Genomic DNA, 72,089 nt, shown 5'->3' on the forward strand with positions numbered 1-72,089 from the left:
ACATTAAAAGCATAGAATAGAATCTCCCATCTCGCTACAGGCTTCACCTCTTAGCCTTAGCTAAGGGGTTTAGCCACACATGAAAAGGGCTAAAATAAACAAATAAACAAAAGAAAAAGAAGAAAAAAAACACAGCAAAAAGCTTAAAGTTAAGAGAAAGAAACTTCTCTTTCTCTTTCGTTCCAGCTTCAAGCTTCCGTCCTTCCAACCAAGCTCTCCCCTTTTCAATGCTTCATGTCCGCCTTATATCCTCTTCTCTCGTCCACCCCATCCTGAAGACTTCATGCCGAAGTCTAAGTTGCTGCGTAAGGGGAGGAAGGACAGTCGTTTACGCAACAGCGTTTGCGTGCGCAGCGAAAGTGTAAACCATCTTGCGTTTGGAGTGTAATTCCGGCGCGATATCAATCTATCCGTCATTCCTGAAATCTTGGCTAGGTTATTAGCCTCCCTGTGGACACATTGGACGGTCTGGATCACTCAGAATATTAACAGTCATGACCCACTACTCCCCGTAATTCCCGGATTCGTCCGGACGCGGAAAACAGGGGGGAAGCACTGATCTCTGCGGGACCCACGTGATGTTTTCTTAATAGATCAGGTCCGTTCAGTGGTCTTGTAGGGTCTATTTAGGCTATTATTCCAAAACTTGAAGTCGCCTCGAGCTATGAGTGGACCACTGCTCTGATCAACGTGCGGAGAATGCTCCAGTCTTTTCACTCTTGTTCTTGTGCATGGATGTATGGAAATGATCCGGTTATGGTCTAATTTTCCTCCTAGATATAATGAACGTGTCAGATTATCGATTCGGACGATGATGGTGGGCTATTGGTGGATCAGCGGACGGACTGCGCGGTGAAAAAATAGAGACTCTCCTGCTCTGTACAGGAGAGTCGGGTGGGAGCGGTCAACGCGGTTTGACCGCTTGTGATGGGTTCGGTGCACTACGAGTACTCTTGCAGCAGTGCACGTGCAGTACTCTTTTGGGCCCTCAGTGATATATCTGATAAATCCACACCATCCATTTCTTTTTTCTTCATCTCATTTAATGCGTGAGCCCGAGTTTGAAAATATCCGAATATTAGGTGGGCCCAAAATCAATGGTTATGGGTAGATCTATCCTTTGGGCCACTCCGAGAGGGATCCAATGGATAAAAATTTACGTGTACGGTTAATTTATGGCCCTCAGGCCATGTATGAAGTTTTGAACCGAACAGATGATGGAAACCCAGTGATCTTGCATTCTGGCTGACTTTCAGGCCGCTTGAGCTTCAGTTTCTCGATTTTCGCGGACCCCTGGTGTATAATTCCATCGCTCTTGGTCTCCTAGAGTCTGTCCCTTGCCTTGGTGATTCTGGAGCGTCAAATCCATGCATTTACCACCCTTTTTCAGTCCAGGCTCTTAAACACACCCTGCATTACAAACACGATTAATTCAGGCCGTTAAGCAATATCATAATCGTAAATCCATGCAATCAATGGGGTCTAATATGCAATATTTGACCCTCAACAATTGGCTCACCTTTGGTGGATCGACTCAATCGGCTCACGCAACTGCAGCGTCCGCAATATCTTACACAGCGAAAGGCAATGCAGAAAACTCCTTTTTCCCTTACTTTCTTTCCAAAGCATTAACGTCCCCTGTGACGATTTGGGATGACCTACATGATGAACGGATCAGATCTTCCATCTGATCATGGCCGTGATCACAGAACAGCCCGCAAAAGCCAGGCGGCGTTCGGTTTTCTCGGACGTTCGCAACAGGGCTTGCGCTGGCCATGATTGAGGTCGGTTTGGAAATCCACACCGTTCACTGAGCCCAACTCGAAAAACCGTTCTGATATAGTCGGTTCTGGATTGCTGTTGACGCGGCCCACTTGATTTATCTTGCCGCAAAGATTCTGCCGTCCAGAGAATTTGCACCTTTTACTGGCATTCTTCAGACCAAGAACCACTAGATATTGGTCAGAATCCTCGAATTATTCAAATGGACGGCTCGGATTGAGCTTTTGGATCATGATGATGGCCCATAGAGATCGTGCGGAGGTCCCCTGTTTGGATGCTGGAAGAACCAGAGTTTTCATTTTTTTTTTTGGAGGGACACTGGAAGAAACGGAGTTTCCGTTTTTTTGGAGAGGAGACGGGTCAAACGTTGGTTTGACCCGTCTTGAGGTGTGGTGCACAGTAAGTGCTATGTGCATGTTGCACACACTATACAAAGTGGGGTCCACTGTGATGGTTATAAGAATCCTCTCTATCCATTCCTTTCCTCATCCCATTTAATGCGTTGAGACCAAGATTGAAGTATATCCAGATATCAGGTGGGCCCCATGTCAGGATTTAAGGGGCTGATATGTCCTTTGGGGCATTTACACAGGGATGCAATGGATCAAATTTGACTTGTACAATTAATTTAAGGTCCTCAGGCCATATATGAAGTCTCAAGACAAACGGATGGTGGGAACCCTGTGATCTTGCATTTTGGCTGACTTTCAGGTTACTTGAGCTTCAGTTTCTCGATTTTCTCGGATCTCAGGCATGTAAATCTGTCGATCTTGGTCCCCTGAGGTCTGTCCCTTGCCTTTGGTGTCATCAGAGCGTTAAATCCATGCTTTAAGTACCCTATTTCAATCTAATATCGTAAATACACCTTGCATTACAAACACGATTAAATCGGGCCGTTAAACAGTACCATGTTCATAAATTCAGGCAATAACTGGGGTTTGATGTGCAATATTTGACCCTCAACACAACCCCCAACAGGCATCTTGCTAGTCGCGAGCAAAGTATGCGAAAATTACGTTGAGACTTATATGAAAGTTTCTGATTTTCATCAAACATGTGAGCATTAATAAAACCAAACATTCACTTAGGCATTCCATCAAGCATATGAGCATCAACAAAATAACACATTTATTCACTTAGGCATTTTATCAAACATATAGGCATTCATAACCAAGTAATAACACATGTTACAATCAAATCAAAGTGTGAACATGTTAACATACACTAACCTATTCACAAACAACAAAATCATTATCTGAGACCCTCAAGGGTCGATAAACGACAACGTAAGGATAATGGTACACACCTTATGACGATTCACCTGACTCACAGTGCTCGTAGGGTTAGGGTGTTAGGGAAAGATCGTCGAGAACCTAGGTAAGCATACATGCTTATAAGAATTTGAAGGAATTAGATATAAGACGTAAACCTATAAACATGACTCAATACTTACCTTCAACCGTCGCTGAATTGACACCAATAAAGGGCAATGTTGCTATAAAAGGGATGAGATGTGAAGGTATACAAATTCTCACACTTCTAAGCTCTCTTTTTCTCTCTCTTCTCCTTTTACCTCTCTCTTATCTCTTCAAAGCTAGGCTCAAAATCTGTGTAACTGGAGGGGGTGTAAGAAACTAAGGTATTTATAGTGCCGGTTTGGGTGTAAATGGCCACAATGACACTTTATTCATTGTACAAACCCTGGAGGGGGTTGTTTCAGATCAATGGGACCCATCAGGAGGCGTACATGTCAATCTAAACCATGGAATAAGTGTCCAAATAGGTGATTTGCATTTGGACATAACCATCCGATGATCGGATGTGCGAATCAACCGAAAAAGCCCTAACCCAGATTGACGGTCACCGATGATCAATCGGGGCCGTGGCTATACGGATAAGTATGGGAAAATGTCTTTAATTGGTACCCTGACTTTGGCCACGAATTGACGGTCCAAAAGTTATAAATTTGTGGAAGAACAAAGGAGCTAGTTTCACTTAAGTTCTAAGTTTTCACCTAAGGCATTCACACATCTCATGCACTTGGTTTGCGAGTCCAAGTTGATCAATTCGAGATGCGACCTCAGCTTGATGTCCTACGTTGGACGTTAAGCCCATTAAGAAGAACGTCTTTCTATATCCTCGGTTTTAGTGGACCACTATCGAGCGGTTTAGAGCTTGTTTTAGATAATTAAGGAATTTTTGGAATGAATTGGATAATGAAATTTCTTGTGCATGACGATTATGGTATGGATTAGCCAAGCTTATAGCATGGCCTATTCGTAATCAACAAAAAGGTGATTCGGTCCTAATCACTCTAAGTTGTTGGTTCTTAGGCTAAAGGAGTAATTGTGTTGATTTGGTTTGTTAATTAAGATCTAAACCCTGGTTGTCTCGGCTTTAGGTAGGTCTTTATTTAGTTACAGTTGTCTTGATTAGTTAGCGATTGTCAGCTAGATTTGGCTATGTGAGTAAATCATGTAGCTAAACTCGATGTTTAAGTGATCAATGAATTCATTTAGCTTTCTACGGTTAATTAATCAGATTTGTACAGTTCTTTATCAGTACCAACCGTGTGTAGGCTCACCTCGAGCGTTAAAGGTCAATAACTGACGATATATGCTAAGTATATAAAAAAAATTTAAGGATTTTTAGAAATTCAAAATAGCAAAAATCTAGGACGTTACAATCTAGCCCCCTTAAAAATAATTACGCACCCGAAATTGCCTAATGTAAATATGTAAGACATTCTAATTTCGTACACCTAAGTTTCTATTGATTTTACATTATATACGTGTTAGGGTATATACTAAGCACACTAGCTTGGCTTATTGTGGTCTACCCCCTTAAAAGTTTCGACCTTTGAGGTTTAAAAACAGATGTCAAAATCATTATTATCGCACTGAGTGTTTGACGACAAAGTTTACCTAAGGGTGGTATATTTTACTCTTTATTATCGGGCTAATACGGAAAAATAGTTGTAGTAGGCTTAAATTCGATACGTCGATCTTCTTCCTGACCAGGGCAGAAAGCTTAGTGTATCCCTTCCTAGTACTAGTGGATCTTAGTCTTCTGCTTGGTCAAAGCAGTGAGTCCATTGGAAGTCGGTCGGGATTGAGAATTGGGTCAACTCGCGAATGCCTCGCAGTTGTATGGTTTTATAATTCCGTAATCCGATCATCCTAAGAATTTAAGGAGTATTATAATTCATTAGGAGGTTCAAGCCTCATGTTTATAAGATTGTCCTTTGGGTCTTGGTCAAATAGAGTTCTCATTTTAGTTCATGTCCAACTTCGTGATAAAAAACTCTCCCACTATGCCTATGGTCAACGATCATCCTAAAAAAGTTTCCAATGGCCTAAAACTTTATCTGTATATTTCTATTTCGATCTTATGGGTGTGGGTTATGAGCAAATCACGCTTTAATTTCATTAATTTCGAGAGAGAATGAAGAATCGAAAGTTTAAAGATATTTAGAGGTTTGGAGGGATAACAATGCTAGGAAGGGCGCGGAAAAAAAGAGGAAGAACATCGTATCCTCAATATGGTATGAACCTTGAATCCACAAAAGAATAAGGAACTCATAATATTTTAGTAAAGTCTATATCTAATACAAAATTACAGAGTCTTAAACAATCAAACTCATCCCTACTCAAGAGTCGTAGTTCAACCATACTAGGAAATACTTGAAATAGAAAAATACACTAAAAATAATATAATTTAATCATACAGGACGATTCTTGGCATGATTAGAAGCAATTTTTAAAAAGACATAAAGTTCTAAAACTCAAATATAAAAAAGATACATCCAGTCCATCGGCAACTCGAAGTTGCAGAAATTTTTTGTTCTAACCCGTCTATTGTTCGTAACATCTTTGTCACTTTTAGTTACTAAATTATTTTTATAATTTTTCTAGTAATTTATTATTAAGCTTACTTTTATTTTACAAAATTTCATTTGATTTTAATTTCCTGAAAAATTAATAAAATTTTAGAAGTACCAGTTGTCCAAAAGCGACGATTTCTGTATGATTGCAAAATGTCTCTATTTCTTATAACGTTTCTTGTACTTTTAGTAACTGAATTATTTTTATAATTTTTATAATAGTTTATAATTAAGTTTGAACTTATCCCGCAAATATTTATTTCATTTGGAGTTGTAGAAAAATATTAAAATTCTAAAGTAATAGCTATTCGAAATTAATGATTCTTTGATAGTTGTCAAAACATCCTAAAATTAACTATATTTTAATTTTAATTTTATTATTTATTTATTTTTATGTAAAAATAGACTCATTAACTTTCAATATGGCTTTTGAATCGCCTCAATCAGAGTTCTATTGAAATAAATATGAATTTTTGAAAACGGCACAAAAACAAACAAAAAAAATTCAAAATTTCCGGCGGTGGAGCCGCTGCTCCCTACCACTCCGGTGGTGGCACCGCCGGTGGTCTGGCGGGGTGTCGCTGCTCTGGCAGTGGTACCACATCCCCCTGGTGGCACCGCTGGAATTTTTTATTTTTATTTTTACAAAAGAATTTTTCCCACTTTTTTCTCTTCTACATGTATATGTATATATGTATATATAAGTATATAAATATTTTTTTTTCTTTGTATCTTTCTTTCTTTCTTTATTCATTCAATAGACATATCTCACAAATTGGAATGAGTTACTCGACGTAGCATATACTATTTTAGGGTAGGAGAAGCTACTTTAACCAACCAACCTAACTATTTTGCGAAATTCCAACAGGCCGATAATCGAAAATCCATTTTATTTTCATTTTCACTATTTATAGTAAGTTTTAGTTTGATTATAACTCTTCATCCTTTGAGCTTTAGGAGTTGTGTCCAATATAAATAATGCTTAGAAAAAATAGAAGAATAAATTGGTTAAGCCAGATAGGACAGTTACTATAAATATCAAATTTACTATTTATATTAAGTTACGAATTTTAGAGAGTTTGAGTTGGAGTTTGATTCTGAAACTTTTTATAAGGTTTGATATCACTATTTGAAGGATTGCAAATTCTTTTTATTATCTACCGATGAAATTTTAAAATTTCTAGAATTTATTTCTATTTTCTTATTTTCCCTTGTGGATTCGAGGTATCTCTGTGAGGAGTCCAGAGAAGCTACGTGGATTCAAAGTAGTTATACATGATATTTTTACAAGCGTTTGAATTTAATTACTAAATCAACTTTAATATCCCTAATTAGTGAACATATGTAATGTTTGACATAATGGTTATAATAAGCCTATTGAAATATATACATTGCTTGAAAATGATGAGATTCCAAGTATCGGATGTGCCAAAAGTACAAGATCATGTCCGAGTGACTAACAAATGATTTTTAACTGTTGATTTTTTTTTATTTAGATCACATCCAGTCACCTTCACGAAGGTACACATTCACAAGAACAAAATCATCTGTGCTTATTATTTCATTAAGACATAAAATTTAGCTAACAATCTAATGCCCTCTCAAATGGGAGCTTGTTACGTTATTCAAAGTGTGTAGCGGAAAATAAATAAAATGAAACATAAAGTTATCTCCTCCTTTATTCAAAATAATCTTTCATAAGGTGATCGTTGTTTGTTTGCCTCCAAGTATAGAGGTTCGTAAGTAATATCCTATGAATACAGGGTTGATCATATAGGGAAATAATTTATGAGAATGAGAAAATCAAATGCAAAATTAACTAAGTAATGGAAACTAAACTGATGAAATGATTTTGAAAGTTTTGAAGGTATGACTTTTAAATAGAATTCAATTAAATTAAAAACAACACCCAAGCTTCAAAGTTCCACACATATGTTAATAATCCATAAATCATGATGACTTTGATAACACAATTAGGATCCGAGCACTATGGTCGGCCTAATCGAAAAATAAAATAATTTAGATATTTTTAATAAATAATGGGCTGCTTACATAGATTAAAAATATTGAGCGCTATAGTTATATTACCAAAAGACAACTTCATCATTCTATTCCTACAATTGATGATTGCATTTGAAGTTGCTAAGAATAGATGGCCTAAAATAATGGGAACTTGAGCGCTAGCATTTACACATGGTTCAATGTCTAGTACAGTAAAATCCATGGGGAAGTAGAATTGCTCCACTTGGACTAACACGTCCTTAAAGATTTCCCTTGGTACCTTAATGGAGCAGTCAACGAGTTGGAGTATAATCGTGGTTGGTTTAAGGTCGCGTAACCCCATTTGTTAGTAAACCGAATAAGGTATTAAGTTGATACTTGCACCCAAATCTAGTAAAGCATGCTCAATTTAAAAATTTCCAATAATATAAGGAATAGTGGAACTTCCCAGGTCTTTGTATTTGGGTATGACTATTTTCTAAATGATAGCGCTCACTTTCTCAATGAGGAAGGCCTTCTTGTGCACGTTTAATTTTCTCTTCACAGTACACATGTCCTTGAAATATTTAGCATATGATGAAATTTGTCTAATGACATCAAGTAGAGGAATATTGACAATCACCTTTTGGAGCACATCCAACACCTCTTGATATTTCATGGGGACAGTCCGGTTCCAAAGTTTAGATGGGAACGGACTTGGAGGCTCATGTGACTTAGTCTCTTTATTCTTTTATTTTTGTGGCTCTTGAACCATAGCGGGTTCATCTTCCGGTATTTCTACCAGTTGCATTATCTTGTTATCGACCTCTTTTCCACTTCTCAAGGTAATGATGGGCTTAGCTTGTTCATGATGTAGCTCACTTGGATTTGCATCTCCAATGAAATGTGTATTTCTAGGGTTTGGCACAGATTGAGTAGGAAATGTGCTTTTTCCTTAGCATTTAATTGAGTCTCAATCCTAGCCCTGACTGTCTTTAATTCCTAATTTGATTGGATTAGAGACTGATTCATTTGAGCTTGAGAGTTCATGAATGCAGTCAATGCATCCTCCACAGATGATCGTTTTAGTGGGGGCACAAACGGTGCATTGTTAGGTGCCCCAAAGAAGTTGTTATGTGGAAGCCCTTAAGGTGCATTAAGTGCATTAATTTGTGGTCCACTCCTCCAACTAAGATTAGGACGGTTACGCCAATTTGGATTGTATGTGTTTCCCATTGGTTGCACAATTGGTCTTTGATAGTTATTTATAGCATTTGTTTGCCCTTGCTCATGCATGATATCTTGTACAACTGAGATTGTTGGACAATCCTTTGTGTCATGGTCGACACCACCACAATTGCTATAAAAATTACCCAAGGAAGTGTTTGCTTTAATCGCATCAACCTTCCTAATTTCCAAGGCTTTGACCTTTCTAGCCAATGCAACGAATTTTGCATTAAGGTCGTCTTCCTTTCTTAGGACGTATATCCCCGCTTTCTCTATAGGAATGGGTCTAGTTTGGTCCGGTTTAGTAGAGACATCCCATGTTTGAGTATTCTCTGCTAACATGTCTAGAAAATCTCAAGCCTCATTAGGATCTGTGTCAAGAAAGGTTCCACCACACATCATCTCTATGAATTGATGGGTATCCATGGTGAGCCCCTTTCGGAACGCATCAATCAAGTATCATGGTTCATAACCATGATGTGGGCATGTGAGTAAAAGGACTTTGAAGCGCTCCCAAGCTTGGAAAAATAGTTTATTCCCCTTTTGGGAGAACGACATGATTTCCTATTTTAATACATTTGTTTTGTGCTCGAGAAATAATTTTTTTCAAAAACTCTCTACTTAAGGCTTGTCATATAGTGATGGTATGAGGTCTTAGAGAGTTAAGCCATGCTTTGGCCCAATCCTTTAGAGAAAATAAGAATAACCTAAGTTTGAGTGCATCCCTATTGCTATTGTTTACTTGTAATGTTACAATTACTTCCTCAAAGTCCTTGAGTTGCAAGCACCGAAATTGCATTTTATTACATCTGAAATTGTATGTGCAGAGTACTTAGGTAGCACCAAAATTGGCTTAGGCGGCACCGAAATTGACTTCGGTGGCACCGAATTAAGCTTAGGTGGCACCGAATTAAGCTATTTTTTTATTGGACTGTTTTGTGCAACTTTGGTGGCATTGAAGTTGTCTTAGGTGACACTGAAATGTTCTATTTTTTTGCTGTTTAACTTGTGCTTTTGCTAATCTTTTCTCCACCCTTTGTACTTGGTTTCCTTCGATCTTTGGCATAACAATTCTCCGTTCTTGGTCTCCTAAGATCTTTCATCTGCCTTAGTGGTTCTTGAGCACTAAATCCATGCTTTGAACATTCTTTTCAATTCAAGCTCACAGATTCATCTTACAACACAAACATGCATAAAACATAACATTAAACAGTATTATGTTCATAAAACTAAGATATAAATGAGGGAAAATATGCAATATTTGATCTCCACAATCGTCATCTATATATTCAATTTGTACATCACCTGCATTATCTGTATCATTGGAGAGGGTCAATGCCCTACGCATAGTGATGGTTAGCATTTAAGATTATAAATAATTCAAGAGATTCATAAGAATAATGTGAGGGTTCTGATACGTCTTGTACTCCATTATGAATGGTAATAGTATGCGCAACCAATATATATATATATATATATATATATATATATATATATATATATATATATACACATACATACACACATACACACACACAAGCAAAGTGTGTGTTGTCCATCATACCTAGTGATTATCACAATGTGAAATATAGTTCATAGAAAACCCGGCTCACCCCTCATTCTCACACTATGGAGATTTGTCGGCGTGTTCAATGTTACTGTGGATTTATGTGAACACCTCAAGACGGCACAACACACAGATCAGATGATTTACGTGATACGATTTGTTCATGGAGTGACTATTTGCAACATCCAATCCTGAAAGTGGTGTAATACGCAGGGTGGTTTACTTACATCGATTTGTGCACCACTACCTAAAATTCATGGAATTACGTGTCGACGAAGTAGGTCACTAACCAGATTACATTACGTCCACGATAAAATATATGAATCACTAGATGTGAGACCTCCAACATATCACTTGCATCAATGGAGAAAATAAATCGAATCATGGGAGTTTTGTAATTCCAAGACACATGCCTAAGCCATAAAAGGAGGTAGCACAAGGCTTACCTAATAAAGGAGGAAAGTAACATTAAGATATCTCAATAAAAGAGAAGAGTAGCAAATAGGTTAACTCAACAAGAATAGAGGAGAGGAGCAAAAGCCAACTCAATATAGAGTAGAAGCACGTGTCACTCTCAAAATTGACAAAGGACAAGGCTTGCATCTATTACCCCACACGAATTCATAAAAATTGCACATAATTAAAATCATAACTTAACCATAATTCCCAAAAGTATAAATAATTCATAAAGATCCATCAATCAATTGCATGGAAAATCATAGTAATATGAAAGTATGCAAAAACAAGATAAATCATATCAATTCAAATCATTGTAAGCTTAAAGGAATATCTCACTTTAGCCTTAGATCTAAACCCTGGGTAGATCTTGATGTAGGAAACCTTCTACATGAATCATGACATCGCTTAAGTAAGAGGGAGACACCACATGTGTGGAGAAAAAAGAAGATGATGGGAGTCTATGCTTCTCTCTCTCTCTCTCTCTCTCTCTCTCCTCATTGGAGTTGGGAGGTGGTGTGTAAGTGTAGAAGGGATGCACACCCCTTTTATAAAGGAGTGGGTGTGTGAGAGGGGGTGTATTTTACATCTCACTTGGATTGGGTTTCTCCAATTTGATTTTTTCTGACGATCTTTCTTTAAATATAATTCATCCAGTGTATCGGGGTCATCGAATAGAGCCTGTGTATATGATTTTCTTGGTGATCAGAAATTTAAATTGACATATCTTGAAAATTCTCCTAACGGGTGTCGAAACGAACTTGATCTCAATTAACGGTCCACGCTTAATGATCATGGCCCAATTTTGAAAGAAATGTGTAGTTAGGATAGGCAAACGGTTAGACAAAAGTTGTTGGTTGATCAATAGTGGAAAAGGCCTAAATCTGAAACTTCACCTTTTACACTAATAGGAAGGAATGAGATTCAAGGAGACCATCATTCAATGATGTATGATCATAGATCGGGATCTAAATTTTGTATGATATTGTAGTCATATGAAGTCAAAGTGTGGTCCAAATTTAAGTTGCGATTGATGGTGTAATGTGGGTCAATTGGAAGCTCTAGATTTGGGAAGAGTAGTAAGCCTAAAATGACCTACTTCACGTGTAAGGAAAAGCCTACCAAGGTGGAATCCTCACATTTTACACTAGGTCCATATGATGGGTAATCCAAGTTGTTCATATAGAGAAAAATATCCTACCATAACTACCCATGAGCTTTCCTCACTCGATAGACACCAAAATCAATGGTTAAGTGGTTGATTTGTTGATTGGGCCACTTTTACAATGATATAAGGGTTAAAATTTGACGTGTATTATTAATTTAGGATAAATAGGCATTGTATAAAATTTCACAGGAAAAAAATCATGAGAACTATGTGATATAGAATTCAAGAGTATAGGTTAATAAGATTAAGTATTTACAATTTTGTCATCTTTTATTTCTCCAACTTTCACTGTCTGTAACTTCGGACTATACCATCCAAATACATTGAAATTTAACATTCATTCTTTATTTTTCATTCTCTTGACATCGGCTAATTTTGGGCCTTAATTGCTTATAGATCACCAATATGCTTTTTTAATAGGGTATACTGCCCTAAGGTCTAAATTAACTCTTTCATATATCTATTAGCCAGTAGTTGTGGCATATATCTTACGATATTCGAACTGAGCAATTCGTTCTGATATTTTAGCAGTCCGTTTCACGGATCCAAATAAGATGGATGGTCAGATGACATGTTAAAAATAAGAAAGCTTGATGGTTAGTACTCTGATCATGTATGTAGGTGGTTGTATAATCGGTTTTATAAACGAATGAACACAAGTAGGTTTTTGGAGTGATCAAGAGGTATAACATGTATATTGTTAGATTCAAGTGAGTTGTTCACATATGTAAGTTTCTCAAATTGTAGTCATGATGGTGGGTTAAACATATTCATAAGTGGTAAATAAGATAAACATATCAACATCTCGATTTGATACATGTACGAGCGGATGTAGAGATCAGGTAGTTAGTTAACCATGATTGGGAGGTTCAAACTGAAAGTAGACGGTCAGATATTTTTACCTAGCGGTGAATAGTTGATTGAACATTTGTTTATGATGAGCAAGTGAGAATACTTGAATATATGATGATCTTGACCTAAAAATCAACGGTTGGATGACTTGATCTATGGATGAAGATTATTTTCAACGGTCAAAATCAAGTTAGAGAATAGACGTAAGGTTAGGATAGGCTAAATTGGTGACATACATATATATATACTAAATTAAATTTCATAGTAACACTCGAGAACTTTCAATACTCGAGTATTGAAAAGCTCGAGGTATTACATAAACAGCTGGGCCCCACATGATAGATGACCTCATATTGACATGGGCCCACCTAATGGATGGTCCACATCAAAGGTCAGCCAATTTTGATAAATAACCCACATCCAAAGTGGGCTGGAGTGATAAACAACTCACTTTAAAGGTGGAGCTTACACAATGGATGATCCACATCAAAGGTGGGATCCACACGATGTGCAGTGGACATTCAAGCTGGCCCCACATAATGGACAAAGGCTGACCCCTAATGATGAATGGCTAACATCCAAGGCGAGCCCAACATGAATGGGAACCCACATAGAAGGTGGGGCCCACATGATGGATAGTCTGCATCAAAGGTGGGCTCCACATGATGGGTAATTATAATGGTGGGCCCCACATGACGGACGATCCACATCATGGTGGGTCTCACATGATGGATGATCCACATTAAAGCTTAGTAGGGCTGAGTGGCCCATATCCAAGGCGGGCCCCACATGATGGATGACCCACTTTAAAGGTGAGACCCACATAATTAATGGTACACATCAAAGGTGGGCTCCACATGACAGGTAGTGGATATTGAAGGTAGGCCCCACATAATGGATGACTAACATCAAAGGTGGGCCTTATAATAAGCGGTGCACATTAAGGGCCCGTATGGATACCACCAACTAAGCTACTTTTTTTACTTACAATAGTAAATAAGTAACTTATATGAGATAAGTAAGTTTGGTTTACGATCAACTATAAGTAACTTTTTTACTTAAAGTTACTTAATCACTTCATCTTAATAAGTAGAAACCAAGTTAAGCTACTTAGGCATAAGTAGCTTATCTTAAGTGTTCCGATCCATTCGCTGGTAGTAGTGAAGGTGCTGAAAGGTACGTTACACATCCTGGAAAAGATGTCAGTAGATTTCTTTTGGGGATTATCTGAAGGTAAAAAGAAGTTGCACTGGGTCGGCTAGAAAAAGCAACTACTCCAAAAGAAGAAAGTGGGCTAAGCATTAGACCTATGAGAAAAGTCATGAAAGCAATGAGATTGAAAATGGCTTGGTCCATACTTTACGGAAAGGAGAGCAGTCAATGGAGTGAATTCATGAGATCAAAGTACATGATTGATAACTCCACTACAACATATCAGCCTAGCCGTTCATTGGATTCTCCATGCTGGAAAGAAGTGTCGAAGCTCTTGGCTCTCGTGGAAGATAATTCCCATATTCTTCTGGGAGATGGCAGTTGTAATTTGCGGTCCTCCAACTGAGACAGGTTTGGGCCCCCTGCAGGGATGGATCTCAGGCCAGATCCCCATAGCGCGGTGCTATCTGAAGGTCAAGGACATCCTGGGACCTAATGGCATTCTGCCTAATGTCACTCTATCGCCCATGCTCCCTCCCATGGTCCTGCAGCACGTCCTATCGAAGGGTCTCTCTATGCAGATTAGAGAGGACATTCCCATTTGGACCGGGGAATCGTCGGAAAAATTCTCCACTAGGTCAGCCTGGGGGATAATTCGGTAGGCCAACGCTAGAAGATCTTGGTCTAAATGGGTTTGGCATGCCAAGGTACCTCCCAAAATGATGATGTTTATTTGGAAACTGCTTCGCGGCGCCATCCCAGTGGAGGTCAACATAAAGAAGAAAGGAGTGTCCCTCGCATCCTGCTGTAATTTTTGTAGCTCGGGTATCCCTCGTCAGGAAGAATCACTGGATCATCTCTTTGCATTAGGGGATCTGGCCTACAACATTTGGTCCTAATTTTTCCTCCATTCTTGACATTTCCTTCCTTCCCGGTCAGACAGCAGCAGGAAGAGCAACGCAGTGGTGGGCTTCCGCCTCAGTCTCCTCCAACATAAGTACCATTCGAGGTCTGGCCCCATCATTTATCCTATGGGAAATATGGATCTCCATAAATGCAAAAAGTTTTTTAATAAAATTAGATTTGTGCAGCCCAGTTCATTTAGAGGATTAAAAGTTGCATTTTCCTCATTATGAACTCATTCCCAACTCCGACAAGCATGCGACAGAGTAATAGGGGCGAGGTCAGGGACCTTGGCATCTTGCCAAAAACAGACGCCAAAATGACCCTTTCAATGGTAAGATGTAGAAGGCCTAAGAGAGGGTGGCTGAAGCTGAACGTTGACGGGTTCTCTAGGGGAAACTCGGGCCCATCTGGAAGTGGAGGAGTCTACAAAGACGAGATAGGTAACCTCATTTTTGCATTCACCAAAGGGCAAGGAGTCGGAACCAGGTCTAATCCTATGCAGGGACAAAGGTTTTGATGGGGCGGAAGTGGAAAGTGACTCGCTTTCGATGGGGAACTTATATTCATGAAAGATGATCAAGTCTCATGGTCAATTTTCTACTGGAAAAGGCATTCTAATCATATTAGGGACTCTGCCTGTATCTCAATTTCCCACATTCCGAGGGAGTGCCCCTTATTTCGGATCACCCCAAAATATGAATGCAGAAAGGTGTCACCATTATGGACTAGAGAGCTTCGAAGAGGATTTAAATAGGAGGGAAGATTGTGATGTTGCCCGACCTGCCCCACCTGACAAGATATAAGAGAAGGATACCTCCATCTCTGACAGACCGAATCAGTATCCTCCTCTGGATCCTCACAAGTAACCTAGAATCAAAGTTGTCAAAGTGTACAAGAGAAGAGGGCGTATTCTCTGCAGCAGGTTGGAATGGGAATCCAGACTTAGAAGACTAAGGCGCAGGGCTGCGAATACGGGCAGTGTAACGGATGGATAAGATCTTAATTTGGAATGCCCATGGTATTAGCAACAAGAGAACAATCAGAACCTTGAAGAGGATGATTAGACGCCATAACCCCTGCATTGTGGTGATTCTTGAACCGGTGATCAGGGATGCTCACAGAATCAGAATTGGCTTAAGTATTGGTTTCCACCTCTCCTTCTCTAATGATAATGAGGGTGGAAAAATCTGGTTTTTCTATAAAGATTTGTTATACTGCTCAATTTTTAAAGCTTCTAACCAATCATTAACCATTCAGATTCAGGTACATCATATTCAGTTGTCTGTTTTTCTCACATCTGTTTACGCCAGCTGTTCTAGAATTCTCAGGAGAGCTCTTTGGGACGAGTTAGAGGATCTGTCGTCGTCTATCCATAGCCCGTGGGGAGTGGGTGGTGATTTCAATGCGATCACTAATGCTTCGGAAAGATGTAGCAGAGGCGAGTTTGACAGGCAAAGCACCAGGGAATTTTCTGAGGCGATCGACAATGCTGGGCTGGTCGACGTGGGATTCACAGGACAACGCTTCACGTGGTGCAACAACCAAGCGGGGGTGTCTAGAATCTGGGCAAGGCTAGATAGAATGCTCACTAATGCTCCCTGGACGTCCTCTTTTCCTCGTTTCCGGATCGAGCACCTTCCTCGGGTTAACTCCGACCACAATCCACTTCTCCTGGATTTCCCTCCCCAACCCACTGTCAGCCCAAGGCCGTTCAGATTTCAGATGAAGTGGACAAGGGATGATGCTTTCGTTCAGGTAGTTAAAGCAGCTTGGGATAAAGCTAAATCTTATCACCCGGTCTTCAATGTGCTAGCTAAACTTAAGAGCGTCAAGGCTGAGCTAAAAATCTGGAACAAGGAACAATTTGGAAATATTTTTGATCAGATGAAAGCAGCAGAAACAGAACTTGAATCGACCGACCTTCTGTTGCAACAACACTCGTCCAATCAGAGCCTAAGTAGCGACATTTAGACCAGATTCCAAGCAGCCTCAAATCACCTAGCTCAACTGGAGATCAAGCAGGAGTTGTTTTGGAAACAAAAAGCAAGAAATAGCTAGCTCAAGGAGGGGACCGGAACTCTAAGTTCGTCCATGCGTCCACAATAGAGCGACATCGTAGAGCTACAATTAACAAAATCGTGCTAGATACAGGTGAAGAATTAATGAACCAGGAAGAGATTAAGCGGGAGGCAGTGCGCCATTTTCAAGATAGATTTTCTGGGCGTCCCATCAGCGAGGAATCTATGCTGCTAGATTCAGTCCCTCATTTGCTGATGCAGGAGATGAACGACCAGCTGACTACGCCCCCATCCTTATTAGAGGTTAAGCAAGCAGCTCTATCCATCTCGAGATAGGGAGCCCCGGGCCCTGACGGTTTCTCAGGCGCTTTTTTCTTATCTTGCTGGGACATTATCAGCCAGGATATTCATAAGGCGATGCTGTATTTCTTCCAGGGGGGAAAGGTACCTCGAGCAGTCAACTCTACCCTCATTTGCCTCATCCCCAAGGGGCCTACCCCAAGAAGGTGGTTCGACTATAGGCCAATCAGTTTATATAACTGCCTATACAAAATTCTGTCCAAGATAATAGCGCTCAGGCTAAATTGTTTGCTGCCTTCCCTGATTTTAGCTGAGCAAGGTGCATTCATCAAGGGTCGTTCGATCTCCGAAAACATCGCACTCTCTCAGGAGCTGTTCAGAGATTTAAGTAGAAAGAACAGAGGAGGTAACATTGTTTTGAAATTAGATATGAAAAAGGCGTATGACAGGGTGGATTGGCTTTTCCTTAAACAGGTTCTTGGGCGCTTTGGTTTCTGCCAAAAATGGATGAGCTTAGTAGAAAACTGTTGGGCTAGCTGTTGGTTTTCGGTATTAATTAACGGTGAGGCTGCGCATTTTTTCAAGTCCTCGCGAGGGTTGCAGCAGGGGGACCCACTCTCCCCTAGCCTCTTCATTCTCTACATTGATGTGCTTAGTCGTAGCCTTAATCATCTCATGTCTTCTGAGAAATGTTCTCCTTTCGCTCAACGGAGGGGCTGCCCACCAATTTCCCACCTCCTATATGCAGATGACACCCTGCTTTTCCTAAACGGTGGTTTAGCCTCCCTTCGTAAGATTAAAGCTCTGTTGGATGAATATCAGAAAGCATCTGGCCAATGCATCAACCGTGGGAAAAGCTCCTTCCTTTGTTCGGATAAGATCCTGGCATCCAGAATTAGAGCCATTTCAAACCTCCTCGGAATTGCCAGATCAAATGGGCCTTTTATCTACCTAGGGGTTCCCCTGGCTATAACTAGACTGAAGGTAAATGCTTTTCAATCCTTGGTGGACAAAGTGGAGGGTCGGATCAGTGGTTGGAAAACTAGATTTCCGTCACAAGCTGGGAGAGCAGTCCTCATTAAACATGTGTTGGGGGGTATTCCCATTCATTCCATGGCATCCACCACCCTCCCAAAAGTGGTCCTGGCTGAGCTGGAGAGAAGGTTTGCAGCATTTTTCTGGGGATGGGCAGATGGGAAGAGAAAGTTTCATTCGCGAAATTGGAAGACCATTGCTCAGCCGTTAGATGAAGGAGGGCTTGGCATCCGTAAACTCTCTGAAACTATGACTGCGTTACATTTAAAGTTGGCTTGGACCTTTCAATTCCACATGGATTCCAGCTTTTGGGCTTCCTACATGGCTGCAAAATATGCCCGTCAGCAGCTCTCTGATATTCTTAGAGGCTACGTTTGCCTTGGTTCGCCACTTTGGAGGAGGATTTCTAGGTTACTGCCATTTATTGAAGCTAAGGTGCAGTGGAAGGTTGGTGCAGGGAATAGTAATTTGTGGACGTCGAACTGGACGGGTCTAGGTCCGCTTCAGAACCTGGTGACAGAAGACATCCCTGTTGACTCTCTGCCTCTAACAGTCAACCAGTTCTTGGGTCCTAACGGCCCCCTCCCTCCCTCTCGAGCTCTCTCCCTACTCCCCCAACAAGCTATTGATCATATTTTTCAAGGCGGTTTCTACCTATCTGAAGGTCCTGACTCTCCCTTCTGGCCGCTCTCCACTTCAGGCATTTTCACTGTAAAATCAGCCTGGGCGGTAAGCAGACCAAGGGTTCCTAGGAAGGTCTGAGCAAAGTGGATTTGGAATGAATATTTGCCACCAAAAATTTCTCTGTTCCTTTGGAAGCTGATCCACAAAGCTGTTCCTGTGGAGACAGCGGTGCAATCTAGAGGAATTTTGCTCGCGTCTAGATGTATTTGTTGCAACAGTAGCTCAGAGAGTAACCCTTCGGTAGAATCCCTCTCTCATCTCTTCCTTAATGGGCATTTAGCCTCGGCAGTTTGGAGCTTCTTCGGATCGACTTTTGGAATCTTAGTCCTGCAGACCCATTCGATGGTTGCGAGACTGTTTCAGTGGAGAAGGTCATATGCGGGCCACATTTCATCATCGAGCTCTCAGCACCTGGCACCTGCATTCAACTAGTGGGAATTGTGGAAAGCCAGGAATGGAGCTGTCTTTGATGAGAAACCTCCTTCAGTTACCGTTGTGATTGCCAGGGTGTTGTGGTGGCTCTCCACAACTCGATCGATTTGGCTTCCTCCTAGTTCCTTGCCTGGTAGGACTTTTGGTGGATGTGCAATAAATCACTCAGTGGTGACTTGGCGGAAACCTCCTATGGGCTGGTTTAAAGTCAATGTGGATGGGTCCTCTCGAGGTAATCCGGGGTTGGCGAGGGGTGGAGGCGTTTGCAGAAATGAGAAGGGTGAAGTCATCTTCGGTTTCTCATTTGGTTATGGGGTGATGTCTAACATTGGAGCAGAATTGAGAGTAGCTCACGATGGTTTATCTCTTTGTTTTAGCAAAGGTATCTTCAATGTGGTGATTGAATCAGACTCAGACTTAGTGGTTCGGGCTTTCAAAGGAAATGCAGGCTTAGGCTGGAAATGGAAAGGTTGGCTTATTAGGATGGAGAAGCTCTGCTGTCTTGGGCAAGTGGAGTTTTCTCAGATTTTCAGGGAAGGTAATGCCCCGGCAGATGTGCTTGCTCAGCTGGGGAGCTCGTCCCAATCTCACATTTGCTATTTGAGCAAAGATGCCTTTCCCAGAGAGGTCAGAGGGCTTCTTTTCTTAGACAAAGTCGGCTTAGGTGCTATTAGGAGCAAGTAACCTTTCCTGGATTGTATTGTCCCTACTTTTGTTTATTACGATAGGTCTTCCGTTGGTCCTTTTTTCCTCGGGAGACCCGAATGTACTTTTTTTCTAGATCAATATACTCGTTTTTCACCCAAAAAAAATAAAAAATAAAAAATAAAAAAAAATTACGTGGCTGATAGCCTAGCTCGAATGGGAAGTGATAACTAGCAGGACAAAGTCTTCACAGTTCCTTATGATCTTCCATTCCTTGCAAAAGGGAACCTTGTTCTCGACAGGATGGGCCTGGGAGCGGTAAGGATTACTTACACAGACCTGGTTAGAAGTAATTTGAGGGCACGATAGGTTTCCCTTTCCCCTATTTTTCGCAAAAGGGAAGCCAAATTGTAATTTGTCCTGTACAGTTCCCTTGAGATTATGTATACACGTATATATTTCCTTTTAAAAAAGTAACTTCTCTTAAGTAACTTACAATCCAAATGCACCTAAAGGTCATCCCCTAATGATGAATGGACTACATCAAAGGTGGGACCCACACAATGAATGATCTATATCAATGGCCCCACATGATGGATGGTCGATGTGAGGGGGACCAAACAGATTTGAGGAATAATTACTTATGATGTTTGAAGCCAAACACGCTTTTCTAATTTTTGGCTGATAAGTATGTCATACTCATCCCCTGAATAAGTAGAAACTAAAATAAGTTGGTTATTGCATTAGTTGCTTATCTAAAATAACTTACCATCCAAATGCCTCCTAAATATGCAACATTGTGTCATATATGGGTGCTTGGAGCTAAATCATAGCATGCGTGGTGCATGTGGGATACTTGAATATGGATAATAAATATGCATGTGGCAAACGTGGCATATGTAAGCGTTGAAGTTGAAATATGGCACATGTGGTACATGTAAGGTGCTTGAAGTTGTATGGTGGCACATGTGGCACAAAACATGCATTCATGCATTTGACACATGTGGGCCCTTCAAGAACTTGTGCATATTGGCACATGAGGCACATTTGGAGGGATTGAAAATGGACGATGGTAGGTGTGGCACATTGGTGCATATGGGTGCCTTGCACATGTGTGGCACCAAAGAAGATGAACGATGGTACAAGTACACGTGGCACATTAGTAAATGCGGGATATGCTTTGTACACGTGGGCACCAAGAGAAGATGGAATGCTAGTACATGTGGCACATTAGCATGTATAGGATGCTTTTGCACATGTGGGGTACAAGAAAAGATGGAATGGTAGAACATGTGGCATAGTGGCATGTGTGGGGCACAACCAAAGATGGACAATGGCTCATTGGGCATATTTGCATATGTGAACCCATTGAAGATAGATGGTGGCACATTTGAGTTTTAACTCCATTTTCTTTCCATAGTGTAAAAATGACCTCCCATCACACCAGTGGATGTGTAAGAATAAATTAAAAATAGTTTTCAATAAAGATAGAGAATGGGAAAAGATGTTTACATAAATTGCGCACACACAAAAAAAAAAAAAAAAAAAAAACACCTAAAATTTAGTTTCACGGGATTATTTTCTTTCCTTTCATTAATCCAAACAAGCCCTTGTGATCTTAGGAATAAAAAACATGTAGAAGGAGAGATTTTGTCAAGATCATCATGTCAAGTCAATACTCTAGAAAATTGCTAGCAGTTTCCTTAAAAAATTGCACATACCGGGCAATTGCCCACCAGACCAACAATCCTAATCAACGAACATGTGCCACACGTAAGCTGGAGACAGACAATTATGTCAACTCACATGTTGGGCTCTCATTGGCTTATTATATAGTGAAGAATCTAAGATAGATGGAACATGTACATGTAATAATAGAAGAGCATATGTGGAACATATATAGGCAATGATAGAAGAGGATAATCTTGTATCTGATCTTTGAGATCCTTCTCTTTCCCTTACTTTGAACATCTCTAATTTTTTTTTCTTGTCATTTCCCTGTTAGGAACAAGGAATGGCAGAAGCAGTTGTATCCGGCTTTCTTCAACTAGTTATTGAAAAACTAGCATCGCCAATCCTTGAAAAGTGTGGACTGTTATGGGGTTTTCACAAGGAGATGGAAAATCTAAGAAGCAGGTTATCAACGATACAAGCAGTGCTTGAAGATGCGGAGGAGCAGCCAGTAAAGACTAAGGCGTTAGAGAATTGGCTGGGAAAGCTTAAAGATGTGGTTTATGATGCAGATGACATATTGGATGAGTTCACAATTGAAGCGGAAGCAGAACCAAAAGTGGAAGCTAAACGCAGAAAAGTGCAGATCGGGGATTTCATTACGAAGGTATGCAGCCCACTGGTGTCCCGTTCAAATATGGCGGATAAGATAAAGGAGATAGGGCAGAGATTAGATGCGATTGCTAAAGAGAGGTCTCAATTCCATTTGAAAGAGGTAGAACGGGTGTCGGATATTAGAGGCCGAGAACCAACTGACTCGTTTGTAATCGAATCAGATGTTTATGGAAGGGAAGAAGATAAAAGAAGGGTAATGGAATTACTGATTAGCAACGATAACGGAGAGGATGTTACAGTCATCCCCATAGTCGCTATGGGGGGCCTTGGGAAGACCACACTCGCTCAATTAGCTTTCAATGACGAAAGGGTAGCAAAGCATTTCGATCTAAGAATGTGGGTTTGTGTATCGAACGATTTCAGTGTGAGTAGAGTAACAAAAGATATCATCAAGTCAGCAACTGGTGGTTGTAATCTCCAAAACATGGATCAACTGCAGCGTCACCTCCGAGAAGTGCTGAGGGGGAAGAAGTTTTTACTTGTGTTGGATGATGTCTGGGAAGAAAATCCCGAGAACTGGGATCGGTTGAAACAATTTCTCAGAGAAGGTGCGAGGGGCAGTAAAATTATAGTAACTACCCGTAATGACAAAGTTGCTTCATTCATGGGCACTCTCCCTCCGCACCATTTGACAAGATTATCAGATGATGATTGTTGGTCTCTGTTCAAGCAGCAGGCATTTGGGCATGGAAGACAAGAACATCCAAACTTTGTAATGCTTGGAAAGGAAATTGTGAAGAAGTGCGGGGGCGTCCCTTTGGCAGCGAAGGCGCTCGGAAGCTTGATGCGCTTCAAAACAGAGGAAAGAGAGTGGTTGTTTGTCAAAGAAAGTGACATTTGGAATCTGCCTAAAGAAGAGAATCGCATTTTACCTGCTTTGAGGTTGAGTTATTATCATCTTCCACCACATTTGAAGCAATGCTTTGCATACTGCTCAATATTTCCAAAAGATCATATAATTGTGAAGAAGAAGCTAATCCAACTATGGGTGGCAGAAGGTTTTATTAAATCATCAGACAGAAGAAAACAAATGGAAGACGTCGGTGTAGAGTATTTCAATAATCTATTATGGCGGTCCTTCTTTCAGGATGTTCAGAAAAATAAAGATGGGAATATAGTAAGGTGCAAGATGCATGACCTCGTGCATGATCTTGCATGCTCTCTTGCTGAAAATGAATGCTCGATTGTGCAGGTCAAGAATGCAGTGAGTATCCCTAACATATCTCGTCGTTTGTTGTTGGAGTGCGGGGATAACATATGTGCCCTAACAGACCCAGAGCCCTCAAGGAGAGCAAACCATTTGCGAACGCTGCTTATGCTTGGAAGTCAGTATTTCAGTATTTCTCATAATGTTTTGGTGCATTTTATGTTCTTACGTGTGCTTGATTTAAACCGTGTGAATGTCACCATGGACTTTTTGGTTTCAATCAGTAGGTTGAAGCACTTAAGATACCTCGTGCTGTCTATTACTCATATACGGGCCCTTCCTGAATCCATTTGCACCCTTCACCATTTGCAAACCTTGAGACTCTTGAACAGTGATCATCTTGCAGAGTTACCCAGGGACATGAGCAAAATGACTAGCCTAAGACACCTTGAAATCAGTCAATATGATAAATTGACCCATATGCCAGCTAATATGGGACAATTAAAGCTCCTTCAGACCTTGCCAATATTCATAGTGGGTAAGGATAGTGGATGTGGTATAAGAGAGCTACAAGGTCTAAACCTTGGAGGAGAATTGACTATTCGAAACCTCGAGAATGTGATGTGTGCAGCAGATGCCCAGGAAGCAAACTTGAAGGATAAGCTGAACCTTTGTGACTTATGTTTTTCATGGGGTCAGGATATAGATCTTCAGTTGGAAGGAAATGTCGAGCAAACCTTTGAAGGTCTCCGACCACATCAAAATCTCAAAAGGTTGATTGTGGAAGAGTACATGGGTGTCAGATTTCCGCATTGGATGTGTTCTTCATCACTTCCAAATCTGATTGAAGTTTCAGTGATTAATTGCAGAAGATGCGAAGAACTCCCCCTGGTCAGCCACTCACCATTCATTAAAGTTCTTGTGATACAAGGAATGTATGCTTTGAAATCAATTGACAACCATTTCTCTGACGGTGATGATGTCACAGAGGGATTTCAGTCACTGAAAGAACTCAGCTTGAAAGATTTGCCTAATTTAGAGTGGTCAGGATTCAATGGAAGAGAAGTACTCCCTCACCTTGTCAAATTAACTGTTTGGGCATGTCCAAAGTTGACAATGCTTCCATGCCCTCCATCTCTAAAAGAATTGGTATTGACGGATAGTAATGAGATGTTGTTAGGTTCAGTCGAAAACCTATCCTCACTTTCCTCCCTTGTGATTCTATGTTTCAAGGAGCTAAGGTCGCTGCCAGATGGGTTGTTTGAAAACCATACCCATCTCTTGAGCCTAGCAATTGGCGTATGCCCAAAGCTAGAGTCTGTATCTAGGGAGCTTGGAAGCCTTTCTGCTCTTGAGTCTCTGTCTATTTGGGGCTGCAGTATGTTGGTATCTTTGCCAGAGGAGTTACAAAACCTCACCTCTCTCCGGTCGCTGCAGATTAAAGATCGCAATGGTCTAACGTCCTTGAGACTACAAGGCTTGAGCTCTCTTCAAGATCTATTCATCCAGGGGTGTCAAAGCTTAACGAGTTTGATAGGGGGACTGCAACACCTCACTGCCTTACAAGACTTGTTCATTAATAATTGTCCGGAGCTGGCATATTTACCAGAGGATATGCAACACCTTACTTCCCTTCGACGACTCACCATATGGAGCTGTCAGAAGTTGACATGTTTGCCGGAAGGGCTACGACATGTCACAACACTGGAAGATCTATCAATCGGTGGAATGACTCCGCCCGAGTGGATAGGAAACCTGTCCTCGCTTCGACGTTTGGAGATTGAGGGTTGTGATAAATTGACATGTTTGCCTTCAGGGTTGCAACTCCTAACAAACCTCCAACGCCTACAAATCTGGAAATGGCAAAGTCTAACAGCTCTGCCGGAGTGGATAGGAAACCTGTCATCGCTTCGATTTTTGGAAATTAACGAATGTCCTCAATTGGAGTGTTTGCCATCAGGGTTGCAACTCCTAACAAATCTCCAACGTCTACTAATCAATAGCTGTCCCCAGCTACAGAAGCGATGCGAGATGGAGAAAGGTGAGGATTGGCACTACATATCACACATCCCAGATATCCGTGTTCGCAACTATGTCCCCATTTAATTAGGATTGTAAGTACCACTTCTCACTTAAACCTATCTTTGCTTTATCATTTGGGGATTTTTACTGGAAAGCTCTTTACTAATAATATGATTGGGAATTTTATAAAATACTACATCATTAAGACTATATTTACATCTTACTACCTTTCTAAAATTATCTTCGCATTAAACTACCTCACTAACCAATCTATTTGTCAAAGGGGTACCTTATGTCATGTTTTTCATTAAATGACAAAAATGCCCATCCTTAATGATTTATCTCAATTACTTAAATGTAAATACCATACTTATGAGGTGTTTATTGTTGAAAGCTGTTGGTAGCAAGGGGCTATTGGTCAGTGCTCTATGGATTTATTTGCCATATCATTTTATGGCATGATTCAAAAATTAAGTCATGTCCAAATCTCAGGTGGACCAAGGAAATAGTGGTCTTAAGCACCCACAATTAAAAACTTCTTAGAGGCCACGAAAGCTTTGGATCAAGCTTATGTTTATTATTGGGAAATGCTTTTTAAGAGGAGAAATTACAATATTGCTCACCTTTGCTTTTCTTTACAACAAAGTGGATAATCAAAAGTTGCGGGGTCCATGTGGTATGTGTCTCACATCCAACCCTCCAACATCTGCACACTAATATTATTATTATACTAAGTAAAAATATGAAAAATCCAACCATAAGGTGGGCTAATCCAGAAAAAAAATAATGTACAACATTCAAAATTCTCAATTTAAGTGTAGTCCATCAGCTAATATGATTCACCTGATATTTTGGTCATGTTATCACCATAGTGTGGTGCATATGTTGGATGGTTTGGATGTTATACATATACTACGTGGGCCCTACAAGTATCGAGTTTCACCACTTACTAAAGAAAAAATGAGGGTATTTTTGTAATTTCATCCCTCAAAAAACATCACCTCATAATTTTTAATTGTAGAGGTTTTATTTGGTAAAATTTAGATTCCTCAAGAATTTTTTGATAAAGCTCCCAAAAGAAAAAAAAAAGAAAAAAGAATAGAGGGCACTTCAGTCATTTCATCCAACTAAAGGGCAATCTTATGTGCTTTCCTTTAGTTAAGGCACTGTCTAATAAAAAAGCTTAACTTACTCTTGGTAGACGTATTATCATTTTAATCAATTGTACTTCTTAGGAGTGCGATGGAGCCACACATGGGCATCAAACACCGGAGAATTCAGGAGCTCATGATAATCTAAGGCTAATGCTACCTTGAATGCTTGCATGGTTGAAGGTTACACTGCAAATGATCAGTTCAAATCTAAGGTAATTAACTTTAAGATTATTAATTTTAAATATATGTTGGAGTGAAATTAAGTCACTAAGGCCTAGCTCTGATAAAAATAATTTTTTAAATGTGAAAAATCATGCTATTTATAGTATTTTTGTTACATTATTTAATCTAACAATATTTTAGGCTTGTTTGAATTGATGGAGTCCAAAGAGTAGAATTGAAAGGAAAATTCCACATATGAGGAAAATAATGGATGAGGAAATCCGTGGAACAGAATACTAAAACGGTTGTCTATGTTACCTTCCATGATTTTAAGGGCCCGTTTGGATACCACCAAATAAATTACTTTTTCTACTTACAACAGTAGTAAATTAACTTATTTCAGATAAGTTTGGTTTATCATTAGTTATAAGTAACTTTTTTTAATTTAAAATCACATCACTTCGGTTAACTTTTTTACCTTTTCTACTTTTCATAGTTACTAAAGAGACGCATCAGGAGAGATGAAAGAGACAAGAAGATGATGAATATGTTGTTAACCAAACATGTTTATCTGCTTAATAAGTAGAAACTAAGATAAGCAACTTGATGCATAAGTAGCTTATCTTAAGTAACTTACGATCCGAACGCCCCCTAATGGAAATGTGGAATGATCACTGATCAAAAAGTGATATTTGCCTCTCAAAAAGTGTGGAAATGTGGATAATCAAGGTCTTTGGAAGAAAATGAAAACACTCTTTTCTAGGAAAACTGTAGAAAAGAAAATAGCTTCTCACATGTAACTTTATTGTCACAACAGACAGAAAACATCACATTAGCAGAAAACTCTTTCTTTTCCACAGTTATTTTTTGGATTCCACCAATCCAAACAGGCAGGCCAATCATCCTTTTATGGACATTGCCATGATCAGATTGTTGGAATGACAAGAATTACATGCTCAACAATCATACAATGAAGGATGTTATTATCAAATAATGCACTTACCATGATTGTACATACCCTATAATGAAGTAAATTCCATGGAACTATGGGTGCATTATGCAAATTCTGTCTTAGCATTGTCAACTACCTGAATTTTTTTGGTAGATGCATCGTATGGTTCCTGGATTGCCTTTTGTGGTTAACTGATGTGTTTGGCAAACAGATCATTTAAACACCATCATTTCATTGTGGAATGGGAATGGAACTCGTGCAAATGAATAAGGAGCCTAGCAGCAAACATGCCAATGTGGTACACTTGTGTGAGACTGAGCAAGAAAGCTGGTTGTTGAACCAAAAATCAGGCTGGTCTGCTTATTAGGTAGGTGACAAGCATATGTGGAATGTGAATTAATAGTTATTTTCTTTGCGAACTTTCCAATTTTTTGTTACAAAAGTGGTGCAACCGGTGTGTGGATGACACTGAGTTTTGGAAGTAGATATTCGCAATGGAACGTCATCTTTACGTAATTTTAGGTTTGCTAACAGGGCTCTCTCTCCTTCTGATCCACCATTTGATGATTCAAATTGTTCATCAAGAAGTTCCAACTGAAGATGGTCCATATATAGAAAGTCTTACTTATCTAAAGGCAACTTGAAACAATGGTCTATATGTTATGCAAACTTGAAGATGTCAGATCAGTTAGATTTATCTCATGGGGGCGGACATATATTATGGGACCTTCTAGATATATAGTTTGGATCATCACATCATGGGGTGAATGGGCAAGCCGATTGGGCAAGCCTCGATAGCAAATCCCATTTAATGCTAAACTGTCACTGGATTGATAATCAAAATTTCTACTCTTTTTTCTTTGTTTTTAACCTGATCTTTTTGCTGATGTGTTTCTTAGACATGTTTGAATGCTTGTTGCGTTCTCTGATACACACTCACACACACAAAAACTTCGGTTTTGATCATCGCATCCTATTGAATAGTGTAGGGAAGATGATTGAGAATTGATCACCTACCAGCAATAACAGGACTAGTTCTTGTACTATAACATCTTTACCGCCAAAATGCCATTTGTGTAGGAAATTAGTACTATGAAAAACTATAGGCCTCCCTTCTCAAAAATCAGGCTGATCAGATCACTAGGTGTGCATTCCAATGCTGTGGCCCATCTGATGAGTAGACCACCCTGATTTCTATGCCAGGTAATCTTCATGGTGATGCCTACCATTTTCATAGTACTGGTGTCAATTATACACAGCTGGAATGTACTATGTCGACAAGATACAACACCATAAGTAGTGGTAACTTGCTTGTGGGTAATCAGTTCTCAGGATGATTTCTTAAATTGTTATATGATGGTTCCTTAACACTGACAGAATTATTATTTTTTTGGTAACCCTGGGCCTTTCAGGATTAGAGATATGTTTGAGGATGAAAGTGGTTATTGACAGAGGAAATTCTTGGCTATTACAAATAATGTGGAGATTTTCTTGGCCTTTGGAAAGCGCATTCTTCCTTCGAAGCCGAGCTCTATTTTGAATGAGTTAAGGTTGTGATCTTGCTTCTTGGAAATTTCATGTGTATATTCCCAGTAGTTGGTTTAATTGTATTGTTGACTCTCTTGCAAAGGGGTCCATAGATATCTTTTATTAGTGACTCTTATCCATTGCCTTGATTTATTTTGTTATCTTCTCTTTGTATTGGGGATTCCTATCCAATGTCTTGATGGATTTTGTTTCTTTCCTGCTTTTCTATTGTTTAATAGGATTTCATTCATATTTAAATTTTGAAATAGATAGACAAAAGTGAATTTTTTTGATTCATTGGAATTTTTTTAAATGATTATTTTATTGGTTTTTGTGATTAAAAAAAATTCTAGCATTGAATCATGTGATATATACATAACCATTTTCACGGCTTAAACTGAATGTTAAACACACCATGGCATTTAAAACGAGTAAATTATTGAATTGATTTTGCTATCATGAGGTTCAATAACCTTGATTTTGCTATCATGAGGTTCAATAACTCTCTCGTGTTTATAACTGTGCTTGTGGACTTGCCACTGCACTTGCAAAGATGGCACGTGTACCAGATCAAGCTCTCCTTGAGATGGCCCACACGTCTTAAATCATCCAATGTGGGCCATTGTATACAAAACAAGGGATGGAATGACAGATAGAGGTTTAAAATCATTTATACCTACTTTGACGCTTTTGGTTTTTGTGATTGAAAAAAAAAAACTATTATGTAGTGTTGAATCATGTTATATAGTTAGCCATTTTTCATGCCCTTAGCTAAACTGAGTGAAAGCCTGGATTTTTGGACCAAAGGGGAAGGGGAAGGAGAAGGAGCCCTAGACCTGCATGAGACAAAGGAGGATTTATTCAATCACATAGTTTGGGCTCCTAGAATATAGTGCCCTTGTGGCAATCTATTTGGGGGTTCAGCATCTTATTTAGAGGTTTGCTATATGCTTGTGTGCCAGGGAGCCCAATTACATGTCATCTGTTGTATTTATTTCAGAATACATATTAAGCAGCTATTCAAGTCTGAGATATTAACTGTTATGCTCGTTACGATTAATCAAATGGGTTTTATGTGCTATACTTATGTTCCAGGAATTGATCTGCCATTGTATTTTACTGTTTGGTCGTGTATTGCTCCACTTACTTTCTTGTTCATGATCGAAATTTTACAATGCCAAACAGCTGGGACAGGAATACTAAGTTCGATGGGCCATTGCCAAATAACAGGTTTCAAGAACTCAGGGGATTCCACAGAAGGGATTTTCATTTGGATGGCAGAATGGATGTCTTGTTCAAAATATAGTTTAAAATCCCAAAAACTTGACTCGACCGGATGCTCAATCAGTTCAGGTTGACACGAGGACTCAGACCCAACTTGACTCAATATTTAATAATTATAAAATAAAAAATCAAGATTAATTGGTTGCAAAAAATATTTACATATAGTATATAAGTAACATAAAATAGGAAAATAAACGGTAAGATACTGAATAGGATGAGGGTTAAGGGAGGGCAAGTGACCGATTCTCACCAGCCCTTCTACACACACACACATATATTAATAAACCCTTTAACAAAGTGACTCTGTTTGAGTCACTGTGAGTCGTGTTGAGTCGGCTGATTCGGCGGATTGACTCGATGGGTTTCTCCGAGTTGGAACCAAGCCACTTCTAGAACTGAGTTCCTGTTGACCCAGTTCAATATCTTGCCAAGTCAATAGGCCCAGTTTTTAATCAAGTTAGTGAGTTTTAGAACTATGCTTCCAAATGTAGATGCTATTTGTCACTTGGGTATGTTTTGTGAGAAAAATGGTCATACTCTAGTATGTGTGTGATGGTTCTTATGCATGTATGACTCAAAATCAAACCATCCAAACTGTATGCCCTACTTCAGATGTGTGATAAACCATAAGCTATATGGAACTGATGTCTGATTTCCTAAGTCGCTGGTCAGTGGATATCTAATGCACAATTAAAATGAAAAAAAAAAAAAAAAAACCTAGTCAATTTGGCATGTGGGCCTTGATCAACATCAAATACATGCATGGTTTTTGTTGTTTGTTAACAGAGGTTTCATGCTTGGCTAACATCTTTATACTTTCTTCTTCACAACTTGTTACATTTTTTAGCCATTGTGTTGCATGCATTATGAATTATCATTTAACATATCTACTATAATACTTCGAATTTATGAGAGGAGGGCTAGTCGTTAGCATTATCTGACTTTGGTTATGATGGTACATGTCTCATGAATATTTCCAACATGATAACAAGATCTTACCCTTTGTTAAGCCCTCTGCCCCATTCATCTAATTCTCTCATCCCAACTGATATATTCTTATTTCTTTTGCAAGATAGCTTGAATTTTGTTAAAGAAAGAACCAAGCTATAAACTGGGCATGCAGCTTAAGGGAGGGGAAAGGAGTGGATGATCAGGAGGGACCCCTGAACTAGTGTTGATCTACATGACAGTCCATAAATGTGAGTGAGCTGCATCATTCTTCCATGAAGCTTTCCTCTCCTCCCACTCATAACAGTAAAGGCAAAATGAACAATGCGAAAGGTTTCAGTCTGCTCCTAAAATTCCTTTTTCTTTCACAAGTAAGATATTTTCATCGATATGTTGACACTATTTTGTTGTATTTTTTGATGGAGCCATAACTTTTCTCTTAAATAAGGTTAAATGTCTTATTATTTCATTTTTTTTTTCTTGTTTATGCAGTTAACTTCTTGGTCAGTTATCATTTGCAAAATATCAAAAGTTGATAATACAAGGAATTCTAAGTGGACTTGCTCGTGTGGTGGATGTAGGTTGGTTGTAGCTCGCCTGCCAACTTACGGTATATGTTATAGACCTGGGCATTCATCTGGTGGGGAACACTATCATCAAGACCTAACACAAACATTATTCTGGTTGACTCATCGGATAAGATGTGCATGTACATTGAATATGGACCATTGGTCATTTTTTCCAATGGTCCATTTTTTTCTCATACAAGTGTGGCCCACCTATTGAGTAGACTAGTATGATTTTTGGGCTTGAGCATTAGCATAGTGTGCCTTCACCTGTCATGCTCTGCTTCTTGTGCACCTAAAGCAGTGTTTGTGTAATTGTATTCATTGCATGGGCTGTTTATGAAACATAATACAGATACATGTTTGCTAGGTGTTTCTATATCAAGCTGAGCAAGCCTTTCATCAGAAAATGAGAAAGGAAACATGCATGGAACTCAGCAGAGAACATTTTTCCTGTAAACTAAAAAAGTAACAAGAAGTTGATCACTCCTTTGTTATATTTATGCCAAAGAAAAAATAAAATGGACAAGGTTCCCCTGTTTTGAGTGCAAGAAGCACACTCGCACCCTTGGTACAATCATGCTTCTCCTTGTCTTTTCTAATTCATGTCTAAGATGTCTATGACAAAAATTGGCATTCTTTTCATGTATTTTTCTTTATTATGAGGTTACTTAGTTTCCCAAAATGTGTTTTGGTTGAATTTGACTGATGAATTATGGGGCATTGTATATGCAGCCGATGATAGGCAAAAACTATGACATGATGTTTGTGATCTACATCAGGCATCCATCTCTCTGTTCTAATATTAAAGGAATGGGCCAAAAGAGGGAAGCAATGATTGACTGTGGAGAGCCAGCATCCCCATGATGGAGAATGACCATATAAAGATCTTTCTACATTGAAGAAAACTCTCTTGAGTTGTATTGGGTAACGATTGCATTCTCTCTTCATCTTTTTCTCCTATTCTCATATTCCATGCTTGGTTGCAATTGGAGCATTAATGCCAGGAACTTCCTTTTGAGTTGCATTTTTTAATGACATATGTAAGTTCTCTCATATGTATCTAATATTTAACCGACTCACCAAGTTGTTCCAGTGTTGATATATCATCATGCAGGAACTGGACACATAGAATTCCTAAGATAAGAAGCAACAATAGCTGGTGAATGCCAACACTGAGGATTGAAGCATCTATGAACAAGTAAGAAAGCTTATTTCTACATAAAAAGTTGAATCTAATTAATGCTTCTTACATTGGTATGACAATGTTGCGAGTGTCGAGCTGCACCCAAAACCATTTGTTTATTGGGCCTCACCATGAAAGGATCCTTCAAGTTCTTGACTAGTTACAGGGAAACTTTTCTTCTTCTTTTTTCATATAGAAGTTTTAGTATCTACCAATCATCTATCTACCCATACTTCCTTAGTTTTCATGGTTTCCTTTCATTTTGATTATTTTCAAAATCTATACGTTTTTATATTCTAGAAACCTGCATTATTTGACACCCATGTCTGACAAATGTTGATGGTCTATTTTCTTCTTACTTTTGGCAGCATTTATATACATTTTGTATAGGTCATAGTTTAGCTACTAGAATACATGTTCCTGTTTCTTATGTATATGGTGTATGGAACCAAGAGAGAATATTTGTTTTAAAAACATACTCTTATTGACACCGATTATTAAATGCCACAGCCAAGAAGTTTCTTTACTTTTTGGTAAAATGTTTATTGAATGAAATATCATGATCTCCTCCACACACACACACACTATATGCATGCCGACATCGCAATAACGGTGGATGTCTATCAGCTTGTGTTTTTATTAGAATATCTATTCTTGGTTCAAAATTGACCTTATATGAGGTATTTCTAATAAAACAACTCTCATATGTCATAATACATCTCTACAGACATGTGGGAGTGATGGGTTTTCCAGGACCTTGTTTCTACCTATTTCCTTGTCAAAAAAAAAACACTGTTCTCCATGTCCAAAATAGGTATACATATCTGTTTTAAATGTTTAAATCTCGGATTGTTTAAAATGTGTAATATTTGTTTTAATGGAATGCTTTACTCCTTTTACTCTTTTAGGCTTGTCTTCTTTCAGTGATTTGAGTAGTCCTTAAAAGATATTCAGGGATTAAGTACCCAAGAAAGTGCAAAACGGTGACATGTTTATCTTATTTGCAACAAGCAACATAATCTCTTATCATTTATTTGTCCAATGAAATGCATTCATGAATATTGAAATCTTTTCACTTACTTGCAACAGGAATGACGAAATTCTGAAAATAAGATCAAGATTGTGCTTTGTTGACCATCAGGAGTATACGTGTGTTGGTGTGTTTTATATAGTCCCTATGCTTCTTATATTCTCTCATGATTCCTTGCCTAATGTCGTGGTTGTGTGGATCTCTTAATTGGCAATTCTGCAGAAATCATTCAGAAGGCAGGATCACAAGATTAATGTAAGACATGAAACACATGTTGGTGATCCAAGCCCTTGAACACACTGGTGTCGTGATAAATGTGTCTTCACCTACTATCAGTTTTGTCCATTCATCAAGTGAACCACACTTCTATTGAGAAAATGGATGCAATTTTGTCCATTCATTAGGTGAGCCACACTTCTATTGAGAAAATGGATGCTTAAAAGATCGATAAGATGATAACCAATGGTACATGAGTGGACCACTAATTCACCATATTAGTGGACTGATCAAACTATATTTGTCCTCTGTAGAAATGCATCCACAAGGACTAACTTCTTCAAATGTAAAATTTCTATCCACTTGCTAATATTTTCAATCCTATGTTTACTTTATTTATGTAATGTCTACACAACAGCCAAAGAACTGGGGTGTGTTGATAGGAATGTATCTACCGATGTATTGTAAACATAACATTCTCTAGAAGCTCAATTAACGGTTATAGCATTATTGATATGTGCAGGATTTGCGAAATTGGTTACAGCTTTTGCAAGAAATGGTCACAGATGAGAAGTATAGATTGAGGTGGATTTTTGTATATAGCTATAGTTTCTTGGACTTTCAAGTTGTTGCATTGTTTGTGTTTATATTTCATGCATACAAGCAAAAACTTGCAGCCTACATGTTTGTGTGAGCACGGAGTGTTTTTTACCGACCATCCTTTATCAACTTTGCATGAGAACAGAATAATGGAACTTCGCAGAGTATTAGATTTTTATTTTTTATTTTTGTTTATTTATTTTGGCAGCTGTTGAACCATCTCAGGAAATGTCAATAGTGCAGCCCAATTCAGAGTAATGGAAGAATCTCCGATGAAATCTCTTTATTCGCATTGAGAACACTAGGTAATTCTGCTTTCTTTGTTTTCAAGATCTGTATGCTATAGCTCGCACTGGGACAAAGGCTAAAAAGATTATGATGATAATATATTTGTGAACCTTTGCATCTCCTTGTATTAGATTCTCCGTATTCAAAATGGAGAACACTATTTATACAAAGCTATGCATCATTCCTTCCCATCAAGGCTATAGGACCTATTGGTGTTCATTTTATAGTACCTCAATTTTGGGATTTTTGCCTGCGGAATCACACAGATCTAGATCTAGGATAGCAATCCAATGGCACTAAGCACATACAAGAGAACACAAAGATTTAACGTGGAAAACCCTTGTGGGAAAAAACCACGTCAAAAAGCGACAGATCTCCACTATGAAAATAGAAATTACAAAGAGAGAGGACTTACCCAATTCGAACAACCTCGAATCTCACCCTTGCTACACCCTTTGATAACCCTAGAACCCTTTAGAATACCGTTAGGAAGCCTTAGAATTATTTCTCATCTCCTAGAAAAATCCTAGGGACACCTATTTATAGTTTAGGCAACTTCCCTTTTGCACCTTTGCGAAAACCGACTCAAATTTTCGCAATCCGCATCAAATCCGGAAACGAATCTGTTTAACCTCGATTGGTCATGCAGACTGCTCGACCGGTCGGTGGACCCCTCGATGCTCAACCGGTCGAGCACCTCAGAACCCAAAAACTGATGCTCGCTGGACTTTGAGTCGAGCCAGGTCTTCAATCTTCAAACATGTAGCTCCTTGACCTCTTCTCTTATCTCTATATCACATCATAGCTTCTCGTGCACATTCCGTCCTTCTTTTCTGGCATCGCCAAGCCCAGAAAAGTTACACAGAACTTGAACTTCTCTGCATGAACGATCTAGGTGAACATGCCTACCAGATCTGAGTCCACGTGCCCAACCACTTTTGTTTCTGTCTTCTCAAAAGGAAAGACGTAGTCTTCTTACCATCTCACCGCTACCCAATATTGCTTGCCGGGGTACTTGCTTACAACACTGATAGCCTGTAAAACAACCGGTCTAATTCAGACCATGACATACATTAAAATGCCAACCGCATTCGAACAAGGCTCATGAGATATCCTGCTTTTCCTCATCTGTTTTGGGACATGTCCTGAGGAAAACTTGAGGAGAGACGCGTAGGGAACGCTCTCCGGCTTTACCTGACCCATCACATCCTTGATCAATACCTACACATAAGGTATTCCTCCTGTGATTTCCAAAGCCTACTCCTTCAGTCTCAATGTCGAGAACCATCTTTGCAGCCCCCCGATCCTTCATCCTGAATGTCCCACTTGATGGAGTCTTCAGTACATTGATTTCAGACATGTCATGACTGGCGATCTACATGTCATCAATTCCTGACTCATCATGAAGGAATCAAACCACTGCCTAGGCGACATGTCGAACCACGACCTCCTGCAAAGTCTTTTCTCAGCCCCTTTAACTTCGAACCGCTCTGGTTGTTTCTTGTAGATCTGCTCTTCACTTTCCCTTATAGAAGTGCAGACTCCACATCCATCCTTCCAGCTCAAGATCACATTGGCCAACCAGCGCCAATCACGGATCTAATAGACACCTGCTATATCGTCGGTGCGAATATCTCTGAGAAGCTAATCCCTTCTCTTTGAGCATAACCTTTCGCTACCAACCTCGCTCTATATCTATGCTGTATCCTCCTGAAGATCCACCTGCATCCAACCGCTTTCTAGCCCACTGGAAGCTCCACCAGCTCCCATATGTTGATCTGGTACAACGAATCTATCACATTGCCTATAGTCACCTTTCACTTCTCAGCACCAGGCTCACCTAGAGCCATCTGAATAGAAGATGAATCCTCTGTGATATTGGAGTCGTCCATGTACCTTGCCGATTTTCTGCGATCATGCCGTGTGATTCTTCTCACAGGTGGCTACTCCACCTGCTCTGTATCCCCGTCCGCATGTCTCAGCCTTCCTGTCATGCCCGCTCATGTGGCCATGCCCAACATGCCACACACGTGCAGAGGTGGAATCCGCTACATCTACTGCAGCTCCACCTTTTGAAGTGCTTCCAATCACCCTGTACAAGTTACCGAGTCGTTGTGCTTTCATGATTATCCGTGCCCCCTTAAATACCTTAAGAGCACCATTAATACCTGTGTACTTGCATCCTTTTACCTTAAGTACACCAAGAGAAATCAGATTCTGCTCTAAATCAGGAACGTGCCTAACATCAGTCAGGGTACGCTCCACCCCATCAACCATCTTGATGCGCACAGAACCAACAGCCACAACATTACAGGCAAAGCCATTGCCCATAAATACCTGTCCACCATCGCACTCCTTGTAGTTGGTGAACCAACTTCGATGAGGAGTCATGTGAAAAGACGCTCCTGTGTCTAGCATCCACTCGTCCTTACGATCATCATATGGCCGCCTGATAGTAAACACAGACAAAACATTACCATCACATCCACTCGATCCATCTGACGTGGCAGCATTGGCCTCCCTGTATGAAGCCTCAGAATCTTCTCTCTTCGATTTAGGATTTTCACAATCCTTCTTCACATGTCCTTCCTTCCCACAATTCCAACACTTTACCTTTCCTTTGCCCTTGCCCTTGGATTTGGATCTAGAACCTGAAGAACCTGTACCTTGTTCAGAATTCCTACCCCTTGTAAGCAGTGCCTCAGAAGATATCCCCATGTCGACGTTAAGCTTTCTCATAGCCTTCCCTTGAAGGGCCGAGATAACGGTGTCGACACTCAGGGTTTTATTCGTGGAGCACATTGTGTCCTTGAATGACTCATAAGACGCCAGAAGAGAATTCAGCAACATACATGCTTGTTCTTCATCTTTCATCACTTCCTCCATATCCAGCAATTTGCAAACCAATTTATTAAAGTTGCTGATGTGAGCCTCCAGATCTCCACCCTCTGTCATCTTGAAGTTATACCATTGGCGCTTCAAGTGCAGGCAATTTTCAAATGATTTTTTCGCATAGACATCCTCTAACTTCGCTCATAACTTAACCGTAGTTTTCTCCCTCATGACGTTGTAGAGAACCTCATCCGTGAGACATAAACGGATCGATGATAAAGCCTTCTTATCAAGAGTATTCCAATCATCATCAGTCATAGTAGACTTTCGCTCCTCAAGAGCACCATCTTCGCCTTGCTTGATTAAGGAACTGATCATCTTGATCTTCCATAACTCAAAATTATTTTTCCCTGAGTACTTCTCAATATCATACCTAGTGCTTACCATTATTATAGGACCTATTGGTTTTCATTTTATAGTACCTCAATGTTGGGATTTTGGCCTGCGGAATCACACAGATCTAGATCTAGGATAGCAATCCAATGGCACCAAGCACACACAAGAGAACACAAAGATTTAACGTGGAAAACCCTTGCGGGAAAAAACCACGGCACAAAGTGACAGATCTCCACTATGAAAATAGAAATTACAAAGAGAGAGGACTTACCCGATTCGAACAACCTTGAATCTCACCCTTGCTACACCTTTTGATAACCCTAGAATCCTTTAGAATACCTTTAGGAAGCCTTAGAATTATTTCCCATACCTTAGAAAAGCCCTAGGGACACCTATTTATAGTTTAGGCAGCTTCCCTTTCGTACCCTTGAGAAAACTGACTCAAATTTCCACATTCCACATCAAATCCGGAAACGAATCTGCGTAACCTCGACTGGTCGTGCAGACTGCTCAACCGGTCGAGAGGACCCCTCGACCAGTTGAGCATGGGCCACGACCGGTCGAGCACCTCGGAACCCAAAAAACAGATGCTTGCTGGACTTTGAGTCGAGCAGTGCTCAACTAGTCGAGCAACTCCCTCGACCGGTCGAGCATGGGCCATGACCAGTCAAGCAACCCAAAAAATTGGATTGAAGGCTTCTAACAACACTCAAATGGTAATATTAGTAGAAATAGTTCTGAAATGTCTAGCAACATCTACAGAGACATCACTGTTGGCAGTTAACTAATCATGGCAATATATGGGAGCTAGTGAAGATCTCAACTTTTCGATGGCTCAATGGTACATGCATGGTTTTCTTAGTTTACATGAATAGTGACTAATTCATTCATGGTTTGGGGTAAAATATTTAATCCAAAGTTACTGTTATATTGCAGAGATGCCGCATGCTTGAAGTTTCAGATATAGGTCGAATCTTGATCTCCAATCTTCCCATTGCTAACCTGGCTACAATTTTGCACCTTCCAACAAATACCATTCTATGAACGGATTGGACCAAACTTCCATCCAATACAGCTGCTTGGATTAGAGAAGTCAGACCTGGTACCTTTCATCCCTTCCATGTTCAAGTATTTGAGGGAAAGGGGGATGCAAGAGAAAAGGTTGTCTACTTTGCAATTGAGGCTCTGTGGCTTAGTCCATTCATGGATGTGGCCCACAAGACTGCATGGACAAATGATCAAGACCACCACCCATCTGCTCGCCCCTACCGTTCTGGGTGATTGTACAGAAGATGGAGAATCTGTGCTACCTGATTTCAGTTGCATAGTCAGATTATGAAGACCAGCATCTACACACACCAACTTTTTGTGGGTGATTGTACAAAAAACATGCGGATAGGAGAATCCTAGCTGCCCAATTTTCTCTGCTAAATGTGATATTTATACAGTTTGTACAAAAATGGCTGATTTTTGTCATCACCCATTTGCTTGAAGGCACTTACTCAGACGGATAGGATTGTCCAATTGATGTGATATTTATACGGTTCCCTGTGGCCATGGGCTTATAAGATTGACATACCAGATGATCCACCCATGAGCCATGCAGGCCCAATCAAGCAGTAGATCCTCTGACATAATGGCAGGCTCCAAATCGAAAATGAAGCAATAGGCCTCTCAAATTCTATGTCAACGGCGGGCAATCCCATGTTCAAAAGGGATTCTTCAGATCGAGCATGGATGTTCTTCATTGCTTGCAAGTTTATCAGCTGTTGTTCTTCACGAGTAGGTTTCAGGAAGCAACGGTCACTTTACTAGCTGTTTGTAATTCTATCCTTGTGTTGAGTTTAGGGGGGTACAGTATAAATGGATGTTTAAGTAGAGGAAGAAAGAGAGATTGTATTTATTTTAGAATGCATGTAAAAAATATATGTAGTCTGACTGTTATGGTTGTTACAAGTAATCATATGAGTTTCATGAGCTATGTTTATGTTAAGTAATTGATTGGCCATTGTATTTACTTTTATTTATTTATTTATTGTGGATCTCTCTGCTTAACATTTTTTTTCATACATGTACTTTGAAATTTGCCGATGCCTAATAGCTCCAACAAGAATAACGAGTTTAGTGGGCTGATACCAGATTACAGCTCTCAAGAATTTAGTGGATCCCAGGTTAAGTCTCAATACCAATTTTGGTATGCCCATTCCCTCCACATCAGACTTGTATATATTACAAGTAACTTTTTCCTAGATTAATCACACCCATTGATCATTTTATTTTTTTTATTTTTATGAAACCTTTTCCCAGATTAATCACACCCAAACAGGACGTTTGTTCCATTTACAGGCATATGTTTGTAGAACCTGGGGCCTTATTTGGTAGACGACTAAAAATTAGTTCATTTCATTTTAATTATCAGTACTTATGCATTAGATTTTAGAGATCTTGTTCTCTGATACATAATTACTTCATGTTAATAGCAACTATGCATTAGATATCAATATCTCTAATACATAATTACTGTTAAGAGAAATGAGATAACTCATTTTTAGGTGTCAAACAAACACAGCCATACGATTTACACGATGCATCTTTATGAAGGGTAGTAACATACAAGCCCCCTACTCTGGTACACAACACGCATGTGGTGATAAGTCCATCCATCTGTTTTGCGCACCGATCAGCAAAAGCGTGTAGCAATCTAAGGCTGATGTTGGAAATTTCAGGAGTTGAGTGGTGCCATCCAGCTAGCTAGCAAGATGTTCTCATCGCCCAACTTTGATGGGCCCCATAGGGTTGATGGTTGTCTGGATCACTTTTTAAATTGTTACAAGTTTCTTTGGACCGATGTTTATGCACCAAGTAATCAGACATTACTAACCATATGATTGATCATCCATTTTTCTCATACAAATGTGGGCCGCCCATTGGGTAGACCAATATGATTTTTGGGCTTGAGCATTAGCATAGTGTGCCTTTACCTGTCATCCACTGCTCCTGTGTACCTCTAGCAGCGTTCATCTAATTGTATTCATTGTATGGGCTGCTTTTGAAAAATAATACAAATAAATGTTTGCTAGGTGTTTCTATATCAAGCAAGGTGAGCCTTAGATCAGGAAGCGAGAAGGGAAACATTTGTGGAACTCAGCAGAGAACATTTACCTGTTAAACCAAAAGGTAACAAGAAGTTGTTCACTCATTTGTTATATTTATGCCCAAAAAAAAGAGGAGGCAAGGTTCCCCTGTTTATAGTGCAAGAAGCACATTAGCTTCCCTGTTTACATTTGTATGACAATGTTGCCCACACGCAATGTGAGCAGTAACCAAAATAAAGTGCTTGTTATATATGTTTGACAGGCCTATTGGATATCCTTGGCGAGCATCTATCTTATGGACATGTATTTGTGGATGTGTCTCACCTATGTCCTTTGGGAAGTTGAGTACATAGTCTATGATCCATAGATACTTTCGGAGAGCTAACATATCCATATCAAGTTGAAAGACACACCAATGCTACAAACCTTACCACATAAGTGGCAATAAATGCGAGTGGCGAGCTGCTGCTAGTTCACGATATTCTTCTGTCGGTTATAAATGGAGGGTTAGAGAGCACTGATTGTTTTTCAGGCACCTGACTTGTCAATGACATTGAATTTGTAATCTTTCTTTTCCATGGAGTTGATGTTTACAAATGTTAAATTAAGCCAAATGTGAATGTAGACCATGGGTAATTTGTACGTGAATCAGATGATGTTTATCTTTCCATAAACTTATTTTTTTTTCTTCCAAATCTATAGATATGGACATACCAATTTGACTAGGACGAAAGTAATAGTTAAATTTGTGAATATGGCACCATGGGAACTTGTACAAACAACATAGCTGAACTATGGAAAAATAATAACTTGGATTAGGTAGCTGAGATATGGCTCTGCAAGATGGTATGCTGATGGCAGTTAAGATAGGCTTGGTGGGTAATGTCCCAGTTTTATGTGAGCTTTATGATTAGTGTGGGTATGGAATGCCAGGAGGTGAAACTCATACCCACAGCAAACTGCATTGATGGAGCGACTGTTGTGAGGCTATTTCTTCAGTGCATCATCTTTCCAACCAGACCACAGTGGGCAGTGGAGATATGAAACAGTGAGTAATGGAGATATGGGGTTCACATCTCTCCTTTTTGTATAGAGGAAACAGTCCATTGCACGATACTTGATAGTGCTCCTAGTTGTAAGACTAGGATAGTCCAATCAATCAACCTAGATTATGCATTCCGTCCAACACACTATTCATAGGAACTAATGCAGGGGCATTTTCACAGCAGGCTTGAGTGGGGAGGCCTATGGGATGCAGGGGCACACTCAGGGTGGGTGGCCCGTGTGAGGTAGGTGGCTCGTCTGAAGCGGAACCTATGTGAAGTGGGGCCCATTAGTTGGGTTCAGCTGAGATCCTAACCCATGAGATGTGGGGCCTGGGCTATGAGATAAAGGGATTGATTCGCCATGCTCTATCAGTTCAAGCTTTCAGAGCAAGTGGTCAATTGTCCTGCATCAGGAACCATTTAAAATCACACCCAACAACATTTAAAAATGACAATGATACAGCAATTCTAACCAAATTACCAATAGTAAATAAAATGGACAGTCAAGATTGTTTATAAATAAATGGCTCCAATCAACAATTTCAACCATCCATTTGGTGGGCCATCATAGTTACTTATTGATGTAGGACAATTAACTACTTGCTCTAAAAGCTCGAATTGATACACATGCCCTGCCCCTGATGACTCAACATGCCTACTCCTAGGTCACGAAACATTCGTGGTGGAGCCCACAAAAGAAATACATGCCACATTGGCATGCGTGAAGAGAGACATGAGTAGCTGTTGTTTTCACTTCCCACAATTCCAGACCAGACATCATGAAACTGGCCAAGGACTAAGCCTTCTCATTTGTGTATAATCTTTTGCAAATCTAATACCTGTGAATAACAATAATCAAAAGAAAGAGAAGCATATTGTTGATCAAAATCTTCGAAACTGATGAACTAGATTGGCCGCAAGGAAGAGAGGACTATATCTTGGAGGGAACTGTCTCTCTTCATGGCAGCTTTGAACTCCTCGAACGTGACCTTTCCATCACTATTGGCAACCATCCGATCGAAAATCTCATCAAGCTTCCCAGGTTCTGTTATGTCTGCTGGAAGGCAATCTTCTGGCAAGGCCTATATGGATTTCAGTTAGCAGATGTTTTCTACCATATCCAACGTTAAACTACAGAGAAATGCTAAAGTGATTCATGTGCAGGCAGACTGGAAAGACGGAGATCCAGGTCGCACATGTACAAGATCCAGGCTGTTCATTAGGTGGGGAATGCCATGAACACACCATGTACCAAAATTCTGGTTGGTCTGCATATCAGGTGAGACACACAAATGTTGAACATGGATCAACATGTATGGCTCCCCTAGTATGTTGAACATGGATCAACATGTATGGCTCCCCTAGTAAGTGGATCGTTGTGATTTTTGGGCCAGGGCATCTTCAAGGTGGCCCCCATCAGATCAATGGACATATCTTGCACCTTTGTACTGCTTTAGCATTTCTTGAAACTCTGCAGGCTTCAAAGGAAGGGTGAGAGATATTAACTCTAAGCATTGACGCTACTTCTTCCTTCATGATGCATCCTGACCTGCCTGTATCATTCATCTGATGGGAACATAAAATGCACACATGTTAAGCTCAAAATTTTATGTAGTATAGAAATTCGAGATATGAAAAGAAAATTTCCTTTCACTTGATGAATACACAGTTCCTTGGAAGACATAGGCATGAGAAACAAATTGTGTATTAGGCTGTTCCAGAAAATGATCAAAATAGAGTTTATACGAAGCAAATGCAGCTGTTTGAAATTATTAAAAATGTTTTAAATTATGTTGATAAGCATTTTGAATTCTGATTTGAATAAGAGAAGCAATATATACAATATGTGATCAAAATAGTTGCCTAGTTTTCTCTTACCCATCAATAGTACAGGCAGTGGACCTCTCAATATCCTATGAGACTATCCAGAAGGCCCCATCATGGGATGTGCCATGGCCTAATATATCCCCTATCAGATGAAATCAGCCATCCAATAAAAATGGATAATTACAACCAACAGTCCGCAACATACAGAATAGTCAGGACATCCAATGGCGAAGATTTTTTGGGTTATCTCCCATAAACCGAGGGCCCCACCAAAGTAAATGGGTGAATTCTCAATCCAACATTATATATTTACTCATTTTGTCAAAAACAAAATAAATTATTGCTGGAGAGTATCTTGACTAGTTATACGATCCTTGATGGCTTGACCCATGGATATGGAAGTACACTCAGATCTAGTTTGTAATAGTGGTGCCCATTGTTTAGTAATCCAAACCATTCGATTTATTGGTCCCCACCACGAAAGAATCTTCAATATCTGTGTTTCCTCCTGTCTGTAGTTTGCGGTAGTAAATTACCTGGAAGCAGAGCTGGAGAGCATCATCTCCATGTGAATTTCTGAGGCTTGAGAAGCCACATAGGAGCAAGGGGGAGAAGCGAGCTCACGTTCATTGCTTTTAGCACTTCTTCAAATTCAGAAAGAGTGGCATTGTCTCCATTTGCACATCTGCATTGAAGGCTTCTCATTTATTGAACAGACATTCAAAAAATTAATTAGTAAAACAAATTATTTTCAATTTTTGGGCCAGACTACAACATGGGTCGGTCAAACTTCAAAAGATAAGGCCACTCATCCTCAATAGATCTGCACAAAAGAACACCAGTCTAGACTCCAATTTGTGAGTCTCATTGTTGATGGACAATTGCCCAAAAATCACATTGTTTTCATCATGATAATTTTGTGATTTTGCCTATCAAATTTAGATTGCTATCTTTCAAAAAAAATAAAAATAAAAAAAATTTAAATAAGAAGAAGAAGATTGCTAACAGTTTGCTTTTTATCAGTCCACCAATTTGGCGGTTGGGATATGCTCATCCAGTGGGGCCCTTGATTTAGGGGAGTCAATATTGGAATGTTACTTGCAATTTGATTAATCTTGTTAGAGGGAGTATTTAGTTTATTTCAGTGCTCCCTTGGGCACCATATCTTTGTTATTCAATTACTAATAAAAGAGGTTAGGGAGGTCATTCTCTCATTAACATGCCATTTTCCCAAAATCTCTCTCTACAACAAATCTCAATTAGAGAAAGCTGCTGTTTGGATTGCTTAATTGAATTGAATTACAGTAGTTCTGTTCATATTAGCAATTCCAACCACTCCAAGTTGACCTTTAAAATGCATGGAATTGCAGTTAGGATTTGGTCATCACTACGAAACACGAATTACAGTATTCCCACTTCCCACATTGAGTTTGGTCATCTCCTCTATACTTTGAATTCTTGCAAGTTCGTTCAACAGGGCATCTGAGCAGACCCTAAAACTAACTTTAAAATGTTAATATCATAAATCCATACACATTCACTTTGAGTGAACTGTTTGATTTTTCTTTTCTTTTTTTCTTTTTTTTTATAGATAGGATTCAGGTTGAATTCTTTACCATTTTCCATGGGATTAGATCCCAATAATATCCAATCATGAATCATAAGATTCTATCCGCATTCGTTCTATAACATTTTGCATCTGGTTTCGACCATAAGATACTAATGGAGGAGAGAGTATAGAAGCAACTCACATTCTCTTGAAATGTTTTCTCAGCTTCTCGAGCTCCTCATGAGTAAGATCATGGGACCCTAACAGTCTCAAGAAAACCATGCTACTCAACACACTCGCTATTGCTGCAGCACGGAATTTGCACCTTGCATTGAAACTTTGCAGCCGTGAAACAACCTCCAAGTCCATTAGGTCCTCCTATGCAGAGTCACCGATCACCCATGGATGCAGTAGAAGCTGTTTACCGGACAAGTTTTATACTATAATAGTTAATAACAGTGTATATTATATCATGTATAAGAATAATGTTTGAAAACTCAGAATTCAGCTTAGAATTGGAGAAGGCTTGTGTACTAGTTGACTCGAAACTCTACTTGGTTGCGTTTTTTAATTTCAAAGGACTGTCATTTACTCTGGTTTTTTGGGTTGCTGATTACTCAATTGAGATTTTCTGGGTTTTTTTACTAGAAAGAAATATTAAACTACCTCCCCTAACTCAACCCAGGTCTTGATCAAGTTAACTCGGCGAGTTTTTCAATGACTTTATCCCGTTGTGGATGAGAAATTCATAAGAATGCTGATACTAAAATGGGAAATACAAAAATGTTTGAACCAGCATTTGCTCATACCAATCAACATTATATGTGGGCCACCTTTTGTTGATCATATTTGTTCTTATGTGGGGGCTCCATGGTGGGTCAGAGGCACTGCAAAAAATCATCACCATTAGATGATCCTAATATCGGTCTGGACCCACAATACGAGCAGCTTATAATACAGAGATGGCCAACCTCTATGATTGATGCCTTTTTAGATTTGAGCATAAGTAGCTAATATAACATGAATGTTCTAATGGCCATGCTATATACCACTTGTGCAGTGGGTCTTCTATAAGGATCGGCGGTCAGAAGACTCGAAATCAATTGCTTTGCAGATGAAGAGATGGTCTTCCAAGTATGTTCATCAAAGTTTGGAAATCATTTCCCGTAGGAAACAGAAAGGCCAGTAGTATAGCAGCACTGAGTGTGAAATCATTTCATACAACAAATCTTTTCTACAAATTCCCCTAAAACAACATAGAAAAAAGAAAGAAAGAAAGAAAGGACTGCTAAGACCAACATCCATGCATTTGGAGGTGAAATTATGAAGTTTGGGATACAGAGAAGGGAAGAAAGGATGAGCAGCTCTGATGTAGAACAGATTGCTGTTAACGTGACGAACTGCCGTTCCTTTTTTTTTTATCTTTTTTTTTTGGGTGGTTAGCTTGTTAGTACACACCCATGTCAGTACACACACTCCATGTTAGCCACCCCCGCTAGGGATCGATACCAAGACCTCAAGGACATGCACTATAACTTCCAACAGTCACTACGTTTAATGTCCCTTTTCTGCTATTTTTGGGGTTTTAAGTGCCTAGTTGTAGTCATCTAAGAGTTGTTTACAAGTTTGAGTAGGATTAGACATCCTTTTACTATTTTTAATATTTTTAACTGTTTTAGGGAAGTTTCTTATTTTGAGATGGATCAGCAGTACATTGTAAGGAACACATTATTTAATAATATTAATTTTATTCTCATTTTACAGATTCTCTTTCTTGAGGATTCAAGGGCTATTTATGAGAAGAATAAGGTGATCTCTTCTCTTTTCTCCACACACCCACTACGTCAAGCTCTCGTAAGTAATAACCAACAGATGAGCAACACCAAGATTATGAAGTATGAGGAGAGAAAATAGAAGAAAAGAACTGCTAATGGATATCATCCTCCAGTTCTATTACTAGCTTCCAAGTTTAATGTAAATGAACTTACAGCTAACTAATATCATTTTTTGCTTCTCCGGATTGTATGTTGCATGAAAAGGCAGATACCTGGAACATCAGACAACACCAGGAATGACCTAAACAGTGCTTGCCAAAGTCTACTTTCTTAGCATACTTCTGAAAGTTCAGAAACAGAGATGAAAAGAGAGGAAGTACTTGCAGACAGGCTGTTTCCAAACCAATAATCCTCCAAATGCACCTACGTGGTGCAATCATGCAAGAACTGGGATGTCCATACGTGGGTCCCACTGTTAATGTCTGCTGACCTGCAAATCATGCTGCTCTGCTCATAATGTGTGCCCACACATATACGTAGGCAGCGTCTTACTCAAGTGAATGCAGATAGGCGGCTCCGATAAGATTCTTCATTTCTAAGATGAGATTATTAAGATTTTTTCGGATGTTCAATCGAATTGAATAGCGAGAACAGCATTTATTAATGAGTAAATGACCACAGTGGGCTAGCCTCACTCCATTCATAATGACAGAGTAGCAACCTGAATTGGAATTACTAATGTCTCAGTCCTACATGCAATTAAGGGTCTGGTTGTTGCTAGGAATTAAAATGATGACAAATGAATTGTAGTTCAGTTCATTGAACATCCAAACACACCTTCAGCACTAAAACAATAGCTAGCATACCCAGAAAGGAGGATGTGCCATGGCCTAATATCTCCCTTATCGGATGAAATCAGTCATCCAAAAAAAAAAAAAAAAAGGACAAATACAACCAACAGTCCGCAACGTAAAGAACAGTGAGGACATCCACTGGCGAAGAATTTTGGGTATCCCCCATTCACTGTGGGGTCCACCAATCTACACAAGCAAATTCTCATTCTAACATTATATATTTAACCATGGATGGACAATTGCCCAAAAGTCACTTTGTTTTAAACGATGCTAATTTTCTGATTTCTGCTATTGAATTTGGATTGCTGACAGTTTTACTTTTATCTGTCCACCAATTTGGTGGTTGGGATATGCTCATCTAGTGGGATCCTTGATTTAGAGGAGTCAATATTGGAATGTTATTTGAAATTTGATTAATCTTGTTAGATGAAGTATTTATTTTGCACCCTCAGGACATCATCGTATCTTTGTATACTCAAAAACTAATAAAAGTCGTCAGGGAGGCCATTCTCTCGTTAACACACCATTTTCCTGAAATCCCTTTCTCTACGGCAAATCTCAATTATACAAGGCTGTTGTTTGGATTGCTCAATGGAACTGAGAAATCCAATGAGTTCTTGTATTAAAGATCTTGTTCTCTAATAAATGAAGAAATCATGTTAACAGTAACTATGTATGTATCAAAGCAGCACGTGCGTATCATCTAATTAGAGATGACTTGACTCGCCCGACTTGTTTAGACCAGACTCGATCCGAACCGATCGGGTGAGTCAATCCAAACCGAGTAGACTTCGTCCAATCCGAACTCAAGGCGAGTCGAGTTCAGGTCACCCAGTAACTCGACTCAACCCAAAATCCAACTCAACACTGACTCAACTCAATCTGAAACCTAACTTGGGTGTGTGTGTGTGTGATATCCCAGATTCGACATTTCAGATCTAAGATGTTGTGTAGCCGATGGAGAGGCTGTAATTCTAGCATGTGCACCTAGGTTTTGAGTTGTGATTTCAGCCCATGGATAACTGCTGCACCCAGCCCAACTTGGTGCCAACTCGACCTGACTCGGTACTTGTGACCAGGTTGGACTCTATCCAGATTAGTCCAAGCAAGACTTGGACTCGGATTGGGTCAGGCATGCTGGACTTGGTACCGAGTCGGGTCAAGTTCGGGTCAGGTCTGTTTCAAAACCGGATCAAGTCGGGTCAGCCCAAGCTAGACTAAACTAGATGCCCAGCTCCACATCTAATCCATCCATCGGACATGCATGTGCCTCTGTACATGGAACCAACCTGAACCTGACCTATTGTCAGCCCTGCACATATGAGAATCTCTTCTATACATGGTTTAGGTTGGACCATTTGATGCAACCCTTTGAAGATGTGACTATTGCTACCTCTGTTTAATTATTTTATTAACAACTTAGAGGCTTTCTAACCCCATTCTCACCGCTTTCACATGCACGTCGATTGGCATGCATACAGAAGACACAAGTTGTGTATCAGGTGGGTCCCATCATCTACTGGAATCCAACCTACCCTTGGCTCAAGGATCTTGTAGTTCCTTCTGTAACATGGAGTTTGTAAATATGGGGGCCATGATCTGATGATCCAGATCATTGATCTGAAGGATCTGTACTATTGTCTCAAAATAGTTCAATGTTGGAACGATCCTAACCCTTGAAGCTATGGCTCAAATACGTCTCTTAATAACGAGAAGCTAGCACAGCACGTGGGAAAGAGAGCAGATGGGAGCATGGGTTTGAGATGTGGCCCACAGTTAATATACCCTGTCCTGACTTTGGATGGAGCATGACCCAAAGTAAAAAAATAAAAATAAATAAATAATAAATAAATAAATAAATTGCAGTGAGGAGATAGCACTAACCATCTGATTGATTTTCCCCTTGAATCCCAGCACTCACTATTTTACTTTTAACCATCCATTTGAGATCCATTAATTGGATGGCCAGGATTGCCTGATCAGTATAATTTTATGGACAGGCTCCATCCACAATGGGACCCACAGTTTGGTTGGTCTGGATAGCTATAAATCAAGGCCGCATGTGAGGAGGACGAGTCACTTCCTCACATGAGTCTGCCCCTATTTATGGATTATCAAACCCGGCATGAAAGCATGGTGGGTCCAGCATCCTAGAGGCATTGGATAAAAACGAGAATAACATTCCACGAGCCAATTGGATCCATGCACGCAGCAGAAAGAAGAGGTCCAATCTACTCCACATGTCTGATTAAGGAGCAAGGCTGTTAATGACTGGCCATGAAAATTCTAGAGTTCTTGGCCCAGTAGGTCCACCTTGATCAGTTCAAGATAGGGGTGGAAATAGCTCGGGTTCGGGTCCTGGTTATTTGGGTGGGTGACTTGTGGTATTGAACCGGATCAGATCTGACTGAGTCCAAGATGACTTGGAGACTCATTAACTCGTCCGATTCTTAAAATCCATTTAATTGTAATTCGGTTGGGCTCAATCCACTGGACCTGACCTGCACAACCACACTCAGGTTTAAGTAGGTGTCTCAGGCAAGTTGGTGTTTTCATTATTCCCAATCTCATCTGAATATGCTCAACCTGAATACAAATGAGGTTGGTTTTTTTCAATCCTAACCCAAACTTAGGACCTTAACAACCTGACCCAAACTCAGCTTGGGTCAATTGGGTTTGGTTTGACCCGAACACAAGTTGCAGCATTAGGTTTAAGAATGGAACATGGGGACCATTACAGGCTGGGTTGGCTGGGTTCATCTAGCCCAGCCTATTAATAATTTATATGGCTAGGTTGGGTCAGGTTAGATACGGTTCAATCCTATGCTGACCCAGTACCAATTTAGCTTAGTGCAACCAAATATGCGTAAATCTAAGTAGTCGATCTTATAACTACTCCATACTTCCTCTGGAATTTTATATTCAATTGTCATTGAAGGAGACTAGTACACCAAATAACAAGCTATGTTAACGGCCTCCGTCCATAAGTCTTTGCCCAACACAACATTACTTAACATGCATCGGGCCCTCTCCAATAGAGTCCGATTCATTCGCTCGGCCACACCATTTTGCTCAGGCGTGTGGCGCATTGTGTTGTGCCTGATGATCCCTTCATCCTTGCAATAATCATTAAACTCATTGGAAGTAAATTCTCTACCATTGTCAATCCTTAAAACCTTTATTTTTCTCCCTAATTGTTTTTCCACCATTGCCTTCCATTGTTTGAATATAGTGAAAACTTCGGATTTACGTTTCATGAAGTAAATCCAAACTTTCTTGGAGTAGTCTTCAATGAATGAAACAAACCATGATGACTCCCAAATACAACTGTCTCATGGAAAGTCAAAACCTGAAACACATGTGGATGATCCAAGTCCTTCAACACACTGGTGTCATGATGAATGTGTCATCACCTACTATCAGTTTTGTCCATTCATCAGGTGAGCCACACTTATATTGAGAAAATGGATGCAGTTTTATCCATTCATTAGGTAAGCCACACTTTTGATTGAGAAAATGATGCTTAAAAGATTGATAAGATGATAACCAATGGTACATGAGTGCACCACTAATTCACCATATTAGTGGACTGACCGAACTTTTACACTTGGACACTTTCACCAAGGGGTAGACCCTATGAATGGAATGGATCTCACACACGTATGCAACACTAGCACACGTGAGGGCCCTTATATTTGTCCTATGTAGAAGTGCATCCACAAGGACTAACTTCTTCAAATGTAAAATTTCTATCCACTTTCTAATATTTTCAATCCTGTGTTTACTTTATTTATGTAATATCTCCACAATAGCCAAAGAACTAGTGTATGTTCATAGGAATGTATTTACCGTTCATAGGAATGTATTTACCGACGTATTGTATACATAACCTTCTCTAGAAGCTCAGTTAACAGTTATAGCATTGTGGATATGTGCAGGATTTGCAAATTTGGTTACAGCTTCTACAAGAAATGCTCACTGATGAGAAGTATAGATTGAGGTGGAGTTTTGTCTATCGCTATAGTTTCTTGGACTTCAAAGTTGTTGCATTGTTTGTGTTTGCATTTCATGCATACAAGCAAACACTTGTAGCCTACATGTTTGTGTGAGCATGAAAGTGTTTTTTACCAACCAACCCTTATTGAGTTGGCATGAGAACAGAATAATGGAAATTTGCAAAGCATTACATTTTTATTTTTATTTTTATTTTTATTTATTTTGGCAGCTGTTGAACCGTGCCAGGAAATGTCAATAATGCAGCCCAATTCAGAGTAATGGAAGAATCTCTGATGAAATCTCTTTATTCACATTGAGAACACTAGGTAACTGTACTTTCTTCGTTTTCAACATCTGTATGCTATAGCTCGCACTGGGACACAGGCTAAAAAGATGATGATGATAATATATTTGCGAGCCTTTGCATGTCCTTGTATTAGATTCTCCATATTCGAAATGGAGAATAATCTATTTATACAAAGCTATGCATCATTCCTTCCCATCAAGGCTATAGGATCTATTGGTTTTGATTTTATAGTTATTCAAACAGTAATATTAGTAGATATACTTCTGAAAATGTTTAGCAACATCTACAGAGGCATCACTGTCAGCGGTTACCTAATCATGGCAATATATGGGAGCTAGTGAAGATCTCAACTTTTCGATGGCTCAATGGTACATGCATGGTTTTCTAAATTTATATGAATAATGACTAATTCATACATGGTTTGGGGTAAAATATTCAATCCAAAGTTACTGTTGTGTTGCAGAGATGGCGCATACTTGAAGTTTCGGATACAGGTCGAATCTTGATCTCCAATCTTCCTACGGATGACCTGGCTACAATTTTGCACCTTCCAACAAATACCATTCTATGAATGGATTCGACCAAACTTCCATCAAACACAACAGCTTGGATTAGAGAAGCCAGACCCGGTACCTTTCATGTTCAAGTATTTGAGGGAAAAGGGGATGCAAGTCGAAGTAATGGTTGTCTACTTTGCAATTGAGGCTCCATGGCTTAGTCCATTCATGGATGTGGCCCACTAGACTGCATGGACAAATGACCAAGACCACCACCCATCTAGCCTGATCACAACTGTGGATCATTTGTTTTTCTTTTTGGGGTTAAAATGCTACTTCTTTGTGCAAAATCAGAGGTGGAGATATAGGGCCCACCTGAATTGGCATAAGGGCGTGATCCTGATTGTGCCCTGGATGATTGCCTTCCCAAACAGACCATTTATTATATTTATAAACGTGTGTTTAAAACCTTAGGATTTTTGTCATGCATCTATCTGAAATGTATGTAACTTGAAAGGTCCCTGTTCTGGTACTCCACACGCATGTGGTGATCCAATCCGTGCATCTTGTAGACTGCGCCGATCGGTAAAAAATACGTTGCAGTTGAACGTATGAAATTCCAAGAATGAGGTGTACTGCTAAGCAGCTAGCAAGATATTTTCTCCTCCCAACTGTAGTGGGCCCTGCAGTGGTGATAGCTGTGTATTACTTTAAGGTAATTAAATAAAAATAAAAATACACAAGCTAGATTATGCTAATGGGAACTAGCAAGCAAAAGGATGGTGCCTAAGGTGGGCTTCACTATGTGAAATCTACCCCAATCAACAGTTGCATCACCTTATCTTAGGTTCAGAAATTTTTAAAATAATAAAAATAATAAAAATAATAAAAATAAAAATAAAAATTGTCTCCTCTGTAATTTAGGTGAATCACATGATTGAAAAAAGTGTACAATGCAATATTCACCCTTCAAATTATTTTTCTTGGTTTGTCCCACCTGAACCACAGATGGACCTAAATTTTGGACACTATTTTTAAATTTGACATGGAATCTAATAATTAGAGTGAATTTTCTATAATCTCATTGGTGGCCTGCAAAAATCAAGGTACATGTCTCTCTGCGAGTTGTTTCGATTGGTAGCGCGCAGATTAGGTATCACCCTTGCCTGTTCGAACAGGACAGGGGAGGGTTCGAGGGACACTGAGAAGCAACCATGATGTATGAATTCTATCCACACTATTCTTCTATTTTTTTCCATAACATTTTAGAGCACTGGACCAAATAAGTCAGATATAAGTCTGAAGTGGACCACACCACAGGAAGCAGGGATGCTAAGAATGCCCACCATCGAAACCTTTTTAGGGTCCACCATGTCGTTTATTTTCCATCCAACCTGTTGATATGGTCATATACACTTGGAAGAAGTGAAAAAAGCAAATATCATCTTCATCCAAAACTTATGTGGCCACCAAGAATTTTTTATCGGTAGGAATTTAATCCACACTTTGTGGTCCATTTGAGCCTTGGATCTTCCTTATTTTTGGGTTCATAATCTAAATGATATGTAAAAATAGATGAACGGTGTGTATAAAATTCATACATCATATTGGCCCCTCAGTGACCCTCAAAGCCTCTGCCTGTCCCACCTCATATTGGTAAGCCACGGGTGGAAATGAATTATGCACATTTAGAGGGAGATACGAACCACATGGCAGTAGGGTTGTACATGAATCAACCTAGCTTGAAAAGCTTGCTTGGCTTGGCTCAATCTAGCTCGACTCGAACGATGATTCAAGGCAAGCCAAGCTTCATATGACACAGCTCATTTTGAAAACAAGACAAGTTCAAACATAGTGGAGCTTGACTCAACTCGACTTGAACCTAGCTCGGCTTGAAGCTCAAGGTCGGCTTGACTCAAATATATATTATATAGATATTATATTTAAAAATTAAAAAATAAAATAAAACTTAAACCCTAATCTACCCGTCCGTCCCTTTCTTATCATTTCCCTTCCGTACCTAATCATCTCTCTCTCCCCACTCACACGAGCTTGACTCATCATCTGCCTGACTTGTGTCAGTCGTATAGCCTGCACTCACCTTAGATCTCCCCTCTCTCTCAGCACCAACAACAAGGTACCCTCTCTCTCTCTCTCTCTCTCTCTCTCTCTCTCTCTCTCTCTCTCTCTCTTATTAATTAAATATTTGATTTGGGGGTTGGGTTGGGTGGCTAGGTTGAATCAAGTGCGGGTTAGGCTGGGTTGGGTGGCTAGGTTAAATCAAGTGCAGGTTGGGTCGGGTTGGGAGTAAGCTCGCCTCAACTCGAGGTAAGCTCTCCTCGACTGGATCCACTAGTTCGCCTCAAGCTCAACTCGACTTGGCTTGATGTACTGTGGCAGCACCAGCTAAAGGCTCTTAGATATGGATAAGTATCAAACATGCTATAGGAAATCCTGTAGTGCGACAACAACAACATACCAGTGATAGTTGACTTGGTTTTTTATATAACATCGACAACTCTATAGTATATTTAAATAAGTATACACGCTCTCATAGAAATGAGACTCGACCAACCTCTTTTAAAAAAATCTAGTATTTTCTGTTTGCTTTTAACATAGGCATCTGCTCCAAACAAAAGTTCACTACCCATCATTTAAGGTAAATGATGCAAAAATAAATAAATAAATGAATGAAGAATGTTGTAAAAATTTAAAACTACATTAGACTATTTAGCATCAAGTTTAGTTGGAACAAGGTATTCCATAATGGCAACAGTGGCCGTAATGGCGATTATGCTTAATAAAAACTTATTAAAAAAAAAAAAAAACTATTTTGGCCCCTTATGGGGCCATTGTAGCCGTTACAGGTTATTATAAGACAATTCTGAGGTCAATTTTTCCATAACAGCCGTTACGACACCATAATGAGGGACAGTTACCACCATTACTAGGGATACCTTGAGTTGGAAGCATAACTACTTAACTTGAAACCACAAAGAAACTCAGGACCGTAAGTTGAACAACAATCATTGAACAGCATTTCAACCAATGAAACATAGACCTCAAATAGTTTTTAGCTGCAAAAAACAACAATGACAGATTGGCCATCCATGCTCCTAACAATATTTTGTAGTTCCCATACCTCTTGGATTGCTACTAAAGCTCCAGCCGTCCAACGATTAACTCCCCGAGAATAGAAAGCAGTTAGCTCCCTTACCTAAAACAACAACAACAACAACAACAACAACAAAAAAGGGGACCATGAGACTAATACATGTGCGAATATTAAGACTCTTCAATGTATGAAAATCCAAATAAGATTCTTAAAAGCAAGGATCACCCAGCAATAGAAAGGAAAAATGCTCGAAAGTAAAAGCTCATTGAGAACATAACATATTCCTAAATTTGCCTACTATGTGTTTATATTATTACATTGCTGTTTAATCCCCACTGGATTCATAGAGAACCGCCGAAGACACTCGTTGATTTCAGGGGGCCTAAGTTGTATAAGCCAGCCATGTTGTAGCAGTTTGTGCACCTCCGAGCTCTAACCTTTTGTAGAGTTCTCAAGTTCTTTTAATATAAAAAGTTCTTGTGCTTTGATATTTCTGACATGGAAAATGGTATCAAAGAAGTTTAATTGTGTTTCACTATGATTTTGTTTTGAGTTGGATTGAGGTTGACCAGATTAGTAACCAAACCTCAAGATAGAGAACAAAATCAAATCACAAGAGCACATCTATGAGCAAATGAGCAAGGGAGGCATCTACTTTCCTAAAAATTGGATTAGGAGACTACAAAGATCTTGCAGATGAAACTTTCACCAGTACATGGAATATACGTTGTAGAAAAACCTTTCTAACAAAGCAAGCCTTGCCCAATTACAACCTCCCAAGTAGGAATCTATTAATCGATTGGTCCAATCAACCAAACCTATGACTTTCAAGTCACAACTTTTGAAGACTGTCATGGGACCTTTTGAAGAAATGTGGGTGTGAAAATCACCCCGTTTTAGAGCATTAAAAGAGCTTACAGCCCAAGAATCCCAAGTTCTATATTCAAGTAGGAAGTTAAGGCCAAAGCATGCTTACCCAAACTCAAACATCAATAGTTCAAGATAAGCATCGTAAAAGTCGAGTCCAAGTAGGAAGCTATAGCCAAAATATCCAGACATACACGCCAAAACTAAAACAGCAATCATTCAAGCCAAGCATTGCAAGAGCCCATTTGGAACCTTGTATTGGTCAATACAAAACGGACCAATACATGCATTTTAAACTGGATTGAATAAATAATGTTTTAACTGCAAGCATTGCCAATCCTGGATTGACCAATACAACAATCCAAATGGGCACTAAATGTACTGAATGCTCGAATAGTCAAATCCATCAATCTGAACTGCCCATTCAGTCCTAACAACGTCATATGGCTGATCAATCAATCGTAACCATACAATCCAAACAAAAGCAATGGGTGAACAGATAGATACCCACGCATCGAATGAAAGGAGCTGCGGGTATCAACAGCTCACAGGACTTCTGATACTTCCGTATCTCCCGAAGAGCCATAGTCCCCAGCCTGAACCTATGGGGCTTCCGCGGCTTCCTTCCTGATGAAGGCCCTGCTCTTCCAAAACCGATCCACCATCAAAACTCAACAAAGACAAATAAAAAAATAATTAAGAACACACACACTGTTGGGAAGCGCGGAAGGTGAGCCCTCAAGATCTGACGGTCTACACGAGTTTTGGAACCCTCACAAAGCAGAAGATTGACGCTCCAATAGCCCGCCTATCTACTACTGGAGCAGATGGATCTATTCACACCTCTGATCCTATAGTATAAGTGGCCCCAGATTACGATCTATGGATTAAATCGTCCCAAGGACAAGCCAAAATAGACAAATTATAGTGCACATTATATCTCTCTGTATACTCTCGGTATTTCGTATTATATTCAGTGCTTTTTACGAGAGAAAAGCTATCCCTTTTATAGGAAAGGAAGGAGATGGGATGAGATCAGATTATCCGGTCTTCTCCCTATCTCCTATCTAAAATCAAATTCAAAAGTAATTTGATATTTCAACAGAAAGGAAAAAGCTGGAAAAAGCCTCGCCATATGGGACCCACCCACTAGTGATTGCTCACGAGTGGGCCCCACTGGCCGACGTCCATGTAATGTCTCAAAAAAATCCATACAAAGACCCGAATACCACCTCAGGCAGAAATCACTAAGGACCAAATCCTTTAGAAATTAGACGAGAATTAACTGAGTGTTAAACTAGATTATTTGTAAAAGTAGCTCTAACCACTTTAAATGCGAACTACAAGACCCCAAAACTAGCAGAATCGCTAACGCTACATTACCTAAAAATTTAGGATCCATCTCGAAACCCAGTTGCTCTCGGGAGCATCATGAAACTCCGTATCGGACCTGGACCGTGCGTCAAAAGTCCAATTACCACGAGACTATACGAATATGACCGCCTTACTGAGCTTGACGACCATCTCGGAAATCAAGTCCAGATAGTATTCAGAAACGCACAACTTTAGCCAGGAACGAAGTGTGTGAGAAACGCGAATATCTTTAGAAAATGTACTCAGATTTAAGTAAACTGGGCAGTTCGCTTGCAGGCCAATTCTAAGGTTTCAAACCGTCAGAATCTGACCCAAATACACCCTCGGATCAAGGAAATTTTCATACGTAGGTCAGTGTACTTGTGGCCCTGATCGAGTAGCGATGACCGTTGAACTGAAACTGGTCTTCTGCGGTCATTTCGTAAATCCGATCGGACCGAAAACTTAACCTGACCTAGATCCAATGTCAGAGAACTTTTCTGAGATTATATACAGAAAAGGGGCCTCCAGATGTGCTCCGTTGGACCGAAATAGCCACTCTTTGGCTATAACCTAAGTATACCATGGCCCTCGGGCCATTCCTATCAGTTCTGGGCCTATATAAGGGCCTTTACCCACCCCTCTCTCATTCCATACGAATTTTAAACCCTAAGAGAGAAAAGAGAGAGAAAGTGAAGGAGAAAGTGGAGAAATGAGAGAGCGAGTGTGAGTTAGTTCCTAGGATTCGATCCCACTACTCCACGTATGTAACTACCACTTCCGTATCGCTATACCGGGGATTCTGATTCCGTTCTTGGGTAAGAAACCCTAACCCTAACCTGTTTTAGGAATCCAAATATGTAGATCGGTGAAATAGTAACCCGTTTTATTGATTAGGTATCCAAAGTCTAGCTTACAAGGCGAGAGTGTTCAAACTGAATCCGTTATGAGTTTATCGGCGAAAGGTGTGGACTATAAATGTTTAGGTTATGGTTTTCAAGGCTGTCAATGTCGGTTAATGATTTATAACTGACCTGGTTGCCATTTCTCATGCTAGATACGATGTTTCCCTCGCTTTACAGATATATATGAACTATGTTGAATATAGTGTAATTCATGTGTTTGTTGAAATGTTTGAATGAGTATGGAATTTGGACTCGTGCTTGCCATGATTATCCGTCGTGGATATATGATTGTTATATAGGTGACAACTCCTTGGTGAAAGGATTTGCCCTAATACATCTTATGACCAACATACGTTATGTATGTTGAAGTGTGCAGTCTAAGTGTTTGTAAAAATGTTTGAATGGGTATGGAATTTGGATTCGTGGTTGCCATGATTATCCGTCATGGATATATGATTGTTGTATATGTGACAACTCCTTGGTGAAAGGATTTTCCCTAATAAATGTTATGACCAACATACGTCATGTATGTTGAAGTGTGTAGTCTAAGTGTTTGTTGAAATGTTTGAATGAGTATGGAATTTGGACTCACGCTTCCCATGATTATCCGTTGTGGATATATGATTGTTGTATATGTGACAACTCTTTGGTGAAAGGATTTGCCCTAATACATGTTATGACCAACATACATCATGTATGTTGAAGTGTGTAGTCTAAGTGTTTGTAAAAACTGTCCGAATGAGTAAATATTTGGTAAATTGTATTTTATATGGGTATTGAGATAAGATTCTCAACTACCTTAGTTATGTGTATAAATCCATTCATGTAACTTAAATTATTTGATGTGATTTACGTATGAAATATATAGGTGTGAAAGCATGTTTATTTGTACTTCATAAAAATGCTCAAGTGGTTCCCTTGTTTGAATTAATTGTTTATTGCTGATATGCCTATTATATATGCTCTCCTGTTATGTTTAAGTATGTTTGGGACCGCTACATAGTCCAGGCTATCGGTAACAACTTCCGATCGAGTGGCTGAGTTAATTTTGCCACCACAGATATGTTCGAGGAATCTGAGTCGTACGGAGATTACCGGCAGTGGTTGGGCCACACGGAGTGCTTACGCGCTTTATATCGACCAATTCAACATACGCTCGTACCAATCGAGTTTGTCAAGCAACTCAATTTGCCCATTGTATGTTTACCATGTATCGACGCAACTGCTTGAATCTAAGGTACCACTTACCGATGAAAACCCGTTTAACCTTGGTACCTCGATCTGCTAAAACTCATGAGCCGGACATAATGGTATGGGACACCGTGGTCGTGCTGTCGGCCTACACTCGGGCGACGAACCTCCCTGTAGTGTCTAATAAGCAACCCAAACTCGTGAGCCGAATACGATAGTATAAGACACTATATTCGAGCTGTCGGCCTACGATCAGGTGACAAGCCCGTAGTGACCTTGAGAATACACTAGGTCTATGTTGAGGTGACAAGCCTTTCCGTAGTAAACTAGAGTATAAACCAGGCCTACGCTGACGGTGACGAGCCTCTCCGTAATACCCTGGAACTGCCTATCGTATGTGACTACTAGGATTGACGACCCTAAATGGATCAATGTTGGGTCAATGATACAAAGGGAGGTACCTTAGTTTCCCGAACTTGCTGTATGAATAAACCTAATTAAGTATTGGCTAACATAATCATGCACCGCACTACATGTGCTTTGGCGAGGAAGCACACGTTTCGGGAGGATGCCATGCACTAACGTGAGATGAAGTCGCTGAGGGAGTGTAGGCGAGGGCATGCATCATTATCGCATACCATTCTTGCATTAACAAGATAATCTAGGACATGATCGTTATACTGCTTTATCATTACTGCTTGACTGAATTGATAACATGTTAACCTTTACCTTATAGTTCTACTGAGTTAATCACTCACTCCCACTCTGGGATGGTGTTTTAAAACACCAACCAGACTCTGTCTTAGTTGCAGATGATGGTGCAACTTATGAAGCGGAGCCTGATTTTTATGATGACGAGGAGTTCTCATATATGCAGTATTCGGACGGGTTCATGTAGGCTGCATTCTAATCAACGGGGATTACCGGGATTGTAGAAATACAACTAGTTGAATATTATACTGTATCATTTTGTATATTTTGGAACTATACATGTAATCACTTAACCTGGTAATCTGATCATACTCTAGAGACTTACCACCATGTATATGCTTTATATATGTATACAGTCTTCTGCTTACGTAAGTTAACTGTCTCTAGAGTATGATATATATTGTTTTGGTATAATCTCACTCATGTTTAATGCACTAACACAGACAACATTTAATCATCATTATATATGTTGCATAAGTGATGCGTTGGAACTCGGGAGTTGAGTTTATGCTCGACCCCCGATTTTCAGGGCGTTATAGTCCAACATCTCCCACTCAATCACATTGTGGGATAGGCACAAAAATTTGTCCATCTAACTCGCCTAATAATAATTAAAACTAAACATCACGATGAAAAGAATCAGAGGCATGGAACCAGTTGGATCACCGTAATATTCTCATAGGTATTAAAGTACTAAGTGACCACCTAACTAGTACTCAATAACCTAAGCTTTGCAATGTCTGTCCTAGTACGCATGACCACACCGGATGGAGTTAACTCCCAATCTGGAGTACTCGGCCAACATACGCACTTATCTAACTTATCGAGTTATTCTGAAAACTTGATTTTTCACAAACTTCGACTGAAACCAATTTAAAGCAATACAATTTATATATATGTGCTTTTTAAGAAAATATTGTTTGCAAAAGTCTAATTAAAAAAAAAAACTTGATACTGCTGACGGATAAGTCTTCAAGTGCGTATTTATAGTTATAGAAACTTGGTGTAGCTGTCACGGGATCTTCCCCACGCAGATGTGTAATTTGGAATTAATCAAGCCACTTTCCTAGCGTAACTAAGTCTGGCTAATCAAGGACCTTTCGTCATAATACACTAAAGTAGCGACACTCAATATCATCCTCATATCAAATCAAAGCAATCTGTAGGTAAAAAGGTCTCAGCACGTGGCTACAATTCACGTCGTAAAATAGATAATTCTAGGTGAATGTCGGGTCTATAATACGTAGGTCATTCTACATGAGGTACGACTCATCTCATAACCTCATAACCTGGCTTTAAATTCAAGCCATAACATTGATCGCATAATAAAAGAATGGTGCGATTATATTATTCGACTTTATCAGTCTCATCTTCAATCTTGAACGATTGTAGGTAAATATGACTTACTCATATCTTCATCCTTTATTATTCAAAATAAAGAGAAGTTCATGCCTCAGTGTATGAACATGACCCCAAATGTACCTCTCTTGTACATTCAAGGTTGGTCAACCCGTTCGAGTGGGTGACCGGCCTGCCGACAAAAATAGAAATCCTACATGATCTCAAGGTAAATGCTGATGATTTACTTACCTAGTTTATATTAGTGTTCAATACTTAATAAATGGATTGTGTTATTCATTAATGAAAGATCAAATGTACTATAAAATAAGTACATCAGTCAAGCTTTCCTCAATCCCATCTGCCTGACGTAAACCTGAAATAGATCTTTAGCTATAGGTTTCGTCATGGGAACAGCCATCATCTCCTTAGTAGGAATGTAGCTTAGGGCGACATTCTTATCTCTCACTTGATCACGGACGTAATGATACTTGATCTCAATGTGCTTAGATTTATAGTGGTGTTTAGGGTCCTTCGCCAAGTCAATAGCAGAAGTATTGTCTATCTTCAGTGATATAGGCTGACGAACATTCGGTACAACACCCAGACTTAATAAAAATCTGTGAACCCATACGCACTCCTGAATTGCAGCACAACATGCAATGTACTCGGCCTCCATAGATGAAAAAGTTTTGGATGTCTGTTTCTTACTCAACCATGAGATAGCTCCTCCTCCGAGTAAGAATACATACCCTGAAGTAGACTTTCCCTCGTCGACATCATTACCCCAAGCAGCATCAAAATATCCTTTGAGCTCGAGGCTTGTGCCTTCATAACACAACATTAGGTATTTTGTTCCTCAGAGATAGCGGAATATATGTTTGACGGCTTGCCAATGAGACTGTCCCGCGTTACTCTGATAACAGCTGACTAAGCCAACTGCATAGCTAATATCCGGTCTAGTGCAAAGCATGGTATACATTAAGCTCCTTACTGCGCTTGCATAAGGTACTGAGGACATAGCCAATTTCTCTACTTCAATCTGAGGATACGATTTTCTATCTAGCTTGGTAGCTTTATCCATATGGGTTTCAACAGCTTTTGAATTTTTTATCCTAAACCGCTCTAAGATCTTTTGTATATAGGTTGCTTGAGACAAGCCTAAAAATTTCTTAGAGCGATCCCTGATGATTTTTACACCAAGAATAAAGTTGGCTTCACCGAGGTCTTTTATCTCAAAGTTCGAGAATAGCCAATCTTTAGTCAATATCAACAATTGCATATCCTTACCAGCTAGCAGGATATCGTCCACATATAGAGATAGTATCAGAAAAGATCTTCCAGACCGTTTCATATATACACAACGATCTTCTTCACTCATTGTGAATCTAAAAGTGGTGATGGCTAAGTGGAACGTCATGTACCACCATCTTTAAGATTGCTTCAGCCTATAAATAGATTTCAACAACTTACAGACTTTCTTTAGATGCTTTTTGTCCATATAACCCATGAGCTGTTGCATGTATATCTCTTCATCCAAGTCACCATTTAAGAATGCGGTCTTTACATCCATCTAATATAATTCTAAGTTTAAACTTACGACAATGGACAAGATCATGCGGATTGAGGAAAACTTTGCAACAGGTGAAAAGGTCTTCTCGTAATCAATACCTTCTTTTTGTGTAAAACCTTTAGCAACTAATCATGCTTTATACTTGTCCACTGTACCACCTGCCTTTCTTTTGATCTTTAGTACCTATTTGTTACCTATTGCTTTATGATTGGAAGGCAGATCAACAAGTTCCTAGACTTTATTCTTTTTCATGGAAGCGATCTCATCGTCCATAGCATTTACCCAATCGGCCGAGTTAGAAGATAATAATGCATCCTGATACGAATCAGGTTCATCATCATCAACCGCAATGCAAGAGAATGTTTGCTCCTCAATAGCGAAGTATCTTTAGAGAATCAATCCCCTTTCGCTTCGACGTTACTCATGAGCCTGCTGAGATGTCCTCACATTGTCCTGACGAACTATAGGAGCATCATCATCGTGAGAAGTAGAATTCCCACTCTCCTGAGAGACATCGGGTTTTTCAAAAAGTTCTATAGAAACTTTTTGCTGCATTCGGCTAGGGTATCTATATTTAACGAAGGTGACGTCCCGAGATTCTATCTCAATCCATCGTCCATGGTCCTCATAAACTAGAACGTATCCCTTTGAATGCATAATAAACTCGGTAAGACCGAGGTCGAATCCACAGAGATTGAAACCTGTACGTTATCTGAAAATAATCAGATCTAGAACTAGGCTAAGATGAAATCTAAACCAATTGTGATTTGAGGAATAATGGTGAAATATTAATCTAAACTTAAAGAATTCAAAGAAAGGGAACTAGGGATTCAGAGGATCCACTTGTAGAGATCAGGGAGATCTTATGCCTGCTTCATGGATATTATACTGAACTTACTTGATATAGTTTTCAAGAGATGAAAGGTACAAGAATTAGGTATGATTCCATCACAAATCCATGCCTAAGAGACAAGGTAAACAACAGAACTTAGACCAATCCATACCCAAGTAAAAGATGTATGAGTGTTAGGAAGGATTCCATCATCCAACCATGTCTATGAGACGATGGCGAACAACAGGGTTTCCGAACATCAAAATAAAAGGAAAGGAATTATTCAAGCCATCACAGATCTACTGTAATTTAAATCACAACAAACCATTAATGACTAAAAGAATTTCTTAAATCAAAACAGAGTCAATCAGTTCAGTTTAAATCAAACCTGTAGAAGCTCCCATCACGCCACAAGCTTCACCTCTTAGCCCTAGCTAAGAGATTTAGCCTAACATAATCATAGGAAAAAGAAGAAAAATAAAGAAAAAATACATAAAAATTCCAAACACTTCTCTCTCCGCCTCTCTTTCTCTATCTGACGTCCCCTGTTCAAGCACACCCTCTTCTCCACGTTTGGAACTCTTTTTATAGCTTTTGGAGTGGTGAAAATCGGATTTGGGAAGCTATCGCATGCGCAGCGAAAGCCTTTTCGCAGCCAAGTTCGGGGCTTCATAACTCTCGCGTTCCTTGCATTATTTCTGTAAAATCAACGTCTCTTGGAAGTATTTTGGCTGGCCTACACGATGGACGGTTCAGATCTGCCATATGATCAAAGATGGTGGGCCACAACTGCCTGAAAAATCAGATTTCGCGGACGTGCGTAGCCTTTCGCACGTCCGGCGCTGACGTGATCGGTGGGCTCCACAGAGGTGTTTTCGAGGAAATCCACCCCGTCCATTAGATTGCCCTCGAAATTTCGGTAAGAAACGGATGGTTTTTCATGTCCATTGACTCAGAATCAGAGAAGAAATCATTCAAACATCAATTTGAACGTTGCAGGGCAGTCCACTTATGGCCTCTATATCGCGCACGTGTGCTTGCATGGGTACAAACAGTTAGCATAGGTTCGATGAATTCGTGGCCCTCTACACGATGGACGGATTGGATCATCCGTACGGTCATTCTATGGGGTCCACTAGCATCCGCAAAAACGGATGCCGTCCGTCCGTTTCAACAGCGTCAAACGGCAGTTGCCGTATTGAGAAGAGAACGCGGGTCAGCGCTGCTGACCCGCCTTACTTGGTTCGGTGCGGCTCACGTACGTGTACACGTGCAGTGTACACACCTCACATACGGGGCCCACTGTAATGTATATCAAAATCCAAACCATTCATTCGATTAATCTCTCTATTTAAGGCGTTGAGACCAGATTTGAGGCAGCTTCAGATATCAGGTGGGCCCAAAATCAACGGTTTATGGGCTGATCTGTCAGTTGGGGCGCTTCTATAGTGATCCGAGGGCTGAAATTTGATATGTACGGTTAATTTATGGCCCTCAGGCCATGTATAAAGTTTTGAGCCAATCAGATGGCGGGAACTATGTGATCTTGCATTCTTCACCAATTTCGGGCCTCTTTAACGTGAATGGCTTGATTTGCTCGGATCCCTGGCATGTAAATTCTTCAGTCTTGGTTCTCTAGAGTGCGTCCCTTGCTCTGGTGACTTCGGAGTGTCAAATCCACGCTTTTAGTGCTATTTTTTAGTCCATGCTTGTAAATACCCTTTGCATCACAAACACGATTAATTCGGGCCATTAAACAGTATCATGCTTGTAAATCCATGCAATAACTGGGTCTGATATGCAATATTTGACCCTCAACAGTCAAGCTCTGAAAACATATGATAGGAGGTCAAGGCCGACCAACCGAGTTGATCTTTACGGCCGTCCTGAGGAAGAGCTCCCTGAGCTGGGCCCTTAGGGCATAGGTTGGCTAGAGAAGGAATCCTCCCAGACTACATCTCATATGGTGTCTTAGGAATGGATTTGGATAGAACTCTATTAAGGACATAGATGGCTGTTAACAATACGTCTTCCCCAGAGTGTGGTAGAGAGATTGGCTTATGCCATCATCGATCTAACCATGTCCAATAGTGTCTTATTCCTTCTCTCTGCAACACCATTTTGTTGTGGAGTGTAAGCCATTGTGTACTGCCGAACAATTCCAATGTTTTCACAATATGATTTAAACATTTCAGATGTATACTCGCCACCTCTATCAGACCGAAGGATTTTAATCTTTTTCTCAAGCTGATTTTCCACCTCAGCTTTATATTTAAGAAAACAATCAAAAGCCTCAAATTTGTGTGAGATGAGATACACATATCCATAGCGCGAGTAATCGTCAATGAAAGTAACAAAGTATTGACATCCATTTCTGGCATGTACATTGAAGGGTCCACAAATATCTGAATGGATTATCTCTAGTGTGCCCTTAGACCTAGCAGCTTTAGGAAATGGTTTCTTCGAAGTCTTCCCGGACACACAATGTTCACAAAATGACAAATCAACTTTAGATAAGGAGTCTAACAGACCAGAATGTACGAGTCTTATCATACAATCCTTTCCGATGTGACCTAACCTCGCGTGCCATTTTTGAGATTCAGATACTACAGTTTCATTCGACATACCATTTTTTAGATTCAGATACTACAGTTTCATTCGACATAGCAGATAAAGCAAAAGGTGCATTATCAGTATCTACGTCTAGAATAAATAAATCTGAAATTAAATTTTTTCATACAAATATGAGGCTATTTAGTCTCAAAGAAACCTTTGTCCCGAAAAATCAAATATCAAAACCATCAAATAATAACCTAGAAACAGAAATTAAATTTCGACGCATCCCCGATGCATAAAGAGTATCACGGAGGATTATTGTTTGCCCTATGTGCGTACAGAGATAGGAAACGTCAATCCCTAGTACGTCTTCGACAGCATTATTTCCCATATACACCTTATAACTTCCCTTGGCTACAGGCCGAAATTCCTCGAGTCCTCAACGACTCCATGTCACGTGCTTTGTTGCGCCTGAATCCAAAATCCACTCGTTAGATATAGTATCAATGGAAAGGATTTCAGAACAAATGCTTACATACAAAGTATTTAGTGATCTAGGAATTACCATTTTTTATGGGTACACTGTCGAGCATAATGGCCATAATTTTTGCAGACAAAGCAGACTATATTTGTCTTTTTCTGCTTCTTCTTTCCATTCCCCTTCTTGAGATTTGGAGGAGGTGTTGTGGTCTTCTGTTCTTGGTTATTCTTTTTCGCCTTCTTGCGAGCTTTGAACCGTTTCTTGTTAGCTTTCCGCTTATGGGTCTCTGCTACAAAGGCCTTGGCCGAACCTGGCTGAATTGCATTCATTTCAACCTCACGTACCAAGTGGCCACAAAAGTCTCTGAATGTAGTTATAGAATTAGTATGGTTCAGAATTCTTTTGATTAGAGCCTAAGATTCAGGCAAGGAGTGGTGCATGGCTATAATCTTTTGATTTTCAGTCAATTTACACCCAACATTCCTAAGGGCACCTATCATTTGCTCCATCTTACGGATATGATCTTTGATGGGGCAGCCGACTGGCATCCTATACTCCTGGAATTCTAATTCCATTGCCCGAACTCTCGCATCTGACTTCTGCGCATAGGCATTTGTCAGTGCTTCCCAGATTCCCTTAGCGGTTTCATGCACTTCATACGTAGGTATGAGTTCTTTGTGCATAGTGCTAATAAGGACATTACAGGCTGAATAATTTTGTTTACGCCACTTATTGTAGTGGGTCATTACAGTCCTATGTTCTCCTAAATTTATATTTTCAGCCAGTATGGGTTCCTCTTGAACCTCATTGAGTGTGTGCGATATGTCGTCCTCGTCCAGAAGGCTTCGCACTGAGAGGGACCAGTCTTCGTAAATGTTGTCCTTTTAACTGTTCAGCGATTAACGCTTTGGTGGCCATCTCTACATTGCATGAGTATCACTACTTAGCTATTATCTAAGGTATTGATACTAATCATTAGCATTTCTACATGTTATTCAAATTTTCAAAGTATAAAAGAAGTAAACAAATCTTAACGAGATCTGAAAGTCCACATACCCGAATGGGCGGTGTAGATCAATCAAGTTCTCTTTTTAAAATAAGAATTAATGCTTTTACGAAAATAAATTTGTATAACGTGTAACCTTCCATTATTTGGTTGCATGCATCATTTGGTGGAAGGGAATAAACTCCCACTCAGGTTACGCACAACCTTTTTTTATATATGGAGCATCTAAGCACTAAGTTTTTCTATATTTTCTAATGGAAAAAAAAATGAGGGCTTAGATGTAAACACATCAAGCCTAATTATATCACACATAAATATTATCATCAGGAAAAAAAAAAAAACGAAGTGTTTAGCCATAAAGAGATTTCTATCATCACCAGTGATCATGACCATTAGAGACGGATCCGATCATTACCGTTAATGATCATTGTTGATGATGGATCCTATCATCAACATTGATCATCATGGTTAATGATCGTTTCAATCACTAATGATCTGTTGATCAACAGTGAATAGTATGATATAAAGGAAATCATAATCACACGCATGTATATGTACATGTATATGAGCAGTATTGCAATCCTAGAGCCCATCATATCACAAGCATATATGCATTCAACGCACACAGGACTTCACTTGTCCGTACTTGCCTAAATTATATGAGCCCATGTGATTTTCATGAGAAGTCCATTCATATGGTTGTTTTCCACCATCGGTTCGAAGGCCACGCCACTCAGCGGTTGGCTAGGATCGTCAGATCCGTGTAACTTTCAAGCTGTGGCCAATGCAAGGTGGGTCTTTGAAATGGTCAAGATTAAAGAAGAAGCAAATGTATATCACATGTGCCTCATCATGTATTTTCCATAACAAGAAGCATAGGTTACCAATTTCCGCTCATGTTAGACCCTATTACGAGTGCATCATCAATGAAGAGTGGTATTGTATGAGTGGAATTTATCTCATGTACATTTGCCACATTGCCACAGGCAACATGTATATCGGATTAGTACCAAGAAAACTCTTTTGGGCCTACCTCAAATGTATGTGGTTTATCCATGCCGTCCATCCATGTGGCCCACTTGATAATTATACTTTTCTTATTGTTCTTCTCAACCATAAATTCAAGCTTGCCAGATGGATGGACGGTTTGGATACAACCTATACCTCGTGATGAGACTCACATGATTTGCTGACGTCAATTTAGAAGCCATACAACTGGTGTGACGTACAGCAGCTATGATATAGCTGTGTTGAGATACATCACTGGCAGCAATATAGATGGGTATGGCATAACAGCAATTTATTTTAGTTGTGATAAGATACGTAATCCCACCTTTAATCTAAACAGGATGCCTTTGGCCCTCTATGGATTCCTTTGAACCGTCCATTTTGTACACATGGTGGCCGTATGGTGACGGGATTCATATAGCATGTATTTAATATGGACGGCCAGTTGGTCTTCTCACCATCCGGGCCCCAATAAGTTTTCAACTGTAGACGCTCATTCCCTACTGCATTCTACAGTGTGGCCATTTGATAATTAAATCTACCCCTTTTCCGATGGATGGACGGTTTGGATACAACCCATACCATGTGATCAAACCCACATGAGTTGTTGACGTCAATATTGCTGGCGTGAAGAACATCAACTATATTGCTGTCAATACGGCAGCTATATTTTAGTAGTGGAGAAATTTACGACCGTGGACCCCACTTTTTATCCAGCGGTTTTTTGGAAGCAATACAAACTTAGAATACGCACTTGGACCTCCTCGCACGGAGTCGGAATTTCAGGACGAAAATACCCCTGCCTTCCACGAAGACGAGCGCTGACGTTCCTCCAACCGAGAGTTGTACGAACGGCTCAAAAGAGATCAAAGTTACATGGCCCCACAGCTATGTATTTATTATATCCACAACGTCCATCCATATTTCGAGATCATTTCAGAGCACTATCCCGAAAAAAAAAAAAAAATCCATATCCAAAGATCAACTGGACCACACCACGAGCAGCGGGAAAATTGATTTTCACCGTTTAAAATTTTGTAGGCCCACCATGACATTTATTTTCCATCCAATCTATTCATAAGGTCACAAAGGTATGTATGAAGAGGAAAAACAAATTTCATAATTATCCAAAACTTCTATAACCCCCAAAAGGGTTTCAACGGTAGACGTTCAACTCCCCACTGCCTTTCACAGTGTGGTCTACTTGATACTTAGATCTATCTTATTTTTCGTCTCAAGGTTTAATATGAGCTCGCCAAATAGATGGACGGTTTGGATATAACACAAACCTCATGATGGAATCTACAAAAGTAACATTGCAAAAAAAATAAAAAAATATTTACAGACTGCCGAGTGCCGCGGAACCGGCAGTAGTGCCGCTACAGTCCGACATTTTTTTATTTTTATTTTTCCATGGAGAACTTTTTCTCCTTTACATTTTTTTCTAATACATAATTACGTAAA

At 39.7% G+C, this 72,089-nt stretch overlaps 1 protein-coding gene, 3 long non-coding RNA genes and 1 pseudogene across 9 annotated transcripts; 4 read left to right on the top strand and 1 right to left on the bottom strand.

The window, feature by feature from the left end:
- The first annotated feature begins 22,002 nt into the window (after positions 1 to 22,002).
- LOC131228145 (putative disease resistance protein RGA4) lies at positions 22,003 to 25,686 on the top strand. The gene has a single exon (XM_058223977.1). The coding sequence runs from the start codon at positions 22,102 to 22,104 to the stop codon at positions 25,684 to 25,686; it is 3,585 nt and encodes a 1,194-aa protein (XP_058079960.1). The 5' UTR covers positions 22,003 to 22,101.
- Positions 25,687 to 28,727: 3,041 nt separating this feature from the next.
- On the top strand, positions 28,728 to 33,392 carry LOC131227467 (uncharacterized). 3 transcript variants are annotated; one of them, XR_009162306.1, is made up of 4 exons: positions 28,728 to 29,420; positions 31,754 to 32,000; positions 32,211 to 33,122; positions 33,292 to 33,392. It is a non-coding gene; the product is annotated as an uncharacterized LOC131227467 (long non-coding RNA). The 3 variants fall into 3 exon arrangements; XR_009162305.1 differs by having other exon boundaries at positions 31,754 to 31,962; positions 32,122 to 33,122; XR_009162307.1 differs by having other exon boundaries at positions 31,754 to 31,962.
- Positions 33,393 to 34,223: 831 nt separating this feature from the next.
- On the top strand, positions 34,224 to 39,682 carry LOC131227468 (uncharacterized). Of its 3 annotated transcripts, none has more exons than XR_009162310.1 (7): positions 34,224 to 34,364; positions 34,471 to 34,538; positions 34,634 to 34,684; positions 34,942 to 34,973; positions 35,151 to 35,212; positions 35,436 to 35,532; positions 39,506 to 39,682. It is a non-coding gene; the product is annotated as an uncharacterized LOC131227468 (long non-coding RNA). The 3 variants fall into 3 exon arrangements; XR_009162308.1 differs by having other exon boundaries at positions 35,453 to 35,532; XR_009162309.1 differs by lacking the exon at positions 34,942 to 34,973 and having other exon boundaries at positions 34,634 to 34,764.
- A 5,587-nt stretch (positions 39,683 to 45,269) lies between these two features.
- Positions 45,270 to 48,922, bottom strand: LOC131228146 (calcium and calcium/calmodulin-dependent serine/threonine-protein kinase-like; annotated as a pseudogene).
- A 3,400-nt stretch (positions 48,923 to 52,322) lies between these two features.
- On the top strand, positions 52,323 to 53,965 carry LOC131227466 (uncharacterized). Of its 2 annotated transcripts, XR_009162304.1 has the most exons (5): positions 52,323 to 52,380; positions 52,828 to 52,889; positions 53,115 to 53,211; positions 53,482 to 53,560; positions 53,656 to 53,965. It is a non-coding gene; the product is annotated as an uncharacterized LOC131227466 (long non-coding RNA). The 2 variants fall into 2 exon arrangements; XR_009162303.1 differs by lacking the exon at positions 52,323 to 52,380 and having other exon boundaries at positions 52,746 to 52,889.
- Positions 53,966 to 72,089: the final 18,124 nt, after the last annotated feature.

Source organism: Magnolia sinica, chromosome 15 (assembly GCF_029962835.1).
Source record: "Magnolia sinica isolate HGM2019 chromosome 15, MsV1, whole genome shotgun sequence".
NCBI lineage: Eukaryota > Viridiplantae > Streptophyta > Magnoliopsida > Magnoliales > Magnoliaceae > Magnolia > Magnolia sinica.

Coding starts and splice junctions, on each gene's coding strand:
- LOC131228145 (XM_058223977.1), top strand. CDS start 22,102: ATGGCAGAAGCAGTTGTATCCGGCTTTCTTCAACTAGTTATTGAAAAA.